Source organism: Onychomys torridus, chromosome 5, assembly GCF_903995425.1.
Source record: "Onychomys torridus chromosome 5, mOncTor1.1, whole genome shotgun sequence".
Lineage (NCBI taxonomy): Eukaryota > Metazoa > Chordata > Mammalia > Rodentia > Cricetidae > Onychomys > Onychomys torridus.
In genome coordinates, this window is record NC_050447.1 from 97,043,414 (window position 1) to 97,115,502 (window position 72,089).

A 72,089-nucleotide genomic window follows, 5' to 3' on the forward strand; every position below is an offset into this window, starting at 1 on the left:
AGGAGGGAACTCAGTAGGAGAAACTGCATTAAATTGAGCAAGCCAGGCGCTTCTCCGGCGTCCTAGCAACCAACGAGCGCCAAGTCAACCACAACTAAAACCCAAACAGAGCTTAGTAAGATTTAGTATGCTGGAACCAAGCCGACGTCCTAAGCAAGTCAGACTTGAGTTCATAGCTACATATACATTCACAATTACATATAAACCTTCTGTTATAAATAAAAGACCCAGGTCGACGAGGATGGGATTCGAACCCACGCGTGCAGAGCACAATGGATTAGCAGTCCATCGCCTTAACCACTCGGCCACCTCGTCAGAGCATGCCAACAGTGCCACGTGGCTCGGCCAGAGTTTTCTACCTCCTGGCCACATTGTGGCGCTCCGAGGGGCACTGGGGCAGTCGGGGACGCGTGGCTTGCCCCCAGAGAAAAGAACTAGACACGAAGAAAACGAGAGGGGCGAGAAACGCCAACAACAAAGGATGTTGGGATGTGTGTGCTCCGCAGCGTTCGGAAAAGCAGTCACCAGGACAGGAGCACCGGGGAGGAGCATCCTGGGCGGTCCCTGTCTGCAGATGTTGGAGCGTGTGGCCGTGCAGGAGGGGGCGGTGGGCGCGGCGGAGGTGGGCGCGGCAGAGGTGGGCCAGGCCCGACCGGCCGACAGCGCCCCCTGGTGCCCGGGGCGCGTGCGCGTTCCCACCCCTGTGTGTCTGCCGCCGACATCTGGGGAGCTAGTGCCTAGGAAGGGGTCTCGGGATCGGATCGGAGTAGACGTTACTCAGGGTCCGCTGTCTTCTGTGTATTAGGCTCTTCTCCCAGGCCCCCGGCACAAGAGGGACCCTGATTTCTAGCTTGCCTAGTCGGCATTTGATTTTCCAAGGAACGTGGTGCTTGGAAAAGTACGCGTAAACACCCGCCCACACGCAAGCGCACGCGTGGAGCGAGGGACAGGCAGAAGGAAGGGAGGGAGAGGGCGGGTGGGCGCCCGGAGCGACAAGATGATTGTGGTGGAAAGAGGTGAAAATTACTATTTCAGCTGTTTTTGTTTGTTTTAGGAAATGAATAATGAATAAAATAAGTAAACGGATAGAGATTACTGACTAATCAGTCATGTCAATGTCCGCTCGAAAATGAGTTAAAAGCAAATCCTTTTGTTGTTGTTTTGCTTTGCTTTTTGTTTTGTTGAGAGAGGTTGTAGCCTAGGCTGGATTCAAACTGGTGGCAACCCTCCTGTTTCAGGCTTTCCAGTGCTGGAAGTACAGGCATGAGCTACATGCCTGCCTGAAAAGTATGTTTTTTCCAACCTCTCCCTCCCTCCTTCTCTTCCTTCCTTTGTTTCTTTTAAGATTAATTTTTATTTTGGGGCATGAGTGTGTATCAGTGTGGGGGTATATATGCCATGTGGGTCCCGGAGGAGGCCAAAAAAGGGCCCGTGATCCTCTGGAGCCGCTGGGAACTACACTCAGGTCCTCTGGAAAAGCAAGCATGCTTGTAACGGCTGAACCATCTCTCTAGCCTCGCTCGGAAAGCAAGTTTTCTAAGGAAGAGAATGGCGATTTCAGAGGAAAGCACAGAGCAAAGGTGAGCAGGCAGTTACGTCTGCAGATCAGATGAAGAATGAGTTGTGATGAGGCAAGTTAGGGGCGGATCACCTCTATCCCCACACCTGAAAAGGAAGGAATCAGGAAGATTCCTCCCTGAGTCCAGGCAAATCAGTCACCGCTGGCCATGGGAGGAACAGGTGCCAGCTGTGCCTGACTGTTCATAACTGTCCAGTCGGAGTTCTTTCCCGAAGGGTGCACCAGCATCTGTGCGCTGGTTTTTGTGAACTCAAGAGTTACAACGAACGGTTATTTTCTTCTTCCTTGAAGAGCCTTTATGCTGTGGTTTTGTTATATGACCTGCTTGGTTCAAGTAGTCCCACCTCAGCTCTGCAGCTTCCTACCACCTTGCTCCCTGTGCCCAATATGTTTCTGGTTTTTGCACTAAGAAGAATCTAGACCTCACTGTCTTCCAACAAGGAATTTTCTTCACGGAGCATTCCTGACTTTCCTCTCTTTAGCTTAGCTGGATCCTTTACTTCTCAGTTGAAAGCACTGATTTAAAAATTCTGGTCAAAACTAATTACGTGTTTTAAAGTTTTACTTGCTTCAAAATATGTGTAAGCAGAACAGTGGTCTCCTTATTTTCCTTTAGTGGTGGCAAAGATGTTCACTATTTGGTGTTAAAATAATTTATTAATTTATAGACAGGATCCTCCTGCCTCAGCCAGCCTTGGGCTGGGGTTACAGGCATATACCACTGCCATTTGCTCCCATTTCTGTGTGCGTTCACGTGTGTGAGTGTGCACCTATGTTTCCATGCAACAGGAGACCAGAGGACAGCTCTGGCGTTGCTTCTTAGAAACAGCCCACCTTTCTTTGGGAGACAGGGTCTCTCACTGGGACCTGGAACTTGCTAGTGACCCTCAGGGTGGGCTGTCCCTACCGCCCCAGCACTGGAATTACAAGCACTTACGACATGCTTGACAAAAACAAAACAAGCAGATGAGGGCTCTGGGGCTCTCCTCCGGTCCTGATGCTCAAGGCAAGCACTTTCCTGAGCATCTCAACAGCTGATCCCCAGCACCACGGTTTTTGTTGCTGTGGTTAGTTGAGCTGCTTTCTGCCTGATCTTCCCAGATACAGCCATGATGTAGCCCTTTCTGTTGGAGCTGGACTCCCTGTGGAGCTCTGCATTGTGGATTGTGTGTGTGTGTGTGTGTGTGTGTGTGTGTGTGTGTGTGTGTGATTGTGATTGTTTCCATGTGCTAAGGGGTGTTAGCCACACTTACCTGTGGGTGCACGGATAAGATTTCTAATGTAGTGAGGAATGGTGCTGGTCTAGCAAAGCGGTGGTAGCAGATTCTCTTCTGAGGTCCACGACCTCAGTATTCCTTGGGAAGCTGGCTAAGTATGTAGCATCAGGCATGATTTCTCTCCTGTGGAGAGGGATTGAAGTCCAGTTAGACAGCTGTTGGTGGCCACTGACATGTGAGTACTGCTTACTGTACCTTTATGCCGGTTCTAGCTAGTTTTATTTTTATGTCAGCTTTACACAAGATACTCATCTGAAAAGATGATGGAGAAAATGCCTCCATAAGATCCAGCGGTAGGGTATTTTCTTAATTAGTGATTGATGGGGGAGGGCCCAGTTCATCGGGGGTGGGGTCACTCCTGGGCTGTTGGTCCTGGGTTTTATAAGAAAGCAGGCTGAGTAAGCCATGAGGAACAAGCCAGTAAGCAGCATTCCTCACAAGAGGGCTGGCTTTGAGATCCCAAATGCTCAAGCCAGGTCTAGTATGTCATTCACTTATTGTTGCCTTCAGATCCAGATGTTGAACTCTCAGCTCCTTCTCTAGCACTGTGTCTGCCTGCATGCCACCATGCTTCTCACCATGATGATAATGGACTAAACCCTTCAACTATAAGCCGGCCCCAATTAAATGTTTTCTTTATGAGAGTTGCTGTGTTCATGAGGTCTCTTCACAGCAATAAAACCCTAACAAAGACAGCCAGCCCCTGCCTTAAAGTAAGAGGGCAATTTGAGTCACATAGACTGTATCTCAAAAACAAAAAGAAAAACTTCAATAGTCAAAAATGTTTATTTTTATTTGTAGTTATGTGTATGTGTCTGTGCACATGAATACAGGTGCCAGAGAAGTCCAGAGATGCCAGATCCCCCTGGACCTGGAAGTTATATGCAGTTGTGAACCACTTGATGTACTGGGAATCAAACATGGGTCCTTTGCAAGAGCAGTATGTGATCTTTAAGTTTCCTTATATTTTTTTTAAAAACAAAATAACTCAGAAAGGTAAAAGGAAGTACTTATTAAACTTCTGTTTATCTAGATTGTCTCAAATATAATAATTCTTATGTTTTTTTATTCTTGCAAGATGATGGAGAGCAAATCTAATTAAAGATATTACTATATTCCATTGTTTTCACATTTTTATTAAACTAAAACTCACTTAAATATTTCATTCTATATTAATGTAGTTGGAGCTTATCATCTAACAAATATCATACCAAAAGTCTTGTAAATTTTTAAAATTACATTTACTGTGGGAGGGGAGCACGCATGTGCCATGGCACATGTAGAGGTCAGAGGGCAGCTTAAGAGAGTCAGTTTACTTTTTTAATCATGTGGTTCCTGGGGTCAAGCTCAGGTGTCAGTTTTGTGATAAGTGCCTTTCCCTGCTCAGCCATCTCCACCAGTCCTAAATGCCACAATTTCTTGTAAGTGTGGAACTTGGGGATATGGTTCCTGTTGTGTTGTTCTCTTTGCTTTGGTTCTGGAGGTTGAGCCTGGGTCTTGTCCATAGAGGAGGTCACCTTGACATTGAGTTATTCCTCAGCCCCTGAATATTTTCAAGTAGCTAACAAATGCACATCTTATTTAGTATTTTGGTAATGTGTTTGGAATGATGTATATAATTTGTAAATTGTATTTCTTCATTGAACATGTGTATCTAAAGGATTAGTTCCTAGAAATGAGGTTCCTAAGTCAAAGAGATTCACTTCGGTAATTTGTGCAGATGCTGACACATCACTCTGCTGATCTTCACTACATGAAGCTCAGGGGAGAGAGACTTCCATCTATCTATTAATAATTCATACCAAATGACCTCCATCTATCTATGCAGAATTCACATCAAATGACCTCAATCTATCTATACATAGTTCACACCAAATGACCTCCATCTATCTATGCAGAGTTCACACCAGATGACCTCCATCTATCTATGCAGAGTTCACACCAAATGACCTCCATCTATCTATGCAGAGTTCACACTGAATGTTGAAGGATGATGTGAGAGAAAATAAGAAGGTACCTGGGTCCCGCTTGCTTTGATCTGATCTTAGTATCAGACACAGGCTGCTCACCACCAGCTGTACTGTGTGAGACTATCCTTACCTGCATAAGCTTTTCTTACTTGATTAAAAAACATATACAAGGCATAGAAAATACTAACAGCCATTTCAAACCTCCTTTTCTGAAGCAACATGGCTTCTCCGATCTTAGTGAGCATGCCAACATTCAGCCAGGTGTCCTTCCCTGTGAATCAGGATAAATGGGCTAAGAACTGCATAACCAAGGGTCAGAAATTCTTGAAAATGCATTGTGAAGGAGTCATTCTTCAAAGAGAAAGATAAATATAAAGAGACAACACAGTCTGTCTAGTAGAAGAAAAGAAAACAGCATCAGAAGGAGGACACTCTGAGCAGCTCTCAGCTGAGGGGGAGTTCTGTAGAGAAGTTTGGCCTTCTGAAGGTAGAGGGCATGCTGTGGTGCTTGTGGAGAAGATATACCATGTAGCCACTGGCCCATCCCATGGCACCCTGAAACACAGCATCTCTCAGGACCATGAGAGGAAGAAGCATGCTGTTTATTTTCTGACTTTCTTTTTTGAAATATCAGTATAAACTATTGTTACTCAGTTGTAATGTATTTGTGACTCTGTTTCTGATGGAATGAAGGAGGTTCATGCAGATCAAGGAACTGAGAATCCAAAAGAAGAGCAGGGAGAGAGGCATATACCATGTGGATCTCAGTCTGAACCTCCCCCACCAGGAGTCTCTGGGGCTCATGATGATGGCCTGGACCACAGTGAGGAGACTGCTGGTGCAGATGGAGAGGCCCCGGGCCATCCTTTCCAGATAAACAATAATGTCACAGCCCTCATCACCTAGGAAGTGTCTCAGACCTAAAGCTGCAATTGTTGTTGGCATGCTCTTGGAAGAAAGCATTGTAATATTTGTAAAAGCCAAGTGGATGAGAATGAGGTATATAGATTTCTTCCAGAGTCCACAAAAGTGCAGATGTGATTCACAAAGACAGAAGCATTCACCACAGTGCCAAGTCCAGTTAGAAGAAGGAATATTGCTATTTCACTAATATTCAAAACCATTTCAGAAAATTTGGGATCTTCCAAATAGAGTTTGAGGAAATAATATGTATCTATAAAATATATTTTACATCACAGTGTGTTTCTGGTACGTAAAAGATAGCGCTGACATGTGGAATAGACTAGATTTTCTTTTTTTAATCAAAAGAATCCTACTCTTTTTCTTGTTGTCTTTATAGGACATCTTGTTCCTTAAGTGCAATCTGTGGGAGAAAATAAAAATACTTGAAATGACAAAACATGTTTATATTAGCAAATAGACTTCCAAATTAGCAAAATTAGATTACATGTTCAAATGTTTACATATTCCATGAATTTTGAACCTCAGCATATGTTGAAATAAACTCAAATGCTCACCAAAACCTCCTTACATTTCCTGTTTAATTTTGTTTTCACTCCCGTGAGTCAGTTCCCCATCTGCACCTTCCCTTGACTTCCTGCCCCCCACACCTAGTGAGCAGACACTTCTGTAGAAAATTGTGTCAAGCGTGGTGGCTCACTTGCTCTTGAAGAAGGGCGGGGCAGGAAGATGTCTGTAGATTCACTACAATCACGTTCAACCTATGCAACGCAGAGAGTTTCAGGTCGGCCACAGTCACATAACAAAACCCTGTCTGAACCCCACCCCATGAAAACCCTAGAGCAGTCCAAATGGCCAAACACAAGTCCATATGAAAGAAAACAACCCTGCAAAACAAAAGTCCATAGGAAAGAAAACAACCCTATCCTACTGCATCAGCATTAGTGTCTTTCAGAGTGAGAGACCTTTCTTCTTCTATAACACCTTTTGTTTTGTTACTATGTGGATTTTCTTTTAAAATGAATATAGCCAAGATCTGTTTTTATGTTCTGTCTCTAGTTACTGTATCTTTGATTCATATATCTTTATATCTTTTCATATATCCAGAGGTGTGTGCCTTTATGCCTGTCTTTTGTCTTTTATCTCCAAGATCACTGGCAGCAAGAATTGTGTGAGTATTGGCTTGTTTCCAAGTCTGGGGTGATGCAGCCTCATGAGTAGAAACACTCACGAAGTACTGTCTTTCAGCCTCAGTTTCCTTGACTGCAACATGAGAGATTACAATCTGTAGTTATGTATTAAACATAGCATCCTGGGATTTGAAATTCTCAGCCCATAGTGCAATAAAGCACCAGGCATGTGTAACTAGTATGTTTAAAAAGGAGTTGATTAAAAATTTAGTCAGGGATCCAGAAAATGTTTAAAAAGTTAATGTACAGGCTATTCCCCAATACCCTCATGTCATTAACAAATACATTTATGATTTTATGATTTTGGTCTAGTGTTTCCCATCTTCCCAGGATTCCTACCTTAATGTTAGTGAGGACCCAAAGCTCCAAATCAGATTTGGAGTAAGCTTTGAAACACCTATTACAACACTTCCAGTAGTTTTTGACCAACAATTTGAACAGTAGCAGGGTCAATAGGGAATTACCTTCCTAAACAGCTTTTGAATTATTGCTGGAAACTACTTAAAAGGTCGCTGTACTTTGAGTTAGGTAACAACTCAGGCAGGCAACTGTGCCCGTTTCAGACACAGTTTCTCAACTAACAATGGCAACAGTGCTTGATGCTTCAGAAAATAAGTCTAATTTACAATGGATCATATTAACTCATAACCTGGCCAAGATAAAGAATAATTTTCAATACTAATTGTTAATAGGTTTCTCCATCATACTAATATATAATGATGAAGTTGGCTCAGAGATACAGTATGTTATCTATGAGATTAGGGGAGACTTTGAGGATAAGTGCAGAAAAACATTTAAGATAAACACACACACACACACACACACACACACACACACACACACACGTACACACTACATACTACACGCACGAGGGCAGGGATTTGTAGAATTAAGATCTTAATGGGTTAAGACAAAGTTTGTCCATATGTAAGAGACAAATATGCCATGAAGACATTTTGTGGGAACTGATAATGCTGTAGTCATGGCACAGGTAAAGCAGAGCTTAGAGAAGAGAAGGGTGTCTGGTTTGTTTCCCCCTAGGAAATGGAGACGTTCTTGTATCATTCTTATTCTCTCCAAAAGGAAAGAGGCCACACACGGAAAGGCCCCCTCCCCCACACACTGAGCTCCCCAAAGGCACTGGCTCCTAAGCATGGAAGCCTGGCACTCAACCATTTTCCAGCCTGTGGTACATACCTGTGGAGATCAGGCTCGCCCAGCCCTATGCCTCACAGTCAAAGAAAAAGAAGCTGATGTGCTTCTGAGGGACATTTTGCAGCTCCAGGGAGAGACATCAAAGAGTGTTCAGGTGTGCTCACTGCAGCGGCTGAGGTGGAGGACAGGCTCTGGGTGAGTCCTCTGGCCAAGTGAGCCTTCCAGGGCTGTGTTTGAACCTTCTGGATTCAGTCTTGTTTTCAACAACCTGTCACTCTGGGCTTCAGTTTTCACAGCTCTCAGAGTGTAGGGGAGAAGGAAGCCCTGTGTGGAATCTCATCCCTGGGGTACATCTCTCTCTCCCTCCACAATTACTACATAGGTATCTTCTAGAAGCTCTTTCAGACTTAATTGGAGTTTAATTACTGTATGACGTGAACTATAGAAGTGATCCCTGGAAGTACAGTCTGGAGTTGAATTACTTTAGTGGACACACAGTGAGGAAGTGAACAGCAGCTAGGTCCCGAGTCTCTCTGCCTACGTCTCCAGGCTGTCTCTTCGCCATCACAAAGTTCTGAAGCTGGGAATGAGAAGAGGAGTTGCCTTACAGGCACAGAAAAGGCAACGTCCTGTTCTTCCCCAGACCTGATCCACACCTGAGAGCAGGACAAGTGTCATCCATCTCTGGAGATTCCACTTCCTGAGAAAGTGTCAGATGCACAGTTGGGAGCAAGAGGCTCTCCTTGCTGTGGGCACCTTGATGGGACTGACCTGGTGCTGGTTTTACCAAATGAGTCTTGAAGTGTTCTTCTACACACCACGCTGAAGCCTTGGTGTAGTAGTGGCCCTTTTCCTGAATAAATGTTTGGAAGAATTTATGAGGGGATGCTCTTGGGTTTGGAATTTATTTCATATTGTACAGTAATGTTTGTACATAAATATTTAATTTATTCACTAAAAAGATGCTTTGGTTTTTTAAATGCTCTTTGTTTTTCTGTTTCTCACCATGTTATATGGATCTGAACCCACAGAGACCCATCTGGCTCTGCCTCTAGAGTGCTGGGAATAAAAATGTACACTACCATCTCAGCCAGTTTCAGGTTTTTATGCGTTCTCTTCCTGCCATTTTTGTGAATTATGTTTTCTTTCAAATAATTAATCTGCTTGGCCTATGTTTTAAATTTTATCTTGCAATATGTGCCTACTATTCTCTGTTGGTATATTTTCAGTAACATTTTTTTGATGTCCTGTCTTAGGATTTCTATTGCTGTGATAAAACACCATAACCAAAACAACCTGGGGAGGAAAGAGGTTATTTTTGCTTCCACATCCAGGAGACAGTCCATCAACAAGGGATGGGGGAACTCAAGGCAGGACCTGGTGGAGAGGCCATGAAGGAGTGCTGCTTGCTAGCTTGCTCTTAATGGCTTGCTCAGTTTGCTGTCTCATGGTACCCAGGACCATCAGCTCAGAGGTGGCACTGTCCACAGTTAGTGAGGCCCTCCCACGTTAATTGTCAATCAAGAAAATGCACCACAGGCTTGCTTACAGGTAATCTGGTGGGGGCATTTTCTCAATTGAGGTTCCCTCTTCCAAAATGGCTCTAGCCTGTGTCAAGCTGACATAAAAACTACCAGCTCATGGATGCTATACTAACATGATTTTTCCAATACATAATTCATTGAAAACATCGGATTTTGGAAAACAGTATACACAGTAGTATGCTTCCTTATGACATTTCCTGGATACTTCCTGTTGCCCCTCCTCCTCACTCGGTCCCTCCTGCCCACTGCTTGCTGTTTCTTCATCCCATAGTCACATGTGCTCCATTACCCTCTTTTCCCCCTCTCTGAAGTCCTCCCTTTTCCTTCCCATGCCCCCCTCTCCAATTGCATGACTCCCCCTCAGATATTCAAATATAAAAATTTAAATCTAGGACTGATATAAGAGGGAAAATATGCAGCATTTGTCTTTCTGAACGTGGATTATCTTGCTTACCACAATAATTTCTAGTTCCATCTACTTTGAAAATGTCATAATAATTTTATTTTCTTTACATCTGGAACAAAACTCCATTGTGTATTTATGCATTTTTTATTCCTTCTTCTGCTGTGGAACATCTTGGCTGATTTCATTTCTTGCTTGTGAGTCCTCCTTACATTTTTTGCATTTCTTCAGGTCTGATTTATATAGACATCTACATGTTTTTTCCTTTAGAAATCTGAAATTCTCATTACTCTTCAGTACCAGCTGTGTAATGCTCATGTCCCATGCTTTTTGGATTTGACACCATCTTCTGGAGACTGGTGTCTGTGAATATAGCAGGAACTTCCCGTTCTTTAGAACTGTGGCATTCCATGTACTTCAATTGTTCATCTTTACTTCCTACAAGGACATCTTTGTGTCTCACTGTTTGGAATTGGAATGAGGCTGAATGTTGCCCTTTGAACTTTTCTCTCTCCCTTTCCTTCCCTTTTGTTCCATTCCCTTCCATTCCCTCCCCTTTCCTCCATCCCCTCCATCACCTCCCTTTCCCGTCTTCCTTTTCTTCCTTTTGGTTGCCCTGAAACTTGCTACATAAATAAAAAATCACGCTAGCTTTGAATTCATGTGCCTCTGTCTCCCAAGTGCTGGATTTAAAGGCATGCACCACCACACCAGATTTTTCTTCTCTCTCCTCCTCCTCCTCCTCCTCCTCCTCCTCCTCCTCCTCCGCCTCCTCCTCCTCCTTCTTCTTCTCTCTCTCTCTCTCTCTCTCTCTCTCTCTCTCTCTCTCTCTCTCTCTCTCTCTCTAATTGAGAGAAGCTGTAGGATGACTTGTTAACTCCACATGCACTGTAAGAAGTCTGGGGCTACTCCTTAATCTTCCCTCTGTCCTTTTCTTAAGTCACAATGTGCAGTGTCTACTTTATTAGCTGGAGGGGCTGTTACAGAACATCCTGACTCCTCAGTGAGCATGCCAGCAGCTGGCCAAGTGGAAATCCTTTATTATCAGGATAAAGGGGCTGAGAGCAGCGTAGCCAACTCCTAGAAACAATTTAGCATTTAGTATTATGGAATCAAGTGTGAAGACAGAGCCAATGTAGAAGGAAGAAATGAAATCTCCCAAGTAATAGAGGAGGAAACAGGTCATAAGAATGAGCACACTCCATGTAGCTCTGACTTCTGGGCTGGCACTATTTGCAAACCTGGAGCTGTGAAGGTAGAGGACATGCTTGTGATGTCTATACAGGTGGAGAGCCATGTACCCACTGCTACAGCCCATGAGACTTTGAAAGGTGACATCACGAAGAGCCATGAGAGACAGAAAAAGCCATTTAACTGTGTACCTGGATGGCAGCATATAGCAATATTCACTGTATAGCCCAGCTCTAGACATGTTCAGACTGCTGCCTGCTGTGATGTGATAAAGCAAGTTGGAGCTTATGAGAACATTAAAGATCCAAAGGAGGAGGAGAAAGGGAAGAACTTGCCATGGGGTCTGTGGTTTGAGCTTTCTCCACAAGGAAGTCCTGGGACTGATGGTGGCAGCCTGAACCACGCTGAGGAGACAGGTAGTGCAGATGGAGAGGCCCCGGGACACCCTTCCCAGATAAACCAAAGTTTTACAACCTGCATCACCCAGAACAGTTTTGAAATGAAGGTCTGTGGTTATGTATTTGATCCCTGAAGTACAAAGAATGATTATGTTTGAAATCGCCAGATGAGTGAAGATAAGGTCTATCGGTTTTTTCTCAGAACCCATGATAATCATATGTACATGTCTCATAAATAAAAGGATGTTTCCTAAAATTCCAAGTCCAATAAGAGAAAGGAAAATTATTTTCTGGATGAGGTCACTCCAGATCATCTTTTGACTTCATGATGAGAACCAGGGAAGTATATTTTGGGAAACACAAAAGAGTGAAGCTGACATACTTCACCTCCCTGGATTGTCTATGTTACATGAGGAATTTATGGTGTGTAAACATGTACATGGTTCTTTTCTAGCAGGCACATGATGAATGTCTTTGCTTTTCTTTTTCATTTTCTTATTTCCACTGACATGCTGATGATAGCAATATTTTAGACACAAATCCCACATTAATTCATCTATTTGCTTTTCAAAAAAAAAAACTTCTTTGTGTCCCTCACTTCAAAAATTTACATGATTATTTTTTCCTGGAAAAAAATTAAACATGGTTGTGGCTTTAACAAAAGGCATCTTCTGAGGCCAGGACAATATGGCACCATCCCTGAAGTGGCCTTTGCAATCTGGAAAAGGTACAGTGCCCTTTTCTTCGAAGACAGCTGAACAGGCAGTGGGCCGATGGCTTCTGATGTGCAGTGGAACACCAGCTGAAGTAGTTATTTTTTTGGTAGACTGGTCATTTAATAAAGGGATGTGCTGAGATGAAGCCACACACACACACACACACACACACACACACACACACACACACACAGCCAAGAAGAATGAACAGCTGAATTAAAAAAACATTAATAATTTCCAGAATTTAAAATCCTGAATCATGATATGACACTAGATGTTTCTGGTACATGGACTGCTCTCACCAAATGTGAGGTCAAACTGTTGACCTTGTATACATCCTAGTTCACAAATGAGTCTATCAAATATGCTAAGCCTATAGGCTGAAGATGATGTCCCAACACTGCGGAGAAACCTCAGGTGACTGTCCAGGCAGCTGGCTGTTTCTGTCAACTCACATTTTTTTTTTTTTTTTGAAGCTGCTTGCATGCACTTCCTGTTTTTATTTTTTATTAGGTAGTATTATTTCCTTCTTTGGTCTCTGAAGGAGTTGAAAATTAGTTAGTTATAGTTATAGTTTTCTTTGTTAAGAATTTCAGAAAAGAAACTCACTAAAGAGCTGTAAGTGTATAAATTTGAAAGACATTATAAGACAGTTTTGTTAGCAATATAAGTTAGGATAGAAAGTGAATCAGGTACATTTTGGGCTCACCAAAATAGTATAGATAATGGAATTATTCTTTCTGAATGTGTCAAATACAAATGGACTAGACATTGTTTAGGTATTTATTTCTTATAGTTATTGTACTTTTGTATATAGTTTTTCTTATATTAGTTACAACTTTTTTTCTTTTTATTAAAGTAGTAAAGGGGGGGAAAGGGTAAAGTGAAGTAAGTACTGATGCCCTGTTAGTCAGAGTGTAAATATGTACCTAGTTAGGAGAAAGTGTTTGGTATTACCTGTTAAAGTTGAAAATATACACACTCCATGGTGCAGCATAACCAGCCTAACTCGTGCATAAAATGTGCACTGGCAGACATGAAATAAAAGTGACACATGACTTAAACATGAGCACGATTGCACACTAAATGTGCAACTAAATGTTCTTAAACCAGCGTGATCCCAAGTATTGGCTTCTCTTTTGTTTTCACTCTGCACACCTGTTGTGTATCAGTTTTCTCCAAGATTAAAACTTCCCTTCTTGGAGCGAAGCTCCTTAAGACACATAATGTTAAAGGGAGGTAAAAAGTGTTCAAGGGGGTGGGTGAAACATTTCATTCTACAGGGAAGGAAGCTCATTAAACTCGGGAAGCAGACAACTCAATAGTTGCAGGAAGTCTCTGAAGCTGATCCTAGTTTCACTAGGCCCTGCCCCTCCTCATGTGCTGGCAAATATATTCAGACAAACCTAGATGCCTGAAAAGAAGCAGAGATCTCCTAAACTGTCAAGAACAGGCTCAGACCTACGAGCCTGTTGAGCTGGCTTTGAACTTGGTATGTAGGTGAGGATGAACTTGAACTGCTAATCTTCCTGCCCCCACCTCCCAAATGCTGGGTTTACTGGACGTGCCTAGTTGAGGGGTTTGTTTTTCGTTGTCTGTGAGTGCCAATTTGGCGTCTCACTGTTGTGTGACAAAGCTTTTCCTGGGGAGATGTAACACACATCTACTCACCCCAGACAGGGATCCCACAACAGACCAAAGTATGGATGAAGGGACTGGCCAGCTCAAGTGTGGCAAGCATGGCTCTAGTGGGCCTTGCCCTTCTACCAGATTCCGTCTGCCTTGCTAAAAACTGTTGGATTACATTCCTAAGGCTAGCCACCAAGGTCTATACCACTTTTTCCTTCTGAGACTGACTACCATGGTCCAGCTATCAAAGTATTAGAGTTCAGCAAAAGCCCCTTTGGTTTACATAATTCACATGTCCAATCAAAATATACCACCGCATCCTAGCCCATCCTAAATCAGACCTCCCTTTTCTTCTCTTTCTGAGAATTACACCTGCAAGGTCATTTGCTGCTGTTTTTCTGCCTGAGTCAGAAAGTAGACACTTTAAGTTCTTCCCCAATTAATAAAGGATCTCTTTGTGAAAACAGGTGTTTGGGTATGGTTTGTGCCAATCTGGAGGGAACCCCTGCTGTGCAGGGGTCTCCTTCAATGGGTATCAACAAAGTTCAACTTGGTGAGGGATTACTTACAGGATGACTCAAAGACAGCTGCTTCACTGAGGCTCACCCAGCATGAACAACAGCTCACAAATGCTGGGAAACCTGGAGCACACCACAGGCTGCAGGAAAGGTTGGAGACTGTCCTCTCCAAGTGACTCAGTTGGTCTAAACCTCTTCCAGGCAGCCAGGCTGGTTTCTGCTTGTCTCAGGCAGCTGGTCTGGCCTCAGTCTTCTTTGCAGCTTGGCTGGGAGTCTGAGTCTTTATTGTATTTCATCTTTTTCGTAGCTTAACTCAGTTAGCCTGAGAAGGACTCTCAGCTTTCCTTGTTTAATCTGGCAGGGAGGAGCCTTGTGGATCTGGTGACTTTTAGAGACTTTCTGAAGTTATTTTGAATTGTTCACCATTTTGCTTAAAGAGCTTCCCTGCAGGGTAGAATGTTTTAGTCAAGGAAAGTGTTCTATGACTCTCAGCTATGAAATCATGTAAGACTTGGGACTGTTTCTCAGGAATCAAAGACTCCAGGATGCTTGAACCTACCCCTAGGTTACTGCACTTTCCATGCATTCTGTATGTTCAGAATGAGATTCTACAAGTCATCTTGTGTTGCCTTGTTCTCTCTGGCCTTTACTATTTCTAACTATCAAACCAGTGTAGCAGACCTCTCTGTCCCAGAGGTTTCTGACAACACAGCGGCTGCCCTGCTTGGCCCTAGGCACACTGCTTCCCTGCTTGGCCCTAGGCACACTGCCTCCCTGCTTGGCCCTAGGCACACTGCTTCCCTGCTTGGCCCTAGGCACACTGCTTCCCTGCTTGGCCCTAGGCACACTGCCTCCCTGCTTGGCCCTAGGCACACTGCCTCCCTGCTTGGCCCTAGGCACACTGCCTCCCCATGACTTCAGGCACACAAGTTGCTGCCTTTTGATCCTTGTTTCTTCTGACAGGTGACAAATGGGGAGAGTAAAGACTGAACCAGTGCACTGTGAAAGGCTTACCCAACTTAATCTGTCCTGTAATGCAGGATGTGATCAGCTTTAACTAGGACATCTGTTTTAAGTAATAAGTCTGGACTACAAAATGATTCATTATTTTGTCACTGTATATACCTCAATGCCTTTATGCCTTTACTCATCAAATGTTTTCTTTTGTCTATTTTTTCCTGTTTTTCTAGGGGTTATTTTTTCACCTTACCGATAGTCCATCTCTCAGAATCAGATTTATTATTCACTTGAGATATCTAAGAAGTTACTTTTTCATTACCACAGAGTAATGAAGAATGTCAGGGGAAGGAGGGCAAAAGTCATGCTAAATGTTTTCTTTGTTTCTTTTGATTTGGCAGCCCTGGGGATTGAATTTCAGGCACCATACTTGGAAGGCAAACACTCTACCTCTGAGCTATGGCCCCCACTCTGCAAATGCCTTTTGGAACACTACAGCAAACCGTTCTAGAAGATAAGCCTCGCTTTCAGATCGATGCATAGGATACCATCAAGTGCATCCACCCCAGGCCCTGGAGCCTCAAATAAAGATGAGATTAGAGCTCCTTGAAATCAACACTGGGCTAAATTTAAGGGAGTTACCTCAAAGGATACTAAACAACCTGGCCAAACAGCAGGAATTCTCAAAAGCATAACTTGTTGACAACAAAGCCCTCAACAAACAGGCACGCAGCAAGTGAAGCTGATTTACATATGTGCAATACCATGAACGGAGATGGGGAGATGCCAAGGATGGAGATGCCAAATAACACCTTCAAATTAATCTCAGTGTTCCTGGGACTTAAGAATATAAGAAAAAGAGAAAGATGGTCCATTTAAAACCCAGTGACACACCAAAAATCAGGTGAAGAAGTGGATGTAACTGATCCTGACAACAGAACCGTTGCAGGTGAAAAGTGAGGCCAAAGCAAACGTAGTTCTGGCTAGACCCAGACACATTATCTTCCTATTTTCCTAAAGAGCATAGGACGAGGGCCTATGATGAGACCCCAGAGCTCTCTAGAGATGCGTGATCTCAACTCACACAGAGATGCTGAAGCCATGATGGACTGGCAGGTGCTAGAAGTGGTCTCCACCAGTTTCTTGCTCAGCCACATAAATTTACATAGAGACAGTTAGGGGAAAGTCTTAAACCTTTTGAACCCTGTCTCGACTCTCTGGGATACTAACAAAGAGGTTAATAAGCATCAGAGGGAAATTTATGTGGCACATTGTAAACCAGAGAGCTCCAGGTCTACTCACGTTTGCAGCTGAGGTGCAGTCAGGTTCCGGGGGAGTCCTGGAAGACCAGCCTTCCCACACCGCATTTGTACCTTGAGGGTTTGCTGGGCCGTGGCTGTCATCACGTGTCCCCGGGATGTCAAGTCTGTCAGTGCATGCTGACACCGAGAAGGAAGTCTCTGCAGAATCTGTCCCTGAAGTATGTACGGCCTTCCCTCTCCCTCTACAATTACTTCATCACTGTGTCTCAGTAATGACCTCAGTAGTCATTAGGGTTTCATTGTGTCCATAGAAGTGTGTGAAATGAGGAAGGAAACAATAACTGAAGTTTCTATGTGCAGACTTTCCCATTTCTCTAGACCTGTGCATAAGGGAACTTGGTCCTTCTCATCCAGGTGTCCGTGGACTAGAATCTGACAGAAGAGAAGTCAGACAGCGGAGGGGTGTGGAACATGGGGAGAGCTGAGGATCAGGCAGGGCATCTGATAATGTCTCACAGATGTACCAGCCTGGGAAAGGAGTTCCTGCCCTTGGAAGGACAAACTACCGAGGTGGTAGAGGGCCAGAAGGGGACCCTATTGTAGATACAAACCCATTTTCACAGTCAAGGAAAGTCTATGGAGGAAGTTGAACAAACGTACACAGAAGGCATCTTTTGGCTGTCAGTTGGTAGACAGTACTGCACCTAAGCATGGAGCTTGTCACCCCCCTCCCTGAGAAGTGCTTGGACCATGTCGCTATCACAGTGAGATCTCAGAAGAAGGAAGTGAGCAGCTGGATCCCAGATCATGTCTTGATCCAGAGCTCTGTACATAGGTCCTTTCACACAAAAGTGGTGGTGGTGGTGGTGGTGGTGGTGGTGGTGGTGGTGGTGTTTGATGCTTTCTTTGATGTTCATTTCACTTCATGAATTTCCCACAAACTGCATCCTGTGGGAAAGACAAAAAGAAGGCAGCTTTCTGAGAACCAGGAGAAGCATTGATGTTGCTGGCTGATCTGAATCTCATTTGTGAGTGCTGTGAAACCCCAGTCTGTTCTTCATTTTTCCCTGACAGCTTCCCACTCCAGCATCTTATTGGTGTGTGTGTGTGTGTGTGAGAGAGAGAGAGACAGAGACAGAGACAGAGAGACACAGAGACAGAGACAGAGCGAGCCTGCTCCCTGCACAACTAGATGTCTCTAGCACATGCAAGCATCCTCCAAAGACACCATTGAGTTCCAATTCCATGCAAGTTCTAAAGTGTCATTTTATGACCAGATGGCCCCATATGTTAAACAATGGGCTACTAATGCACTGTGCTCCAAAGACATGGGTTCAAATTCTGCTTTAGTTAGTTAGGTTTTAAGTTTTCAGAGGCTTCCTCCTAGGATCTGCTCGGGGCCCACAGTTTTGCCAGGAGCAGCCCTTGGCCATGAAGACTGCTTTCCCTTGCTCTCCTCCATTCACTATGGCTTCTCTTGTTCCTTTTTTTTTTTTTTAAAAGCTTTGTTGTTGTTTTTACTTTTTTAAGAATTTCATACATGAGTACACTGCACTTACACAATTTCTACCCTCCCCTGCCCCTCACTCCTTCATCACCTGTGACTCTTCTTCTAGGGGTGGGGCCTTGTGAGGAATTTCCTTTGGTCTAAGCTGACATGTCTATTGGTGTGGTCCATGTGCAGGCAAACATACTTTTGAGGTTTCCTGAGTGTAAAATCCCTGTCATATTTAGAAGACACTATCTCTCAGCAGGTGTGCTGGTCCTCTGATACAACCTTTTACCCCTATTCTGAAGAGTTCCTTGAACCTTAGGTGTATGGGCATCCCATTGTATCTTATCCTATGCTCTTCAACCAGCTCTGCAGTGGCCTTTGTCTGCCTCAAAGAATATATATATTTTTTTTGGTGAGGAGTGTCTTATTTATGGTTTTATTGCCATGACCATAGCACCTCTTATAAAGGACATTTAATTAAGGTTTGGCTTACAGTTCAGAGTTTAGTCCATTATTGTCATGGTAAGAAGCGGGGGCATGCAGGCAGACATGCTCCTGGAGAAGGAGTGGAGAGTTCTGCATCCAGATCAGCATGCAGCAGGAAGAGAGTGACATTGGGCCTGGCTTGAGCTTCTGAAACATGAAATCCCACCCCTAGTGACACACTTCCTCCAACAAGAGACTACACCTCCTCTAACAAGGCCACATGCCCTAATTCTTTCAAATAATGCCAAACTACCACAATGGGTGAGAGGTATACTTACCTGTGGGTATGAGCATAAATATTTGGAACACACTTTAAAGCTTTATTGATTTAGGAAAGTGGCAGTAGTAGGTTTCTCTTCTACAGTCTGTGACCTTTCCACCCATGGGATCTTAGCTAGCTTTATAGATAGGGCCAAGCCTGAGTTTTCTCCTATTGAGCATGCATTAAATCAATTTAGACAGCTGTTGGTTATCCCCAAGATGCTGTTGGCTATCTCCAAGATATATGTGCTACTGTTGAGCCATTAGACATACCTTGCCAGGTCACCCATTGTGGTTTGTAGACTTTACAGCTGAATAGTACTACTGTTTGCTTTTCTCCCTTAGCAGTGTGTACATCATCTTATAATACTATTAAGAGGTAGCTCTCAGGGAAGATGCTTCCAGATCAATAACCAGGTTGATTCGCTCAAGTCCTTTATGTGAAGTTTGTGATATCTTCAGCAATAGAGTCTTGCCTTCAAGTTCTGGGAGGTAACCAAGGATGATAGCTGTAGCCTATATTGTTCTGGGGGTCCTTGGATACCCTTGACCAAAAACTCAAAGAGCAGTTTCCTTTGCTAGGCATAGCTAGGGTTGTTAGTCCATTGCTTCTGGGAGGATTATTATCCTCTGTGTGGGATAACTCTGTTTTAACTGTGTATTTCTGATGTATGTATGTATTTAAGTATATATATATATATATATATATACAGAGATAAATAACATGTATTTTAATGTAATCTTATGAAGATTCTCTATAGTATTATTTATCTTACTCCATTTTTACCCCTTTGTGTTACTTTCCATCATCCTTCCTTTGTGTTTCTTTTTAAACACAATTTATTTTTTAAATGGACATTATGAACTGTTCATCAGCAAGTTCCCAGATATGGTCAATGTTCAGTCTCAAAGCTCCTGCAAAAAGGGTGAAGCCAGATTCTCTTTCATAGATGCCACCACAGATATGTACTGTCAGTCAATGTTCCTTCTAGCACAAATGAACTGCACTCACCTACTAGGTTACTTTGTGGTGAGAAATGAGCTTACACCTTTCAGATTTGATAGGACACTAGTCTAAACTGACATTAGTTTTTAGAAATTATTTTTTTAGATTTTACTTTTAATTTACGTTTATGAGTATATGTTTGCATGAGTGTTTGTGGAAGTTTGAAGTGAGCATCAGAGCCCCTGGGAATGGAGTTACAGACGGTTGTGAGCTGCCCTGTGGGTGCAGGGCATTGAAACAGGGCCCTGTAGGAGAACATTTAGGGCCCTTAACCTCTGAGACATCTCTCCAGCCCCTGCACTAGTTTTTAGAGGTGTAAAATGTCACGGTGCCCCACCAATCTGAGTAGAAGTTCCATAAGGAAAAGTGATCAATGCAAAATCTGAATAACATTCACCTTGCCCTGTGAAAACTCCAGTGTCATTTGAGAATCCAGGTTTCTTCACAAGAAGAGTCTTGTTTCTCTCAGGTTAATTTATTGTTTTAATATTTAGCAATTTATGATGTGCCTGGGTGTGAACTTACTCACTTACTGCTGAAGTCTTGCATTCTCTCTCTCTCCCTCTCCCTCTCCCTCTCCCTCTCCCCTGCTCTCTCTCCACATGTAAATATGGAGGTTGATATCTGGTGTCATCTTCCACTGTAACTCTCCACATTATCATTATTATCATTATCTTTTGGTTTGTGTGTGTGTGTGTGTGTGTGTGTGTGTGTGTGTGTGTGTGATGCACGTGGAGGTCAGAGGGGAACTTAAGGGAGTCAGTTCTGTCCTTACACTATGTGGGTCCCAAGGACCGAATCTGTTTCATCAGGCTTAGTGGCAAGTTCCCTTACCTGGTGAGCTGTCTCATCTGCCCTCTACATCTTATCTTTTGAGACAGGGTCTGTATCAGAGCTCCTAGACTGGGTAGACTGGATGCCAGTGAGCTGCCCGGATCTGTCTTTCTCCACCTTTCAGTGCTAGAGTTACACAGGCCACTGTGCATGGCTTATTTTATTACATGGTCCTAGGGATCTGAACTCAGGTTCTCATAATGCACAGCCAGCACATTACTGATAGAGTCATCTTCCCAGCTCTGCCTCCACCTCCTTCTCCTCTTCCTCCTTTATCCTCACCCTCCCCTTACCCCTTTCTTAACCCCCTGAGTCCTGAGATTGCAGGCATGCACACCACACCTGGCAAAACGCCTTGATCTGAAGGAACCAGATTTCAAACAAGCACTTTCTAAATCAGTTTTTGAGAGCTGACTCAAGAGGAAGTGATGTAAGATCCTGGGGATGGGGTGCAGAGCAATGTGTTGCATCTGAATTTGGAGAGAAGGTTGCTGAGCATTAAGAGTAGACAGGAGATGCATGACCATTGACACAGCGTGAGAAAGGACAGACTGGAATTTGAGTTGTGTTCACTCTCTTCTCTTCATAGATTTTGATGCCAGTAAAATAAAATATAAAAACAAATCCTGCAGTGATGATTGTCTACAAAATCTTTCATAATGCTTGAATAAATGATGACTGAAAAAGTGTTTGAAATATAAGACAAGTAATATTTTTACATTCACACTGCAATGTAATATTTATACTAGAAAGCCAAGCTACTTAAAGAAGTATAGCATAAAATTATAATAGAAATTACTAACATTTTTTTGTGCAACCAAACACAAAATAAATATGTATTTACCATTGTAAAGTAGAACCATGATGTATCCAGATGTTTACAGGGGTTCTTGCCAGAGGTGACAGAAATTTTATTTTCAAATAGTGTACAAATCTGTCTCTAACAATTCTAGAGTTTCATGTTCAAAGATAATATAATAAGTTAACTATCAGTAAGTATTTTTCATAATGGGCTCATTCAATATCTGATAGCTTGACCCATATTCTCTACCCAGTACCTTATTGTATGGATCCAATAGCAGAAATTGTCAATTAAATTAAATTAGAATCATATCCTTATGCAGTTCTTTCATGACAGAGAGATGAATAGTGTTGTGGAGAGTCAGGGTACAACAAAGGGCAGCTACCAACAAGTCCTGTCTGCTTGCAAACACATTTATTTATCAATATTGAAAAAGAATTCACATTTTTATGAATACAGCAATTATAGTGGGATATAGAATGGCACTTTACTGTGCATACATTACCTGGTTATACAGTCTATAATCTATTTTACTATACATACTCTTCATGCATTGATTAAGTGTTTCCATGTATTTCAGTTCCGTTACTGGTGTCAATGGATTCTATTGACTGAAATTTCACAGTACATATCATTCCAGATAAAGGTGTCTTGATTCTTCACCATTTCTTCACAATTCCATAGGATCTTTTCTGTGGCTGGATTATTAACCTGCTTTCAAGTAGCCCCAAATAGGCCTTTTGTTGTTAAATTATTGTGTTTAGGAAACAACAATTCTATAATGTATAACATTTTCCCCCAATGAAATTCTCAAAGAACAAATCTACCTGTGGCTATAGATCTAAGATAAGAAATTCCTAGCTAAAAGAGAGAGAGAGACAAGTTCTTTTGATAAAATGTACCTAATTTGTCTTCACATACATCCCACTCCTGGACTCACAGTGCTGAGAAAATCATTTTCATAATCTGCAGTTAAAGGCACTTCACCAGGGTGCCTAGCTATAGAAAATATCCATATCATTGTGATTTGCTTAGATCTCTCTTAAATCAAGGCTGTAAGTTACTAAGATTACTGTCTACTAATTAAAACATCTTTAAAGTGTGTTGGTTGGATTTTGTCTTACCCACAATATTAGAGAACAGATATTTCTTTCATGCTTATTAAACAGATAAATGAGAGGGACATTTTCTCAATTTCTTCCACTGAGCATGCCAGCACTCAGCCGGAAGTCCATCCCTGTGAATCAGCACAAGGGGGCTGAAGATTGCATAACCCAGGACCAGAAATTCCCGAATAATTATTATTTCAGAATTGTTCCCTGAAGAGAGACTTAAAAATAGGGAAAAAGCACAGTCAGTCCAGTAGAAGAAAACAAAACAGAGCATCAGAAGGAGGACACTCTGAGCAGCTCTCAGCTCAGGGGGAGTTCTGTAGAGAAGCTTAGAGTTCTGAAGGTAGAGGACATGCTGATGGTGCTTTTGGAGAAGAAATACCATGTAGCCACTGGCCCCTCCCATGGCACCCTGAAACACAGCATCTCTCAGGACCATGAGAGGGAGAACAATCCACTTTGTTTTCTGACTTTCTAGCATAAAATAACAATAGTTGTAGCCATTCTTAAACTGTGACATATTTAGGTTTATACTTGTGATGGAGTGGATTAGGTTCATACTTATTAAAGCATTGAGTATCCAAAAGAACGAAAAGAATGGAAGGATGTGCTTTGAAGACTTTGGTCTGAGCTTCCTCCACCCAGATGCTCTGGGACTGATGGTGATGGCCTGGACCACAGTGAGGAGACTGCTGGTGCAGATGGAGAGGCCACGGGCCACCCTCTCCAGGTAAATGAGGATCTTACAGCCTATGTCATCTAGGAAGTTTCTCAAACCAAAAGCTGCTATTGTCTTTGGCAATCCTTTTGCAAGGAGGATTATGATGTTTGTAAAAGCCAAGTGGATGAGAATAAGGTGTATGGGTTTCTTCTCAGGGCCTCCCCACCAACTGAACATATAATTCACAGAAACAGAAATGTTCCCCAGAGTGCCAAGCACAGTGGTGAAGAGGAAAACTATTTCCTTAATAAAGTTCAGAACCATTGTCTTCCTTCCTAGGTAGAAAAAATTGTTTCCAGGCTGCAAATACTTTTCAAAAAAGCATCAGTAAATGTTAGACATGGATCTGAAAAACACATTTTGCGTAATAGGGTTTTCTAGTGTGTAGGAGGCAGCCATGGACACAGGAAATGTATGCAGATTAGGTCCTTGAAATGCCTCCTTTTCCCCCACTGTGGACTCTGCAATATTGTGTGTGCTCTGACAGATGGGTTTGGGAACTGCTATTCAAAATCTAAAGTTTTAAAGGAGATTTTGATTTTTTTTTTTTTAGCAAGGTTGACTTGGTCAAATTGTGTGTGTGTGTGTGTGTGTGGGGGGTCTATCTGGGTTTTCCTGGTTAACTCTCAGCATAGCTGAATTGAATTCCAAGTTTCTCCAACCAAAATTTCTTCCTGTTTCTCATTCTATTTCATAATTCCCCACCCGACTTCCAAAGCCTGAGCCTCATGCTGAATCTGTGTGCCTTCTCCACATCACCTCACAGATACTGGCAATTCCTGCTGGGTCAGCACCTGTAACATATCTCAGATTTAGTCACCTTACCCTCCACACCGCCTCCTCCTTTGTCTGATATTCCTTTCTTATATGCATCTTGATTAGTAGAACTACCTCCAGGTTTGCATTTGGCTTCAAAGCTTTATAATTTGGATTCTCCATTTAAACTTTTTGACATTAACTATTCTGTAATTTCACTCCATATAAATGATTATGATTTTAAAAAAATAGTTCTCAGTGAAAAGTCATATTGAATAACCTTTCCAGATAGGGTCCAACAATTAAAGCTTAATCATCAAAAGACATCCTGAAAAAGAGTCCTGTGTTAGAAAGTCATATAACTACCTTTTGCAACTAGGGAGGGCATTGAGAGGAATCGTGGGACACTCCCTAGGAGAATGGGTAGCAGAGGTCTGTGATCTCGGTGGATGCCTTCAGGGAATCTGTGACCCCCAATGAGCAACCTCAGGGCATCTAAAATAGTTTGGAATAGCTCTGGACCAGGGGATGATGATGAGGTGGATGGGGGAAGGGGATTAATGAAGTATTATATGCTACTATGAAATGAGTGAAGTTTTTAGTCCTCAGTTTTGGCTCCATTCAGTACCATAGGTTGGGTATACAGTTGTGAGCGGGGATCCCCACCTCAGAGTTCACAGTGCGTTTGCCTCGGTGGGGCCTTGTGAGCTGCAGTTTGTCAGTTTTCTTCTCCTGAAGGGATTCTCAAGATAGTAATGGTAACTGCTACTCTAGTGGTTTATACTTCTCCACACCTTCCAGGCATACAATGATTAAAATTTACTTAAAGTGTGTACGATATCATGCGACAGAATAAAAAAAAGTTTAACAAAACCCTTCAAGTTTATCATAAATATGTTTAGGAAGCACCACCACATTGTAAAAGAAAACATTTGCCAATATTTGAAATATGGAAATGCACCAAATTGAAAAGTACAAATTTTATAGGCACCAATGTTGATAACATGTTAAAATCATAATGCTAGTCAATCTGGAGATTGAAAAACAACATTTTGTTTTGGTTCCTCCTCCTCCTCCTCCTTCTGACAAGGTCTTCTTATGTAACAGGCTGGTCTTCAGCATGTAATATTCCTGACTCATTTCCCTAGATAGAGAAGGAGTGTACTATTCTGCATTTCTCAACGTTTCTGGTTTTTTTTTTTTTTTTTTTTTTTTTCTTTTCTTTTTTTTTTTTTTTTTTTTTTTTTTTTTACCAATTTTACGTGTATAGGTATTTTGTCTGCATGGAGGTATATGCACTACATGCTTGCCTGGTACCTGTGGAGGTCAGAAGAAATCAGATCTCCTAGAACTATAGATTCAAGTGATTGTGAGATATCATGGGTGCTGGGACAAACCCAGGTTCTGTGGGAGAGCAGCAAATCCTCCTAACTCCTGACTCATTTCTTCAGTTCCTGTCTCTAGGTTTTGATACGTTCTTGAAATTTTTATACATCTTATAGATTCCTTTTTAAAAGAGGCAAGGAGGTAACCATAGGCAAAGACCCAGCCAGAGCTCTGTCATGACCCTCCAGCCTGAGGATGGATAGCGATGCCTCAGCATTTCTGTTCCATCTGTGTCTCCAGGATCTAGTCTCCTTTGGCCTTTCTAGAGTCAGGGACCAGCCTCCTCAGGGTCAGGAGGAAAGCAGAGGTCCTGAGGATCTCAGAGCCTGTCAACTGCTCCCTGGCTTAGTCAAAGAGAGAGATTTCTGCTTTAGTGAAACTCTCCCTGCACAGCTGAGGGGTTGAAGATCTCACCTCCATGAACTCACCTGGACCTCTGTGGTGCAGACAGACAGCCTCTGGAGCAGCTCTGGAAAGGTGACACTTGCCGGGTCCTATTTGTACTGTCAGGGTTTGTGGGGCTCTTGGCTGCTATCAGTAGTGCAGACTTCAAGTTTCATGTTGTCACAGTGTTGGGGGGAAGGAAGGCCTCTGCAGGGCCCCAGTCCCTGAAGTACAGCTTCCCCCTCTCCACAATTACTACATCTGTTTTCCTCAGAAGTTATTTCAAGTTTAATTAGGGCTTAATTATTTTGAGAGGAAAGGATGTGAGATGAGAAAATGAACAAGTAACTAAGTTTCTTTGTACAGAGCTCCCCGCATCTCCAGACTGTTTCACCTTCCCAAAGAGACAAGCTATGATCTGGCAGGGGACCCGCTTCTGACTCACAGGTGAAGTCACTTGCTTCTCTTTCTTAAATCCCTCCTTACACAGGAATAGAATAAATGATGCTCAGCACTGGGAATTCTGCTTATTGAGCAAGTTCCAAACATGGACCAGGATGAGTTTAGAGTCCCTTGTTCTTCCTGTGCCCGTTGGTAGTTAAGTGTTTGCTGTAATTGATTGTTTCATTCCTGCACTTTAAGTATCATATGAGAATTGAAATATAAATGCCTCCCCAACCTTGACCTTATTCCAAAAGCAGTGCTCACTTGTTATAAAACGTCAAGGACACTTCAAAAACTCACGTGTGTCCAAGAGTGGTCCTTCTGTGTACTTTGCAAACTAGTATCCTGGAGACCTTCCTATCCCAAATGCAAAATGATATGAACAAATGTGGGTGTAGGCTGATTGTAGAAGTGATGGCATCATCATTTTGTTCTTGAGGAGAAAGCACCACTGGGTTTCCTTGGGAGATGAGTTCGCGGTCACTCATCTCTTTGTGCCCTGTGTGGTGGTGTCTCTACACATGTGGTTGAAGCTGACATATAATAGAAATCAGAACTGCTTCTGCTGTAAATGAAACAACAGCTCTTGATGAAGCCAGGATTTCCATCCTCTCTATTGAGTGGGGAAATCCAGGTGCAGAGAAACTCACTTGTGCACTACATATGTCAGGGTGGACAGAAGTTGAAAAATAAAATAATTATCTCTGTCCATCAAGGAGCACTTTCCTCTGTTCTCTTTGTTAATTTGTTTAGAAAGTTTCTAAGTGTCTCTTTTACCTTTGAAATATAAAGAAAAATAAAGCAATTTAAAGCTTGTAGCAGTTTGACTGATTTATTCAATAAAAGGCAAGAAAATATCAGAGAGTCCTTCATGTGGCTTCCATCGGGGATGAGTTCTGTGGAGAAAATTTGTCAACTGTAGGCTGTGGTGATATATTGTGTACCCTAATAAAGCTTATCTGAGGATCAGAGGAAAAAGCCAGCCACTATATTAAACATAAGTCAGGCAATGGTAGCACAGACTTTTAATCCTAGCATTCTGGAGGCAGACATCCATCCTCTGTGAGATCAAGGCCACACTGGAGAACAGAGCCAGGCGTGGTGGCCCATGCTTTTAATCCCAGCACATAGAGATCTGGAGGTCTGTACAGACAGGAAATGATGTAGCTGGGTGGAGGGAGGAAGTGAGATGCTGAACAGAAAGGCATATAGGTGTGGGTATACAGGAAGTTGGTCTCTTTGGCTGAGGATTTCCAGGTGGTTAGAACATGGCTGGCTTCTTTCTGCTTTTCTGATGTCTCAGTTCTTACCCCAATATCTGGCTCTGGGGTTTTTTTTTAATTAATAAGATCTTTTAGCAATTCATGTTACATTTGGTGCCCAGACATGGTAGCAATAATTTCCACTAAAAATCTGAGAATGCCTTAAAAAAAAATTCTAAAATGACACTGAAAACAGCTTCCTAAATGTGTTGCTCAGGCAAGCCTTGAGGTACACTAAGGTGGGTTTGTGGTGTGCAGGCTTGAGCTACCTTTTGACAGTACATACTAGAAAAAAAAAAGAAAGAAAGGTTTCTGCGCTACATGATGCTTGTTGGAGGCACAGAACTACTACTCCCTGGAGTTGGTGGTTGGCATACCTCCGCCATGTTGAAAAGCTAAGATGGGTAGAGTCAGCAGCCAAGGCTGCCCCATTGGTCCTAGCAACACAGTTTAGCAGTTTAAAATCTCTCCTGGTCAGAGGAGGATCAGAGATTCACAATAAGAAGGTTCAGATGGAATAAAACTCTAAATGGTTTGCAGTGTATGTAAAAATGTACATAGGCTTGGAAGAGAGAGGAAAAGGAGTATATAGTTATATAAAGAAATAAAGGAATATATACAGTTATATAAAGAAATAGTTTAAAAAAAATAAAGTCTTTAAAGAGACAGTAAAAGTAACACAAAAAATAAGCCATATAAAGATGGAAATTACACAAAGAGTCTGGATTATATTGTCTTTGGGATTTTTAACTGCAGAAAGACATTTGATTGTAAAGGCTACTCAGATATATATATTAAAGGTATCTTGACTTCAAAATTTATGTCTAAGGATATGTTGCTTTGGAAAAGAGGTTCTGCTTTTGTTTCCACAGAAGGTGAGAGCCTGTGGAATGCTTCTAGGCAATATAGTTTGATCAACCAAGACCCCCTGAAAAGTCTCCCATGACAGCCATGGCCCAGATGATCCAACATCCAAAACAGCTTCAAAGCAACAACTAGCTGAGGCAATGCAGCCTCACAGACTACTCCAGTTAGGACTTGATCATAATTCTTAATTTTCTCAGGATCCCCATAAGATTGCTAGCACCCTCAACTAGCAGAAAGTAGTATGAGAAGCTACACCCAAATTCCCAAAATATTGTTTGAATGCTTATTTTTATTTAAAGCAGGTTGATTATAAATGCAATCTCTTTCTAAAGAAGAAAAGGGGTGATATTATAGATATGATAGGATGAAAGTGTAGATTATTGAATCTACTTTTAGGAGCAACAACTTGTTTAAAATGTTTTACATTGCTAGGGATTTTAGTTTATTACAAATTTAAAGTTAATTTTGTTATACTATATGTATATTTGTATTCTTCTTTAAGGTATGTTTGTACAGCTCATTTGAAATTATAATGTATTATTAAGAAATACAGATTAATAATTAGTCATCCATGATAATCAACTTATAGTCATGTTAATTAAGTTTTCTAGGTATACATAGATATATTTCAGTTAGATAGGTAATCTCCAAACACTCCAAAGACTTACAGAATATGGCATTTAAAATGTTTTAAAAAACTTAGACTTTCTAGACAATAAAACACATCTGCCCCAGGTAAGCACTGATTATTTACTTCAAATAGGAAGTTGGACATCAAGGACACTCCATATGGAGTTTATCTTCTTTCCAGAACTGGCCATTTGGGCAAGAAACTCTCCTTGCCTGGACTACTTGACAAAATGTTCTATCAACTGGACATACAGGACCCATGGAAAAATGGCCACTAAATTTTGTGAAAACAAGGTGAGGAGGTCCTTCAGGTTCCTGCCTCATAGAGGTGACTGGCAGACATTCTGCAGGACATAGGGAGAAGAAACTGAGACACTCTAGGCCTATGGGCTGAAGATGGATAGCCAAACATTGTAGAAAAACTTTGGATGACTGTCCAGGCAGCCAGCTGTCTCTGTCATTCTAGATTTTTAAAAGTTGCTTACAACGCACTTCCTGTTTACTTAGGTAATATATCCTTCTGGGGTCTCTGATGTAGTTGAAGTCTAGGTAGTTATAATTATAGTTTTCCTTAGTTATGATGAAAGATAAATTAAATATAAAACCTTAGACTCACAAATATAAGATAGATAGAAAATTTTCTTTATTATTGCAAAATACAAATAGACTAGATACTGAAACTTAATTCTTGCTTGATAACTGTTTGTTATGTATAATTTTACTATATTAAAGCTAAAACTTTCCTTTTTGATTAGATTGAAAAGGCAAAGTGCAGGGAGATGACTTTCCATACTCTATGAATATATGTTGTTCCCATTGGCTAATAAATAAGCTGTTTTGGCCTATGGCAAGGCAGTTTAGAGGCTGGCCAGAAATCCAAGGAGAGAGACAGGAAAGAGAAAGGCAGAGTCTGGGGAGATATGAGCCACCACCAGGAGAAGCAAGATGTGAAAATACCAGTAAGCCATGGCCACATGGCAACTTATAGATTAATAGAAATGGGTTAAGTTATAAGAGCTAGCTAGCAAGAAGTCTGCCATAGGCCATACAGTTGATAATTAATATTAAAATTCTGAATGATTATTTTATAAGTGGCTGAGGGACCATGAGGCCAGGCACAACCTAGGAATTACATGTCCCTAATATTCCATGCAAATGTGTAAACTCTTTATGGATGGTATCCTTTCTAATATTTCTCCTTATATATTCAAGTCAAAATATTCTTTTAGGAGTGGGGGATATGGCATAGTCTTTAAAAGGCATGCTGTACAATATGAGGACTCAAGTTCTGATCCCTAGCAACCAAATAAAAACTGGCCAAAGAAGTGCAGATTTGTAGGCCCAGTGCTAGTGGGAAGGAGTTTGATATGGAGAAAGACATGTCCTTGGAGTTCCCTGGTCAGCTAGCCTAGCAGAATTAGGGAGCTCTATGTTCAGAGAGAGAGCTGACTGAAAACTGAAGGTGGAAAGCTATTGAAGCAGACAGCCAATACTGATCTCGACCTCTGCTTGCACACACACTTGGGCAAGGTTAACTGCACACACATAACACCTCCCCCAAAACACCTACACATAACACACAATGCTGTTGGAACAGACAACTATGCTATTTGCTTCACCTCTTACAAAACATTCAGAATACAATTCAACCCTAATTGTCTTTGTCCTTTACTATTTAACATCCTTTCCTTATCACAATTATTCCTGAATTTCCTTCACCCCCTCAAATGTAGCTTTGGTGCTTTCCTAGCCCCAGGACTGTGCATAATATACCCCAGTTGATCTTTGGCAGGTCATCAGGCTTCATGGCTACCTACTCTACATCTTATCCATATCAGCTCAGAGTTTCGTCTCCTGTGCTTTCCCTGAACTCTCCAGGCTGTCTTGCCTGTGTATCTGCTTCCTTCCTGTCCTGGATAGTGAGCATGCCTCAGAGACACTGCTTTGGTTTGGAGAATCTCCTAATGCATATTCAAAACTAGTTTATAAATAAGTTATTAAATGAGGTGCTTCTTTTTAAAACTGCACACAAAAGAGAGGAGAGCTGGCAGCCCACGTGGAGAAACACTTGAGTTGGTCTCTTTCTTATGATATTTAAAAACTGAATGGCCTGAAGAAGTCAACTTAGTTTGGGTGACACATTTGGTACATGAATTTGCAAGCTTCCTTCAATTTAGTGAAAGACATGATTGTCCTTTAAGAAAAGTGTAGTGGTTTAAATTGACTTGCAATATCTCTATTAATTGTTTTGTGATTTGGTGAGGTTTTCAGACACTTCTAGGTTCTTGGAGCCACAGTAATAGAATTTGTATAATGAAGCAGCCCTTGCTCCCCTTAACAGAGCTGCATCTGGACTGAAAGAGTTCCAGGTCTAATGTCTACGAGGACCTGTCTAATCCGGGGCTGCAGTGCTATATGTTAATAAGCTTTTCACATGCTTCTCACCTAAGGCATGTAACAGTAAATTTACTGTGGATCTAATGAAGTCAAGGTTTTCCATAGCAAAATATGTGGGAGTGGGTTATAAATATACCAAATGCTTGAGAAATACCATAAAGTTTTGAAGTTTAAAGGTCATGGTGCTGAGAAAATGCCTCAGTTGGTAAAATACTCCAGTAGAAGCAAGAGGACCTGAGTTCTGTGCCCAAAAGCCCCACAAAAATGTTGTGTGGTATCTGGCTTTTTTTTTCTCATTCTTTATCTATATCTATATCTATATCTATATCTATCTATCTATATCTATCTATCTATCTATCTATCTATCTATCTATCTATAAAATTTAATTTTACATATCAGCCATGGGTTCCCCTGTCCTCCCCCTCCTGCCCCCACCTTCCCCTCAGCCCATCCCCTGTTCCCATCACTTTCAGGGCAAAGACTCCCCTGGGGATTCAGCTCAACCTGGTAGATTCAGTCCAGGCAGGTCCAGTTCCCTTCTAGGCTGAGCAAAGTATCCCTGCATATGCCCCAGGTTCCAAACAGCCAGCTCATGCACTAAGGACAGGTCTGGGTCCCACTGCCTGGGTACCTCCCAAACAGTTCAAGCTATTCAATTGTCTCATTTATCCAGAGGGCCTGATCTAGTTGGGGGCTCCACAGCTTTTGGTTCAGTTGATGTGTTTCCATTAGTTTGGCTATTTGTCCTTGTGCTTTTTCCAATCTTGGTCTCAACAGTTATCACTCATACAATCTCCTGTTTCTCGCCAACTGGACTCTTGGAGCTCCACCTGGGGCCTGGCCAAGGATCTCTGCATCCACTTCCATCAGTTATTGGATGAGAGTTCTAGCACAACAGTTAGGGTGTTTGGCCATCTGATCACCAGACTAGGTTAGTTCGGGCTTTCTCTCGACCATTGCCAGTAGTCTACAGTGGAGGTATCATTGTAGATTACTGGGGTCCTCTCTAGCACTTTGCTTTTTTCTATTCTCATGTGGTCTTCATTTATCATGGTCTGTTATTCCTTGTTCTCCCTCTCTGTTCTTGATCCAGCTGGGATCTCCTGCTCCCCTAAGCTCTCTTTCCATCAAACCTTGCCCTTCAGTACCCCCACTCACATCCAGGTTGTTCATGTAGATCTCATCCATTTCTCTATCATTGGGCAATCCCTGTGTCTTTCTTAGGGTCCTGTTTTCTAGGAAGCCTCCCTGGAGTTGTGAGTAGCAGTTTAGTCATCTTTGTTTTACATCTAGTATCCACCTATGAGTGAGTACATACCATGTTTGTCTTTCTGAGTCTGGGTTACCTCACTCAGGATGATTTTTTCTAGATCCATCCATTTGCCTGCAAACCTCATGATGTCATTGTTTTTCTCTGCTGAGTAGTACTCCATTGTGTATATGTATCATGTTTTCTTTATCCATTCTTCAGTTGAAGGGCATCTAGGTTGTTTCCACATTCTGGCTATTACAAACAATGCTGATATGAACGCAAATGCCCTTGTGGTATGATTGAGCATTCCTTGGGTATATGCCCAAGAGTGCTACAGCTGGGTCTTGGGGGAGATTGATTCCCAATTTTCAAAGAAAACGCTATATTGATTTCCAAAGTGGCTGTGCAAGCTTGCATTCCCACCAGCAGTCGAGGAAAGTTCCCCTTGCTCCACATCTTCTCCAGCATAAGCTGTCTTCAGTGTTTTTGGTCTTAGCCATTTTGATCTTAGCCTGACAGGTGTAAGGTGGTATCTCAGAGTCGCTTTGATTTGCATTTCCCAGATAATTAGGGATGTTGAGCAATTCCTTAAATGTCTTTCAGCCATCTGAGCTTCCTCTGTTGAGAATTCTCTGTTTAGTTCTATAGCCCATTTCTTAATTGTACTGTTGGGCATTTTGATGTCTAATTTCTTGAGTTCTTTATAAATTCTGGATATCAGCCCTCTGTCAGATGTGGGGTTGGTGAAGACCTTTTCCCATTTTGTAGGCTGTCGCTTTGTCTTGTTGACTGTGTCCTTTGCTCTACAAAAGTTTCTCAGTTTCAAAAGGTCCCATTGATTGATTGTTTCTCTCAGTGTCTGTGCTATTGGTGTTATATTTAGAAATTGATCTCCTATGCCAATGCGTTCAAGACTACTTCCTACTTTCTCTTTTAACAGGTTCAGAGTAACTGGATTTATGTTGAGGTCATTGATCCACTTGGACTTAAGTTTTGTGCATGGTGACAGATATGGATCTATTTGCAGCCTTCTACACATTGACATCCAGTTATGCTAGCACCATTTGTTGAAGATGCATTCTTTTTTCCATTGTACATTTTTGGCTTCTTTGTCAAAAAGTATATGTTCATAGGTGTGCGGGTTAATGTCAGGGTCTTCAATTCAATTCCATTGGTCCACATGTTGGTTTTTTATGCCAGTACCAAGCTGTTTTTATTACTGTAGCTCTATAGTAGAGCTTGAGGTCAGGGATCATGATGCTTCCAGAGCTTGTTTTATTGTACAGGATTCTTTTGGCTATTCTGAGTTTTTTTGTTTTTCCATATGAAGTTGAGGAAATCCAGAGAATCATCAGGTCATACTTCAAAAACCTCTACTCCACAAAACTGGGAAATCTAAAAGAAATGGATAATTTTCTGGATAGGTACCACATACCTAAGTTAAATCAAGACCAGATAAACCATTTAAATAGTCCAATAAACCCTAAGGAAATAGAATCATTCATTAAAAGTCTCCCAACTTAAAAAAAAAAAAAAAAAGCCCAGGACCAGATGGTTTCAGTGCAGAATTCTACCAGATCTTCAAAGAAGAGTTAATACCAATACTCTTTAAATTGTTCCACACAATAGCAGAAGGAATATTACCGAACTCCTTCTATGAGGCTACAATTACCCTGATTCCTAAACCAAACAAAGATGCAACAAAGAAAAAGAACTACAGACCAATCTCCCTCATGAACACTGATGCAAAAACACTCAATAAAATACTGGCAAACAGACTCCAAGAACACATCAAAACAATTATCCACCATGATCAAGTAGGCTTCATCCCAGGATTCAAGGGTGGTTCAACATATGAAAGTCCATCAATGTAATACACCATAAAACAAACTCAAAGGGGGGAAAAAAAACATGATCATGTCACTAGAAGGAAATCAGAGATACATCACCCTTTACAATAGCCACAAATGATTTAAAATACCTTGGGGTAACTCTAACTAAGCAAGTGAAGGACCTATATGACAAGAACTTTAAGTCCCTGAAAAAAGAAATTGAAGAAGATGTCAGAAAATGGAAAGATCTCCCATGCTCATGGATAGGCAGGATTAACATAGTAAAAATGGTGATCTTACGAAAAGCAACCTACAGATTCAATGCAATCCCCATCAAAATACCAACACAATTCTTCACAGACCTGGAAAGAATAATACTCAACTTCATATGGTATCCTGCTTTTAATTCCAATGCTGTGGATACAGAGAGGAAAAGATCTCTGGGAGTCTCTAGCCACCCAGTCTAGGAGAAGCAGTGAGCTTCAGACACATGAGTTAGCCTCTCCTCCACACACACTCTTACATATACAAATGAGCGCACACGCACGCGCGCGTGCGCACACACACACACAAGTATTCACAAGAGTATTCTTTATAATTAACTCAACCCAGTTCTCTCATTTCTGCATGTATCACAGTGATCATCTAATTTGGCTTCCTCACATCCAGTGTTCTCATCTGTAAGCTGAGGATGCTGCTTTGTCCCATGCAAGCATACTGTGAGGTGTCAAGTATCAGAAACAGAATTACTTTTCTAAAGAAATCACTTTTGCTCTTACCTAAGAGTAATGTCACTTACCCCAAGTCTGTACAATTGTGCTCTATGTTATAGTTTGGCAAGTTCAGAAAAACAAAATCAGAGTCAGAGACAAGAGAGCCCTAGCTTAAAAGACTGAAAAACATGAGAAATAAGATACTCAGCTCAAATAAAATCTTTGATTTTTTTTTAAGGGTAAAATGCATATGGCCGTGGAAAGAGTGAGTACTTCCCCACATCCAGACTGAAATGCCCCCAGACCCCTGTGTCCTGTATCTGCCTGGTCCATGTGATGAGCAGCTCTGCCATTGTGTACCACCAACTGCTGCAAATATTCCCTAACCAAGGTTCTGGATGACAGGTAGAAACACTGCTTGTTCCCCGGGTCTGCTGCCTTCCTTTTGCACAATGACAGATGAACTGAGACCCTCCTTATCCACACCTAAAGTCAACCTGCCTCACAGTGTCCCTTCCAAAGTCCAAGGCAGCCTCAGTCTACAGTGACAGAGCTGCACTCACCTGTGTGGTCTGTGCAGGGCTCAGTGGGTGTCCTCACTGCACCAGCCAGGCCCTGTTTATCATTCCCACTCCCTGTGTTCACAGCAGCTCTCTCTGCTGTCAGGATTTTGGTTCACCAGGGGAAAAGGGCTCCTTCTTCACATCTCCATCCCTGAGGCCAGCCCTCCCCCTGGTTCTCTGCCATTTGCTGATTCACAAATCATGTTTGTAATTACAGAGTCTGTGGGTGATGAGGTGGGAAGTGAGGGTGAGCAGTGTCCTGAGGGTGCTGCTTTCTCAGACTTGGTTCCAGTTTCCTCTCACCTCCCGCTACACTGAAGGCAGGCACTGATTGGAAAGAAACATTCCTGATCCCAAGGGGTCAATTTCTGAATGTCTGCAAAGTAGAGTAACACTGATAACAGAAGATGATCAAGTACTGAGTCACGACTCATCGCTGATTCCTGGCTGAGGCTCATTTTATCAATCACTTCATCTGTCTCTTGTTAGGTTCTCCTTTAGTTTAAAATGGCCAGGAATCCAACGCCTTCGTCAGAGCTTTGTGAAGAAAATCGTTTCAAGGGTTCTCAAACACTACTCTACTGCTGTGATGGGACCAGAGACTGAGGCAGCTTATGGTGGAAGGTGTTTAGTTGGGGGCTTGCTTACAGTTTCCTAGGGGGTGTCCATGACCACCACAGCAGGGAGTATGGTGACATGGGGGCTAGCATGGAGCAAGTAGGCCAGCAAGTAGGAAGAGAGAGAGAGAGAGAGAGAGAGAGAGAGAGAGAGAGAGAGAGAGAGAGAGGATTCAGTTGAGGAAATGCCAGGATGAGATCCAGTTGTAAGACATTTTCTCATTTAGTGGTCAATGGGGAGGGCGCAGCCTATGGTGGATGGTGCCATCCCTGGGCTGCTGGTCCTGGGTTCTATAAGAAGGTGGGCTGAGCAAGTGATGGGAAGCCAGCCAGTAAGCAGCTCCTCTCCATGGTCACTGCAGCTCCTGCCTCCAGGGTCCAGCCCTGTTTCTGTTCCTGTCCTGACTTCCTTCAGTGAGGAACAGCAATGCCAAAGCCTAATTGACCCTTTGCTCCAACTTGTGTTTTGGTCATGGTGTTCTGTCACAGCAATAGAAACCCTAACTAGGACACATGTCACTAAAGGACCCCAAATGTTGATTGTTTCTCCAATGCTAATTCCAGGAAAGCATCCTTAGAGAAAGAACTGTGCAATTTTCAAGAAATCACTGGCTCTGTTTCCATTGCTTCCCAGTGTGTTGGGTGGAATGCCGTCTCCATGTGGATTCCATGACAGCAAGGCTTTGCTGGTTATGATAGATAGCAACAGTGATGCGGGGGAGGAGGCAGGGTAGAAACACTCAGCTCTTGCTGGAATCTCCACAAGTCTGAAGTGAAACATCAGATGCTCTTCCTGAAAGGAGAACAGTGTGGTGGGGAAAGGCACTGCTGTGTTATCGTAAAGAGTAGATGATGAGAGGGGAGGTCAATTGAGAAATACCCAGTGTCAGATCTGTAATCAGATAACATGGACTCGAGCATCTGGAGCAAGGCAAAACGGTGTGTAAAGGGAGAATCTTCTCCCTCCTGTAGGGCTTCTAGCAAGAGAAACGCCTCAGAAACTGCAGATGATATATTACAGCACTGTGCAAAGCATGGTTTAATCCAGGAGAGCCTGATCCTCAAGGCAGACAGAGAAGAATTGGTTTCCAGCAATTCTTTGCTCTCTGTTGCCCCTTTGGGGATTCATCCTAAAAGATGCCTTGCAATCACATACTTTAATGGTCAAGAGCAGAAGCACAGGCCTGCATTTTGTGTCTCCAAGTCCCAGTAAATGCCCCTCTCCACTGGTCAAAAAATAAAAAGTAAAAAACCCATGTCTCTCTCTGTAGGCAATCTCCCCATGACAAAAATGCTTCAGAAAGTCAAGTGGAAGAGAATAAAGCCTGTATTTTTTCTTGGCACCAATGACAAAAATATATACATGTCTTACAAACACCAGGATCTTCCCTAGGACTGATTCTAGGTTCAATATGAGAATGGAGGGTTATTGTCTTTATGAAATCAGAACTTTGCAAACATATCAAAGGGGTAAGAGAAAAAAATATGCACAATGTATGATGAAAATATTTTAAAAGAAGTTGAATTTAGTCATGACATTTTGCTTTAGGGAAAATTGGGGTTTTCATTTTTATATTTGTATTCACCCTTGAAAATGTGATGGGACCTTTTATCCATCCAGGATTCAATTTCCCATTCAAAAGTAAGGATGAAGATGATAAAGGATTTTCCTTCAATTACAGCCAAGTGTGTTTATCCTGCATTGGGTATCAGGAGTACCTTTGTGTTACAATGATACAGTGATATAAGGACAGAATTTGAGTAGGAAACGGGAGGTCCATCTGTTTGGGGATACCATTTATTTAAAGAAGCAGTAAAACCATTGCTTATGGCAGACTATGGTAACCTAGAATGTGTGCAGATGAAGCAAAGACACCTTGTTCTGCTCAGGTGTGTGGTTGGCATGTGCTCAGAAAGTACATTGTAAAGTGATGGATGTCATTTACTATGTCCTCCACACAGTAAAGAGCTTGAGAAAGAGAACCGACTTCTCTCTGTACCAGAGGCAGGTCTCTAATCAGATTTGTAGACGTAGTTTAGAATGGTAAAGAAGGGATCAGGAACGAGGGGGACTCTAGACACGGAAACCTTGCTGTTGTTCACTTTCTCACTTCACATGTTTCTATGATATAATGAAAACCTAATTAATCCACGGGTAACTTTTGAGGCAAACAAATGCCGTAATTGGGGAGGGAGAGGGAAAGCCACACTTTAGGGACCAGGTTCTGCAGAGGGCTTCCTTTTCTCTGACAGAATGATGTGTTAGTGTCTTGAGGACACTTTATGGTGACAGTGCTGTACACACTGAAGGTACAAATATGATCCGGGAAGGCTCACTTGCCAGAAGGACCCGGAGCCCGTTTGTACCTCCTCACTGTGGTGAGTAGACATCACAGTTTCTTTTAATCTCATGTGCTATGCCGTGTTTTGCTTAAAGACATGCACGTGGCTCTCTGATGAGCTGAGGAGAGAGGCTGAGCCTGGTCACCTTCAGTCCTCTGCTGACACTTGAAATAACTGGGCCATTTCCACGACACGTGACACCAGGATGCAGGGGTGCTTCCTACCCTGTGCTCAGGGTCTGCCACCCTGAGAAAGTTTGGGGTGAATCTTTGTCTAATGTTTCCTCCTTTCTTCCAATAACTAATATTAAATAGAAACTTTTCAAATTCCTATGGAAAATGTCCATTTTTCTCTAACCCCAAAGTTCACTTTCCTTATAAGGATGTCAGTGATATAAATTCAGTCCATTCATTTCATTTTTGATGAGTTTCTACATGTCCTGTGTCAGCAACTTTGCTAGTGTGCCTGCCAACTCCCCAGGCCTGATGCTGTTCAACGTGAAGGATTCTTTAGTGAATCTATCCTTAGGGTCTCCATCCTGACATGTGATGTGGTACTGAAGTAGTGAGTCAGTATCTTTGCTGTGTTCCTAGACCGTGGTGAGGACGGTTAAGAACTACAAAGCTGGAAAAGTAAGCCTGGCATGATAGCTCACACCTTTAATCCCAGCACCACACAGGCAGAGGCAGGTGGATCTCTGTGAGGTCCAGGCCAGTCTAGAAGAGACCCAGGCATCTCATAACATCAACAACAAAAGATTAAAAACATAGTCACAAACTTGCCAGACTTGAGTTGCTATAACTCAAGATGATCTCACCCCAGTACAGTGAATCGAGGAGCAATAACTTTATGTTTTAACTTGAGAAAACTGGGCCTGATAGATTCTCTTCTCTGCCCAGCTGATTTGGAAGCCAGTCCAGAGGGGACATTATCCCCCGATCAGAATGCAAAGCCACCCTGATTTTTGTTTTTTGTTTTGTTTTTCCTCTGTTGCTGCTGCTGTTTTTCTACCGTTACTGTGTGTAACAACAGGAACCATTAGGACATTTCCATGCACACGTCATTGTGTTTTCCTGTGTCTGTCCCTACTGCCTTCCTTCTCATTCTTTCCCTCCCACTGGTCCTCCCTGTGAAGTCCATTTTAAAACTGCTTTCCCGGAGTCAGAGGCACCATTGTTGTGCCATGAGGTCAATGCAGAGACCCATAGCTAAATGTCCTGCAGAGCTCAGGGAACCCCACAGAAGAGGGGAGTGCTGGGTTCCAGCTTGGGCTCAGGTTCAGGTGCTGAGAAGGGGAAGGGGCTTAGATTAAGGAAAACATCTGACCACCAGCTGGATTGCACTCAAGCGGCCTGGAATAGATTGAGCTGGACAAATAGAGTTCTGGTAAATTGGTAGAGCATTGACTGCTTAATTTTCAATCACAACCTCAAGATTTTAAATTTCTGTCAGCCATCTTCTAAACACAGACTTAAAAATGCTTTTCATTGGGCTAAAATATGTATCAAGCTCTCTAGACATAGGAATAAATGTTCATGCTTTTTACCAAAAGCCATATAGCCTTTGCTAAGATACCAAGATGTAAATCTGTTCCACCTGTTTTACAGAGGCCTGTTAACTGCTTTTTTCAACAATATTGATGTCAGTGTAAGAGTAATGTTAATATATCTAAAACTTTTATCCCCTCTGGAAAACTGAAATTCATGTAAGCTTCAAGGAATCAAGAAATCATAAGACTTGGACCCACATTTCACAGATCAAAAGGACTCCAGGTTAGTACAGTTTAAGTTTTCCCACCTTCTGTTACTGAGGACTCTCTCTCTCTCTCTCTCTCTCTCTCTCTCTCTCTCTCTCTCTCTCTCTCCTGGTCCTGGGACTCCTCCTCTTCCCCAATTACTAGGACTATGGACCTATAAGTCCCAAATGTAATATTTTCCCTTAAGTTCCTAAATTTTAACTTCTGCCCCTAGTCTATACCTTTCTCAGCAGATTTCCCCTTAACTGACAGACATCATCCAGGGGATAGCAACTGACTACAACCTTCTCCCAAAAGACTGTTAGCCATTTACTTGCTGAAAGCTGATATGGACCAGTCCAGCCAATTGATTGCTCTCTGTCCATTCACTGGATTCAACTAATCAGATGCTTCTGATAAATGCCCCAGTTCAGCTGGAAGCAGCCACAGAAGAGAGTACATCATCCCTGCCCTCATGACAGGCTGAAAATTGCTAAGTCTAAAGAAAACTCCTTGACATAGGGGACAAAATGGTTTCCTATAATGCCAATTGATATAGCCAAAAAAAAAAAAAAAAAAAAAAAAAGCTCAGATTTATGAGCAGTAGATTCTTTAACTAAAATGCTAAAATGTTTTTACAATATGATAGGACACTTGGCCTGCTTTATATAGAACAAAGAGATATTATCCATCACAAGGCCTTTGGCCATTCTGCTTTCTTTAATTATTGTTGGCTCGACTATTACTATTAATTATTATTACTATTTTTTTCTGGAGCTGAGGACCAAACCCAGGACCTTGCACTTGCTAGGCAAGCACTCTACCACTGAGCTAAATCCCCAACATATTAATTATTATTATTTCTATTAATTATTGTTGATACAATAACTAAATGATAATTCCTGCTTGGAAACTATTATACTAACAGTTATTAAATCTAACTATAAATGGTACCATCATAGAATCAGAGATTGGACCCAGGATACAACTTTGTGGGAAATGTTAGACATGAAATTAATCTGTAAGACCCACTTGTCCAAAGACAAGGTAACTTCTTGGGATTCTGGAAGTTGTAGTTCATGAAAGATAACATCTGACGAAGGACAAAGTATCTTCTTTGGATTTTGGATGTTGTGGTTTTTGGAAAATAACAACAAAGCCTCATGGGAAGTATGGCGTGTAGGGTAAAAGGGCCAGCCAAAGAAACACACCCTGACCCTGAGACCAGAGTCAAAGAAACATACTTTGGTCCTGAAAGAAATTCATCTTGACTCTGAAACCAGAGCCATTTAACTGGCCCTAAAACCAGAACCAAAAGGTTAAAAAAGGCCAGAGAAAGAAACACACTTTGGACCTGAAATCAGTGCCAAAGAAATACACTCTACCCCTGACCAACTCAGCAAGAAAACCTACCAATCCCTGAGAATGAAAACAAACTAATCCCTGAGCATGAAATCTAGTCAGTCTCTGAGTTTGTCCAAGCTCAAGGATTGAAATCTGACCAGTTCCCACCCTGAAAAATCTTCACCCTGGAAAAACTCCATCCTAAGACGTCCTATATATGCACTGTACCTGTGCAGTTGAGAGCTGCCTTTTTCTACTCTGGCAGAGACAGCCACCCTCCTGGATTCCTCCCTCGGAATAAACCTCTTGAGTGAGGTTTGGGTAAAGAGCTTTCACCAGAGTAGAGAGGGGCTGAGAAGTAATACCTTTCACCTGAGCAGGAACAGAACTGCTACATTCCTTCAGGAAAACCATCCACCAGCAGAACAGAGCTGTAGATATCACATGGTTTCTGACCACCAGGATACTTTCTCCTTCAGAGCTATAGGTATAGCCTGGCTTCTGATGGCCAGGATAGCTTTCCCTCCAAAATTGTAACACTTACACGATGGCCTATGGGTTTTGTCCATATAAACCCCATCAACAAGAGTCTCCAGGCCACACAGCTGGAAAGTTTCCAGGTGGTGATCATGATCAAATTCCATCTTGGTCAGTACTTAACTTTTTAGTAAAAGCTTGCTTAAAGTTGACCAAAATGGTGGAACTGGCTGTTCTGGCGAATTTCAGAATTAACACTCACCCAGGTGGCACTTCCACTTTCCTTCTAGACGCTAACCTTCTGCGACTCCATTCACTGGAGATGAAGAGAGAAGACATTTATATAAACCACACTTAAGAATCTAGAATAACCAGGGGAAAGGAAGGCTGGATGAAAAACTTGGGGATAGGATTAGGGAAAGATTCAGAGGAAAGCAGAGATAACAGCTTGCCATGTTCCGTTACACATTTGTTTTTTTGACTGGGTAGTTTTTGTTTTATTTAATGCAAATATTGTGAAAGTTATTGTTTTCTTTCTTAGCTTGTACTATAAAATGTTGGTTTCTGTATGTTGATTATATATTCTGTGGCTTTCCTAAATCATTTATCACATCTTCAAGAGTATTCTGGTATAGTCTTTGTGGTCTTTTAAGTAGAGGTTGACATCTGCAAATAAAACCATCTGTATTTCTTCTCTATTTCCTTTCTGTGCCTTTCTCTTCCTTGATTGCCTGGCTCAGGTGCCAAGGAAAAGGATGAGGTAGGGCACTAAAGGTGGTTTTGAGGAGAATATAAGGTATATATGTGTGAAAATGCCACACTAGAAACTATTGTTTGGTACAGTTTATGAACGTGGATAGTAATAAAACAAACTGATTCCTGGATGCCTTTGCTGATTCTTCTGTAACCAGTGGATCTTATCTAGTAGGGCATACACTTTGACTCAATGTTGTGGAACTATAGAAGACCAGTGAATATTTCTAAGTAATAAAATTGCTATCATTGGATCTAGCTACATGGTTTAGCTCTGGATCAGGACTCTTACTGGCATTAAGAAGAAACAAAATTTATATGTGAGTATGTATATACAAATGGAAATTTTTATTTACAATTTGGGCTAAAACTGGGGAGAGTTGCTTTCAGTCTGTGTCCACATTGCCCCATGGTGGTCCTAAACTTAACAGACATTATGCAACAAAGGTTAGGAAATAGGCATACATATGTAGCTTTGGGTCTCAGTTTTCAGAGTGGAGAAAAGCCTTTCTCCTGACACCAGGACCCAGGGCTTTGGGGGTTAACCACATGCACTCTCATTATGATAGTTCCAGCAGAAAACTGAGTCTGGAAAAGATAATTTTAAATCTTATTTTGAGTGTCTCATTATACAATCATAGAATCAGTTTTTGTTTTTAATATGTATCTGGAAATACTGGGGTCTAAGCATCTAATATACAATAAGGTGGAAGAAACATGGGAAATGCTACACTCACCAATTGAAAGACATAATGGAATACTGGGCAAATAAGAGGTACTGTAGAAATAAAAATGTGGTTAAATTTGAGAGGTGTTCAATACGTTAAAACAACAGGACCTCACAGATGTTTGCATATGGCATGTGGCACTGGCAGACAGGTTAGCATGATTTACAGAACTGGATTACAGGAATGTGAGAGAATGAAATGTAAAATACTTAGAGAAATTCTGATTGGGGCATTGGTGTTACTTCAGCCATGCTGAGACAAAACATAGGTGAGATAGATCACTATTTGAACAAGTAGATTAGATTTTATAGTATAAGTTAAACACATAGCTTGGAAAGTTTTATTTTTGAAAACAAGTTTTCAAGGAAATTCTGGGTCAATAAATCTGAACAATAATATATATCATTATTTTATCCTCCAGAAAACTGAGTGGCTTTAAAAGTTTGTTTTTTGTTTGTTTGTTTGTTTTTTGTTTTGTTTTTGCTGATACTTAGGATTTACTGATTTCTTCAAAAAGGTGTTTGCTGGATCAAGTATTTCTGCCTCAGATGTTAGGATGGTTTTGGACCCTGTGAAGGGCACAGTCTTCTTCTGTTTCACTGGGCTTGGCACCATGGGGAACATCTCAGTTTTTGTCAGTTACATGCACATGTTCCAAAACACTGAGAAGAAACCTATACACCTCATTCTTGCTCACTTGGCACTGACAAATATCATAATGCTTTTTTCGAAAGGGATGCCGAAGACTATAGAAGCCTTTAATTTTGGAAACTTCTTAGATGATACCAGTTGTAAAGTTGTTGTTTACCTGTCACGAGCATCCCGGGGCCTCTCCATCTGCACCAGCAGTCTCCTCACTGTGGTCCAGGCTGTCACCATCAGCCCCAGACATTCCAGGTGGCAGAGGCTCACCCTCAAGACTCCACAGCACATTCTTTCCTCGCTGCTCTTCTTTTGGATACTCAATTTCATGATCAGCATGAATTTACCATATTACATTAAAAGTATCAACAGTGTGAACATAACACAGGTTAAAAAAAGTGGCAACTATTGCTATTTTCTGCCAGAAAGCTGGATAACAAGATGGATTTTTCTCATCCTCATGGTTCTGAGAGATGCTGTGTTTCAGGGTGCCATGGGAGGAGCCAGTGGCTACATGGTATTTCTTCTCCACAAGCACCACCAGCATGTCCTCTACCTTCAGAACTCTGAGCTTCTCTACAGAACTCCCCCTGAGCTGAGAGCTGCTCAGAGTGTCCTCCTTCTGATGCTCTGTTTTCTTTTCTTCTACTGGGCAGATTGTTTTATTTCTATAATCTTTACTTTCTTCTTAGAAAATTATTCCAAAATACTGTATGTTCCAGAGTTTCTAACTCTTGGATATGCAGTTATCAGCCCCTTCATACTTATTCAGAGAGATGAACATCTGACTAAATGTTGTCACACTCAGTAAGAGAGATCAGGCATTGATAAATATCCATTTATCATCTCAGCATACAAAACAGAAAACTCGATTAGCTGCACATAATACCGTATCTACTAAGAGTATCTCAACACATAAGGGTGGATTCACACTCAACAAATGATGGTTGTCCTTAGCTAATAATGAGACTTAGGAAAGTTCAAAGCCCCAACTGTCTCTCCATCTTGCCTTCCTGTGTCTATAAAGGATCATTCATGATCACCACTTCTGGTAGTAGAAAGAGTTATGGAAGCACACCATTAATACATGATAGAGGCAATGTGTGAATATCACAGTGACTCCCACTGAATGATACAATTAATCTGTTAATGATTATAATGAAAATAAATGCATTACATTTTAGGTTTAAAAAAAAAGATCTACAGGTCAGCCTGGTCCTACAGTCCTGGCTGACTGAAGACATCCACAGGCCTGTCTTGTGCCACATGGCCCAGGTTGGTGAAAGACACCCATAGTCCAGACTGTGTGGGCAGTTTCCCGACTAGACTACAAATCATTTCTATCCCACCAGTCACTCCCCAAATAACCACACAGAGTTAATATTAATTATAAATTCTCAACCAATATCTCAGACTTGCTTTTAGTTAGCACTTGTAACTCAAGTCAACCCATTTCTATTAATCTGTGTGCTGCTCCATGGCTCATTTACTTCATCTATGTATTTCTCATCCTGCTCACTCTGCATCTCATGGCACTTCCTCTGAACCTGCCCTTCTTCTCCCCAGCATGCTCTCTGCACTGAAAATCCTGCCATCAGCCAATCATCTTTTTACTAACAATGAGAGCAACACATCTTCACAGTATACAAAAGGATTACTCCACAGCATTTCCTGATTTTTTTGTTTAATTAAAAAGGAAGGTTTTTAACTTTAACATAATAAAATTATATACACTAAGAATAAATATCAGGTAAGAATTACACTCACAAAATCCAGTCCATTTGTATTTGGCAAATTCAGAGAAAATATTCCATTTTCTATTCTATCTTGGTGAGTCCAAAGTGTACTTAATTCACTTTCTAACATAATATGTGTTACCAACCCAAAACTATCCTTTTATGTCTCCCAACCTTATACACTTTATTCCTCTTTTGTGAGTTCTTTTCTGAATTTGGTAACAAGGAAAAGTATAACTGTAACTATCCAGTCTTCAACTTCATCAGAGACCTGGGAAGGATATGATATTACCTGAGTAAACAGGAAGTGCATAGCAACAACTTCCAAACTAAGATATGACAGAAACATCTGGCTGCCTGAACAGTCACCCAAAGTTCCTCTGTAATGTTGGGGAATTCATCTTTGGCCTACAGACCTAGACTATCAGACAGATTTTTCTGTGAAGCAGGAATTTTGAAGGACTGTCCTACCTTTTCTTGACAAAGTTTGGCCATCCTTTCTTTTGGGCTCTGCTTGACAAATTTGGATAGCATACTGTCAGCAGTTGAGGCAGGAGCAGTTTCCTGTCCAGTTGCAAACTTCTGTCTCAAAGAAAGCAAACTCCATATAGAGTTTCTTCAATGCCATTATCTTCTCTGATGTAGATTGGTACTACCAGGAGCAGATGTGTCACATTGTCATAAAAAGCCTTATATTATTAAAACATCTTAAATGCCATAATCTATAGATCTTTGCAGTGTTTAAAGACCACCTGTCTATTTAAATATATCTCTCTTTGGCCTTGAAAATATACCTACCATAACTACAAGTTTGATTGTAATTGGTGTCTAACCACCAACCTACATTTCTTTCTTATCCTAAATAGTTTGTAATAATAACTTTCAAGGACTAGAAATTTGCATTACATTGTTTAATGATTTGTATAGGTACAATACCTTAAACAAGAGTAGAAATGTATGTACAACATATTCTAACAAAAATAATCTTAAATTTGAATCTATATACAAAAATCCATACCAATGTATTTAAGACTAGTAGTTGCTTTTTGGATTAAAGTAGACTCAGTTATCTACCCTTTTATCTCATCATTTGTATATTATATCCTCCCTTTTTCCTTCAGAAAGAGGTCCTTGAATCCAACTCTTTTGTTTAGAGTCCTTTTTTTTTTTTTTTTTTACCATGACCAATAACAATTTGTAACCAACTGCCCCAATTGATGACAAACATCTATAACTCATCTTTTGGGAATGTGGGCATTATTTTATCTAAACTGCTTCCTGCTGTCTGTGGGCACTGGAATCTTTGGGGGAACCTTGAGAAAATCAGGATAATGGTTAAATCTTGGCTGGAATAGTCTGTGAGGCTCGACCATCTCAGTCAGAAGCCTTGAAATTGTTCTGGATGCAGATCTCTGAGGAAACTGTAACAGAGGTGTTCTGAGATCCTGGACCACCTGAACCATTTGTTTTCAAGGATGTCTTGTTCCCTTGTTCTGAAAATATATAAACTTTTAAAGGTAACATACATATCTGCATTAATACAAAAATAGACTGTGTGTTATAACAAGTCAGTCAAAGATAATATTTTGTTTTATGTTTGAACAGGTAAAATAGACATCATGTGTCTTGTAGTTTTTCTAGATTTATTTCTTTATGTCTGTAGCTATGATTTTAGGGGTTCTTCCTGGATCAAACTTGAACTTCTTCAACCCTTTCATTTTCGGGGGGTGGGGAACAAAAGCATAACCTTTTGCCTAAAGGAACACACCTTTAAACTTCCATTTTGAAGTCAAGACATTTTTAAAGTATATAGGTTAGTTTAATCTAGAAGCTTTCATAATCCAATGTCTCTTATCAGCTATGGCTCATTCATCAGCAATCAGAAAATTTAAAGACAACATAATAACACATAGGATCTGGTCTTCCTGTATATTTTTCATCTCTAAATGGTTTATTTTTTATATTACTTTACTCCTGTAATAATGACTTGATTATTTTTAAACTATTCTTTTTTATGACTGTATATGTCCTTCTCCTTTTTCTCCCAAGCCTATGTACATTTTTAAACACACTGTAACCTGTTTAAAGGTTTCTTTTTTCTGTATCTGTCTTCATAGCATATCTATAATCTTTTCTGTTTGCATGAGCAAAACCTTAAAACTACCATGTGGCTTAGCTGACAGCTCAAGTGTGCAGGCAGTGGCTGAGAGATTCCTCCCTGAACCATGGCCTGCACAAGAGACTGTAGGACTAGAAAATTGTGTTTTGCTCCATTTTTGTTTGTTTGGAAGCTTTTTTAAAAAGATTTTTTTTTTTTTTAGGTTTTATGTGGATATATGTGGCCCCAAACATTGGGCAACATTTGTAGGTGGAGTTTTCCATCTCAACTACCAATCAGCTCTGTCCCACTAGCCAATCTACAAATAATCAAACAGAGACTTAATATTAATTATAAATGCTTGACCAATAGCTCAGGCTTTTTGTTGTTGTTGTTGTTGTTGTTGTTGTTTGTTTGTTTGTTTGTTTGTTTTTAACCTAGCTCTTATACCTTAAATCATTCCATTTCTATTAATCTATGTGCTGCCTCAGGGCTCATTTACTTCATCTATGTATTTCTCATCCTGCTTACTCTGGGTCTCATGGTGCCTCCTCTGAGTCTGCCCTTCTTCTCCCTAGCATTCTCTCTGCCCTGAAAATCCTGCCTAGCCATCAGCCAATCAGCTTTTTATTAACAATGTGAGCAACACACCTTCACAGTGTACAGAGGAATTCCACAGCAAGCCTGATTCCTCAAAGTCCTGGATGATTGAGACATCCAGAGGCCCACCTGGTATTGGGCAGGTAGAGGCCATTTTGATGAGCAAATATATGTTGGAGAAACGGGAAAGAAAGAGAAGCAGAACTGTCCATGTGCTGTAGAAAGAGGCAGAACTGAAGAAACAGAGGCATTTAGAAAGAGGCTGGTGTGGGTGGCCTGCTTGCCACCCAGGGCCAGAGTAATATCCAGGCCCAGGCTGCAGCTAAGGGCCATGTCTAGGTCCATGGTCTCACAGTAGTTGAGGTCTGTGTTGACGTCCATGACCCCTGTTGCCACCAGGCCAAAAGGATGCCTGGGTCTCAGCTGCCACTTGAGGCCATGTTAGTGTCTGAGGGTCATGTTGCAGTTTGTGCTATACAGATCTGCATGGCCTGTGCTGCCACAAAGTGCCACAGTGACATCTGGGCTCTAGCTACAACTGAGGGCTATGTCTGGGTCTGTGGACCTACAGCAGCCAGGGTCTGTGTTGATGTCCATGGCTCCTATTACAATTGAAGGGCACACTGATGCCAGGAGTCTGGGCCACTACCTGGGGCCTAGTTGGTGTCTGAAGGCCACACTGTTGCAGTGACCATGGGATAGCTGACCTTGCCCTTTGCTAAACACAGCAGCAGGAAAGCTGGTCCCACCTTTTATGGGAGAGTTGCTCCCCTCCCCCACTGCACTAGAGAGAGCTAGCACCAATGGCATGGGCCTAGGAGAGCTGGTTCTGCTCCTCACCTGAGGGGGCAGTCCCAGTGGCCCGAACTGACTGCTCAGCTACCACCCAGGACCCACAACCAGGACCTTGAGTTGGCCCACAATAACATCTGCCTCATCTATGACATGCTGGAGAACTCGAAGGGACTAGTACTATAGAACAATAGCCACAGGATCTCCAGGACATGGGGAGAGCAGGATATTGTAGAAGAGTTTCAGTGAGGGTGCAGTGATGACGGAGTGCCAGAGGCCAGAGGCCTCGACCAGACCAATGACTCACTGGAATGAACATTTTTGTGTGGGGCTGATTGGACAAAATGGTAAACTGCTTGACACACTGAAGCTCCCAGTGTCACTATGATGAATGAAGAGGTGTTGGGGAGGTGGGAAGAATGGGAGAGTGAGTTTTTGTTTTTAATTAATTTGGAGTGTTTCCTTCTGGGGAGATGCTTCAGGGGTGAGAGGCAGATATGGAAGGACTGAGAAGTGAGCAGGATTGGGGCACATGCCATGAAATTCCCAAGGAATCAATAAAATATTATGTGATTAATTTTTTAAAAGATATTTTATGATATTTGAGGCTATTTTGAATGGTATTTTTTTCTCTGATTTATTTCTCAGTCTGTTAGTCATTTGTATTTAGAGGGATTACTGATTTTGTGAGTTAAGTTTGTATCCAGCTACTTTGCTGAAAGTGTTTATCACCTGTAGGAGTTTTGGGGGTCATTTATGTTTTCTGGCAGGATGTTTTGGGTCATTTATGTATAACTATCATCATCTGCAAATAAAGACTTTTGAACTTCCAATAAATAAATAAGGACAAATACAAAAAAAAAAAATACTTTGGGAAGAAACAAACTAACAACAACTTAGAAATTGGGCCGTGATTACTTTCACAGTCACACTTGGACTAGGGATTTCAGGTCTAGATTCATCTTGCAGATATAATTGTTTTGTTTGTATCAGTACTAGTCTGAGTGAGATTGAGTCCTTTCCTGTAGCTCTGCTGACTGGAGGTCTACTGTCTGAACAGGTGGGCCCTTGCTGTGGGGTTCCCCGTCTTTACTCTCAAACTGTTGGTATCAGAAACAGTAAAAACCTCAACATTGCAACATTATTTTCAAAACCAAATATCTAGTAACCAATCCTTTTACAGGCAGATATACAGGTCCACCTCAGGTTTTTCTCATCGAAAATATGAAAGAATGGGCGATGTTAGTCTTACATTATGATATTTAAGGTATGCTCATAATTCATTCAAAAAGCTATGTGCTTTTTGTACACTGTGAATATGTGTTGCTATGATTGGTTAATAAAGAAGCTGCTCTGGCCTATGGCAAGTCAGGTTATAGCCAGGCAGGAAATCCAAGAGAGAAACAGGAAGAAGAAAGGCAGAGGCAGGAGAGACACCAACCCACAGTCCAAGGAACAACATGCCAGCAGACGGGTAATGTCACGGAACACATGGCAAAACATACATTAACAGAAATGAGTTAATTTAAGATGACAGAGCTAGCTAGCAAGAAGTCTTAGCCATAGGCTATCCAGTTTGTAATTAATATTAAGCCTCTGAATGATTTTTTTAGAAACGGCTTCTAGACCACAGGGCCAGGCAGGCAGGACTACAGAAACATGGGACTGCGGGACCAGGTGGGAGTGGAGAAACTTCCCTCTACAGCTCTGCTTAATAGTTTGGTTTAAAAGACAATAGAACAATGTTTAATTGTATATCACCCACAATACAATCCATGCAAAAAAAAAAAAAAAGAAAAAAAAAGAAAAAATGGAAAAAGTACCTGCCTCATTTAAAAGAACCTAAATTTATGGAAGCAAATAAAGATGAATTTAATACTTTCCTCCCAGTGTTCATGAGTAATCATTCATATGAACTTTGTAAATAAACAAAATATTGACTTTGAAAACAATTTGTGTCACTTTTGGAGGAATTGTTTTCACCTTGAACTTCCTGTTGTTACCAGTCTCTGTCTCAGAGACCTAGAAGAGATCCCAACTGAAGGATGATTTGCTTTTGATTTTTCTCAAACAGAACCCAAAATATATTTGGGTAGAATGCATAGTTTTGACAATAAGTTATTTGGGCAAGCCTCTTTGAAAGATTTGCGACGCTTTTACTGATTTCCCATATTTAAGAACAGACTAGAATCAATGCAGAGACTTACACTCCTCCTGGTTCTCTTCCCTTACTGTATGTATTTGAGTATTTCACTTCTATATTAATACTTCTGAGTGAAGCTCAGCCATACTCCAGGGCAGGTCCCATGCCCAGGAATAGTTATCTAACATAAAATAAACTCCACAGTTTTGTTTTGTGGGCATTTGGTTTCATTTAGTTTGGGCTTTTTATTTTATTTTGATTCTTCCCATTTTCTTTTATTCGGGGTTTTGTTTTGTTTTGTTATTTTTGTGGAAGAGAGCACAAAAGAGCAAACATAGAGTTTGATACATAGGAAGGTGTGGAAGAAGCAGGAGGTGTTGGGAGAATGGAATGACATGATCAAAATATATTGTATAAAAAATTTAAATAAGAAAAAGAAAATAGTACAGAAATAAAAAAAAAAAAACAAAAATGCTCAGGACTGATGGTAAAGTGTGCAGCAGACACTCAAAACAGCAGTGGGAACACAGAGGCTCCCACAGTGTCCTGGTGATTGTCCTAAACATGACACAGACTGTAGCCCTTGCCGGTAGTACTGAGTGATCTTTTGTTATTAATAAAGAATATACTTGAAAATTATTCAGAAAGTGATCACTTTGGACTATCAGATATTTCTTCCAAAGTAGCTCTTGGTTAAGGAGATAAACTAAGGCATGAGGACAGACTGGAGTTAAGTTCAAATGTCTGGAGCCCTCCTTCTCCTCACAGAGACCATAATTATAATCAGAAAGTTTCTGGATTCAGGAAATGACAGAGCACCAGGGAGGCAGAGCGGGCCTCAGGGATGGAGATGTGCAGGAGGAGCCTTTTCCCTGATGAAGCCAAACTACTGATGGTGACATCTTGACACCTCTCTTGAGTTAAGGTCTCAGGTTGATAAACAGGGCCTGGCTGGTGCCATGAGGACACCCACCCTGAGCTGCTGCACAGACTGCATGGGTGAGTGTTGCCATGTCATGGTGGGTTGGAGCTGCCTTTGAATGGAAAGAAATCTGTGGAGGGCAGAGATGCAGGAGACAAGGACGTGGGCTCCCTGGTACTCTGGGAGAGGAAAGTGGCAGGATTCAGGGAGGAGAAGATGGTCTATCAATTCCTACCTGCAATCCAGGATGGCTTCATCAGCCATGTGGACAGTGTGTGTGGCCACTGTGCCAGAGTGCTCATTACACAGGACAGGCAGAGCAGGAGACAGGGACACCTGCACTGCAGCCTGGAGTAGGAAGCTGTGTGTTTTTCCCTCCAAGGACTGGGAAACTTCAATCTGAGCTGTGTAACATCTAGTGACTACAGTCTTTTGCAAATGGAGCTCTCTTTCTTTCTTTACCATGATTTCATTTCTTTTGAATCTCCCCTTCCCTAGATCCAATGTAAACCAGAATATGAGAATTGTGGATTAAGCAGAGATGAGGCTAAATACTAACACTAATAACTGATTTTAGAAAACGGTTCTTTAAAGCATGCTGGGCATTTCCCCAGGCACTATGCATGTCAGTTCACCGACTCCCTAAAATACACCTATATTGCACAAAACATAATTAATATATGAAAAATATTTTTAAAAGAAACCAAATAATATTCTTAACATGATGAATATAGGAATTGGGAAAGCCAGAATTTTAATCCACACTGGGTGGTCACAAGGCAGATTCTTGTGAATCCTGAACTTTCTATTTTTAAAGTTTTGGAATTCCTCCAGCTTCTAGAATATGTGTAACTCTCCATCACATCATTGCAGCAAAATCTCTCATTGAACTGGATGCACACAGACTGGATTGATTGGTTCCAGCATGGCGGAGGTAAGGAGCTGGTGAAACTTATTAAATTGTACATACATCTTTGAAGAATAGGCTCAGTGCTTGAGAACATTTGCTACTCTTGCAGCTCTCAGCCCCCACTTCAAAGCTAGCAACCATGTGCAACTCCAGTTCCAGGGCATCCAATGCCTTATTCTGACCTGTGCAGGTCCGGGGACGCAAGTGCTGCCCAGGCAGATATTCATACACATAAAATAACTAAACTCAAAAAGAAATGAACGGAAATCTGCATATAAATGTCTCTCCCACAGTTGAAAATGTTTAAATAGATCATATTTTCAGTGCAGGAGTGACACTACTCAGGAAACAGTGACCCATTCCTCATTTCAATATTCATTATTGGTATCTCAAAGAAATAAGAGGTACACCTTCAAAAACCATACAGTCATAAAAAGATCATTACAGAGATAATGCAACTATAACTTAGCCACATTGATGATGCCTTTAAAGATAGTCCATGATAGTCATTGGACCTATGGGAATTTGGGAATTTACCACCCCCATGCATGCAAGGAAATACAGTAAACATTCCTGAATGTGTATTCCAACGTAGACTGACCTCCCAAGCACTTTAAGGAAAGAGACCAACCAGAGTATTTTTACTTTCAGTTCACCTCTGTGGTTTATATAGAACATTACAACCATAACACTCCGTTAATAATTTACTCAGAAGTCATTTTCTGAGCATTCCATGACAGGTTTATGCAAGGTAGCGGATGAACTAAAGCATCTCTCAGGTGTTCTCAGCACAAAGGGATGATATAAGCAGGCTAACAGACAGCACAGTCGGAGGGTTCAGGGAAATTGTAGGAGACACATTTGTGACCTGTGGGCAGCACTTAGCTGTGAAGGATCATGGCTGGAGTCATATCACAAAGAGGACATCACATGTCCCCTTGTCACAGGGCCAGTGTCTGTGTTACACATGCTTGGAAGAAGCTGAAAGCAATCTGGATATGAACTTTGTGAACAGCAGAGAATACTAAAAAGTGGAAGAAAATATATTTAGGTTTCCCACATGACACTATCTATGATTTGTAAAAGTGGAAGCAACATCAGTTCATTTGTGTTTTAATCCTCCCTTCAATTTAAACAGAATGAGAAAACAGAAGAATGGATGTTATGTGTAAAACTTCACAATAATTGGGGTAGTGGACTGCTTGTCATTTATAGGGTTAAAGTATTACCGACTGATAAAATCACTGATTTGATGAGCCTTGAAAATCAAAATGTTAGATTGTGCCTTTGTTGGGAGTCCAAAGAAAAATTACTAAGCTGAGAGCTGAGATATGATGCTTTCTTGGGAGAACATTCTTAGGGCATGGTCAGTAAATGCACATAAGTAGGGGTGTGGTTTCCTTTAATATAACAAACACATGAGGTGATAGGGAACAACAATTAATCACACTATCCCACTGAAGGTGAGGGAATGGGCTAGCTACTTAGTGCCTTCCCAATTAATCTATGTGTCTTTTATTTCAAGGTCAATTCAGAGTTGGAGACAGCAAAAAGCCACCTGACTTTCCCTGGAAAGCATCCCCATTTGGACAAGTGTTACAGTTCTTTGGAGTACCTCCAATTTTCTATTAATACTTGAGTGATGAGTGTGTACAGGGTGACAGAGAGAATTGGGGAAGAAAGACATCTAAGTTGATGCTCCATATCCTGGCTCAGAAGTTGAGTGATGTTGCCCTTTGTTTGGATGTCCTCATGGAAAAAAGTTTAGAGATGGAGGCATAAAGAACTGTCTTCTGTAAAGCAGTGAGTGCGTCAGCATGGTGTTTATGTCCAATCGCCATCAGCATCATTGCTGTATCCATGGAAACAAGACCAGGTCGGGTAAGAACAAACTCAGGCTTCTGTAACAAAGGACTGGGTGTTTACATGATACACTGTTCTCCTCACTAAAGAAAACAGAGCACACACAGGCCTGAACCATTTCATGTTACTTCCTTGTGTTTTTCAAAAGGGTTTTTCCTAGTGCTGGAAATATCATGAACATGATCTGGAGAGATCTCATCCAGAGATTGATTTTCATTTCATTAACTGGACTTGGAGTTTTAGGAAACATCATCTTGTTTGTGAGACATGTGTATACTCTCAGGGGTCCTGAGAGAAAAAATGTAGATGTTATTCTCATCCACTTGGCTTTTGTAAACATAATCATTATTCATTGCATAGGGGTCAGAGACATAGCCACAATTTTTCACTACAGAAACTTCCTAGGTGACATTGGTTGCAAAACTATAATTTACCTAGAAAGGGTTGCCCGTGGCCTCTCCATCTGCACCACCTGTCTCCTCAGTGTGGTCCAGGCTGTCACCATCAGTCCCAGGACAATCCTTTGCAGAAAGCTCAAACCACAGACTGCATGGCAAGGTCTTCCCTTTCTCCTCCTCTTTTGGATCTTTAATTCCCTGATAAGCTCCAACTTGCTTCACTATATCACAGTAGCCAGTAGCACAAACAGGTCTGAAGTCTGGATGTATACTGGGTATTGCTGTATGCTGCCATCCACACACACAGTTAGGTGGCTTTTTCTCTCTCTCATGGCTCTTCGTGATGTCATTTTTCAGAGTCTCATGGGCTGGAGCAGTGGGTCTATGGCTCTCCAACTGTACAAACATCACACACGTGTCCTGTACCTTCGCAGTTCCAGGTTTGCAAATGATTCCAGGCCAGAAATCAGAGCTACCCACAGTGTTCTCAGTCTCATGACCTGCTTCCTTTTCTTTTACTGGGCAGATTTCATTTTCTCCTTCTACACAGGCTCCACAGTGACTCACGATTCCACAATACTCAATATTAAGGCATTTTTAGTACTTAGTTATGCTGTTCTCAGCCCCTTTGTCCTGATAATCAGGGATGTCCATGTGTCTAAGCATTGATGTGTCCCCTGAGAAATAAAAATTTCTTTCTGTACTCAGTTCTTCATGAACTAAATCTACACACTGGGATGACTTTGCCTTGCCATTTGAATGTATCATAACAATAAATTAATTGAAATAATAGGTTGTTTGTTTTTTTTTCAGACAGCTGGTGCTAGATAATTGAAAACTGGTTCAGTTTCTAGGGATTTGGCAGGGATTCGCCCTTTCCCACCAACCCACCATGTCTATCATGCAATTTATTTAGCTTGTTGCATACTTCATCAGGAAATACAAGAGGGCATTTAATCATCTGAACGTAGAATTTTGCTTTTCTATATGGTAGAGTTTTACTCCAACAAGGGCTAACATTTCCCTGTCTTCAGGGTCCTTCTAATGTACTTCTGTGATCATCGACTTCTCTAGTTATTTACAAAGCACTTACTAAATCCAATGAGCAGGAGAGCAAGTGAGGGACAAGGATGTCAGGGAGCATCCTTTATCTGAAGGCCACTTGCCAAGTGGGATGGGCAGAGAGGGAAGCTCATTCACAGCAGCAGGTGAAGTTTTGGCATTGCAGGGTACCAAACACTAAAGAACTGGTAAGAATAAACACTGTAAGGCAATTTCAAACACACTCATGATACTGACGTGTGATCAGGAAATATATAGGAAAGTTCAGGGGAAATGTCATCTTTTAGAGAATGCCATCATGACTGGCAAAACAAGCTCTGCTTGTGAACCTCCCTGTATACAGTGCTGTGTAAAAATATCTCAGGAACTATGCACCACAGCTGCTGACTCTCACTTCCATTCACTCATTAGGGCTTCCACAGAACGTGTGGCATGTGTTAGGTCACTCTGCATGCCAGCCACAGAGTTTAGGGCTGCATCCTCCATATCGATGCTCAGGCACGTGGGGTTCAGCTGTGGACATAGGGACTGCAGTCCTGAATGTATAGAATGGAATTGGTTGCTGAAGCCTGTGTAGTCTGGCTGGCATTGTATGGCAGCAGGACACTGGGGATCTGAGGGGTCTGCAGCCTCCCACCCAGGAGAACACAGAGGGTCCAGATTTTGCTCTGACCCCACATCATCCAGGCTACCTGTGCTGCAGGCTTCCTAGGGAGGCTCCTGTTAGTGCCCTTGGTGTACCGGCTGGTGGGATGCAACCTGGCAAAGGGCTGTTCACCAGAGCTGTCTATCAGTTCCTTGCAAGAAATGGAAAATCCTCAAGTCTCTGAAGGACTACTAAACAGTGCCTATCAGGGGCGCTGAGGCCACTCTCCTTCCCTGGACAGGAGTTGAAACTTTCCCAAGAAATGTGTGCAGCAGCCTTGGTTGTGGATTTCTCAAATAATGAAGACTCTCTGCTAAATTTTAGTGTCCACTTAGGTTAAAAACTACCTTGGGGATAAAGGTTGTTCTAATATTTGTGAGATGTATGTTCACTTTTGCCTTTGAGACTGACAAAAGCCCTTAAACCTTATTCCCACCCACTTGGCATTTTCTAATATGATTATTATTTGTACCATGGGGATCAGAGACATAGCCACAGTGTTTTATTTCAGAAACTTCCCCGGCAATACTGGCTGTAAAGCTGTGGTTTATCTGGCAAGGATGGCATGGGGCCTCTCCATCTGCACCACCTGTCTCCTCAGCGTGGTCCAGGCTGTCACCATCAGTCCCAGGACCACCCTTTGGACAAAACTAAAACCACAGATCTCATGGCAAGTTCTTCCCTTTCTCCTCCTCTTTTGGATTGTTAATGTTCTCATAAGCTCCAGCTTGCTCTGCTACTTCAAAGCAGGTGGTGGCTTGAACATATCTACACCTGGAACATTCATTGGCCATTGCTATATGCTGCCATCCAGAAATATAATCAAGTGGCTATTCCTCTCTCTCATGACTCTTTGTGATGTTATCTTTCAGAGTCTGATGGGCTGGAGCAGTGGGTCCATGGCTCTCCATCTTTATAAACACCACAAGCAAGTCCTCCACCTTCACAGCTCCAGGCTTGAAAACAATTCCCCTCCAGAAATCAGAGCTACATGGAGTGTGCTCATTCTAATGTCCTGCTTTCTTTTCTTCTATTGGGTAGATTCCATTCTTTCTCTCCTTCCACACAGATTTCACAGTGACACATGATTCCATTTCACTAAATAGTGAAACATTTTTAGAACTTGGTTATGCTAGTTTCAGCCCCTATGTTCTGATCAACAGAAACACCCATGTTCTTAATGTCATGTATTCTCACTGAGAAGTGTAGAAATTACATTGTACATCTACTCTCTGAGCCAAAGGTATGTATATTGTAAGCTGCTTTGCCATGGTGAATTTCAGAGCCGGGGGACTTAACGTTTGTTGTGTAGCAGAGGCTGACCTGGCAGTCAGTACATAGCTCAGGCTGATCTTGAACTCAGTATCTCAAATGCTGGGATTATATTATTGCCTACCAAACTTCCATTTGCCTTAATATTATAATATATCACAACATTAAATTAGATATTATAATAATAGATTTCTTTTTCTTAAGAAGTCTGGCACTGCAATCTTAAGACTAGTTCAGGGTTTCTAGGCAGGTGGAAAGTGCATTCTTACCATCCTCCCATGCCCCCATCCCTCTCATGTGACCTGTAGCCTCTCATTAGCACTGGGAAAAGCACTAGAGACAATGTTTCACTCAGAATCAGAATTTCAATTTTCCCAAAGCCAGAGCAGGAGAGTGAGACCTATATGACAAGAACTTTAAGTCCCTGAAAATAGAAATTTATGTCAGAAAATGGAAAGATCTCCCATGCTCATGGATAGGCACGATTAAGATAGTAAAAATGGCGGTCTTACCAAAAGCAATCTGCAGATTTAACGCAATCCCCATCAAATTACCTACACAATTCTTCACAGATCTGGAAAGAATAATACTCAACTTCATATGGAAAAACAAAAAACCCAGGATAGCCAAAAGAATCCTGTACAATAAAACAACCTCTGGAGGTATCATGATCCCTGAGCTCAAGCTCTACTATAGAGCTACAGTAATAAAAACAGCTTGGTACTGGCATAAAAACCAACATGTGGACCAATGGAATCGAATTGAAGACCCTGACATTAACCTGCACACCTATGAACATATACTTTTTGACAAAGAAGCCAAAAATGTACAATGGAAAAAAGAAAGCATCTTCAACAAATGGTGCTGGCATAACTGGATGTCAGTGTGTGGAAGGCTGCAAATAGATCCATATCTGTCACCATGCACAAAACTTAAGTCCAAGTGGATCAATGACCTCAACATAAATCCAGTTACTCTGGACCTGATAGAAGAGAAAGTAGGAAGTACTCTTGATCGCATTGGCACTGAAGGTCACTTTCTAAATATAACACCAGTAGCACAGACACTGAGAGAAATGATCAATCAATGGGACCTCTTGAAACTGAGAAGCTTTTGTAGAGCAAAGAACACGGTCAACAAGACAAAGTGACAGCCTACAGAATGGGAAAAGGTCTTCACCATCCCCACATCTGACAGAGGGCTGATATCCAGAATATATAAAGAACTCCAGAAATTAGACATCAAAATGCCCAACAGTCCAATTAAGAAATGGGCTATAGAACTAAACAGAGAATTCTCAACAGAGGAAGTTCAAATGGCTGAAAGACATTTAAGAAATTGCTCAACATCCCTAATTATCTGGGAAATGCAAATCAAAGTGACTCTGAGATACCTTATGCTGGAGAGGATGTGGAGCAAGGGGAATTCTCCTCCACTGCTGGTGGGAATGCAAGCTTGTACAGCCACTTTGGAAATCAATATGGTGCTTCCTTAGAAAATTGGGAATCAATCTCCCCCAAGCCCCAGCTGTAGCACTCTTGGGCATATACCCAAGGAATGCTCAATCATACCACAAGGGCATTTGCTCAGCTATGTTCATATCAGCATTGTTTATAATAGCCAGAACCTGGAAACAACCTAGTTCCCCATCAACTGAAGAATGGATAAAGAAAATATGGTACATATACACAATGGAGTACTACTCAGCAGAGAAAAACAATGACATCATGAGGTTTGCAGGCAAATGGATGGATCTAGAAAACATCATCCTGAGTGAGGTAACCCAGACTCAGAAGAACAAACATGGTATGTACTCACTCATAGGAGGATACTAGATGTAAAACAAAGATGACTGGATTGCTACACAACTCCAGGGAGGCTATCTAGAAAATGGGACCCCAGGAAAGACACAGAGATCCTCAGCCAGGCCCCAGATGGAGCTCCAGGAGTCCAATTGTCAAGAAAGAGGAGGGACTGTTAGAGTGTGAATTGTTGAGAACAATATTGGAAATAGCACAGGGACAAATATAATAATAATAAAAAAAAGAAAAAGTCTTCATTTTATAATGTGTAGTTTATTCAAATTAATGAGATAAAATTAGCCATAGATTTTAATTATTTAAAAGTCCTGAGAAAGGCAAATAAACAAGTTGAATTACAACAAACAAAAACAAACAAAAAAAGAAGCTAGTGTGGATGCTCTGGAACAATTACATCCAGGATGACCTTAGAGTCTCTGGCTAACAGGCTCTCTCAAATGAAGCCATCCCATGTCTGGAGACCACACTCAAGGCCAGTGCCTCACTGGCACACTGATGTGTAACTCCTTTGCTGACTTTGTTTACACTGGAGTTTCCACCTCACTTCCAGTCACTCACTCTGGCCTGCACTGAATAGCCCAAGTTCTTTAGGTCTCCAGTCCTCTGCTCCCTGGAATCCCAGACTCCATCTTCCTTTATGTTGCAAAGTGAATCCTGTAGAGCTCCAGACAATGGAACTGCAATGGATCTTGGATCTGTTTGGTGGAACCAGTTGGCACAGCCTTGGCAATTGGCAGGACACTGGAGGCCTAGAAAACTCCACAGCCTCAGGCCCAGGAAATTCAGACATCTCAGTCCTCAAGACACTGCATTGCAGTCATCCTAGGGAGGCTCCTGTCTCCTCTGAGATGTGTGGGTGTGACTCCTGAAGGAACCAGGGTTGTGAAGGGCTGTTCACCAAAACTGTTCATCAGATCACTGCAGTTCCTCCCCAGGATAAATAGAAAGACCCAAACAGTTCTTACAGGGAGCGGGCTTGAACTCTTTCTGTATACCTTAGTACTGTGCTGGAGGAGGAGCCAAGGCTGTCTGAACTCTTTCCTGGGTCCAAGAGTTGGAACTCTGCAGACTAAAGCAAGAGGTGGGCCAGGCAAAGGGTCTTTAAAGCACTGCTGTTTGTTAAGATAAACTGGGTTCTTAATGTTTTGACAATCTAGATTAAAGACCACTGTTAGGAAAATTTTCTGTGTCAACTTGACCCAATATAGAATCCTCTGTTTCAGGAACTTCACATAAACAGTTGTTCTGATTATACTGACTGATGTGGGAAGCCCCGCCCCGGTTGTGGGCGGTCCTAACGGCAACTGCCCACATTAAAAGGCTGTGCCAAGGGAAGATCTTCCAGACTTGTGCTTGCCTGGCCTTCCCTCTTGCCTCTGAGTTGATTTGCTCTGTTGCTGCTGCTGGGGCTGATTCCTATGCTCAGAGCAGAGCCAGCGGCTCTCTAGGAAACTTCCAGGCTTCTGGGGTCAGAGTGGGAATACTGAGGCGCCTGCCTGGTGGACTAACTGCCAGTTATGGCCCTGGTGAGAGACGGCTAAGATGAGACTACTCCACTGGTGAGGCTCACAGGCTCAGGGACCTAGTGAACACCAGGTTCTCAGCTGCTGTGATTTAGCTGTGCCCTGATGTATCTCACATATCAGATCATTAAGTTAATCCATGCTTTTAAAAATAGGTTGTATTATTTTATATAAAATCTGTCCTAGGCAATCTAAGTCCTGCTCAGGAGTCGATAAAGCTGGACAAATTCTTTCCTTCATCATCTTCCTTTCCAACCATTTGTGCAATGGGTTTATTTTATTTTGCAAACAACTAAATAGACATATTAGGGGAAAGGACAGGATACTTAACCTGTCTTATTTCACAGGAACAGGATGCTCAGCTTTAATCTCAAAAGGAACTATTTCTCAGAGCATCTTTATTTTCATATTGTGAAAATTTAACTCATTTTTATTTTGTTTTACTGTTTTGTTATTTTCTTTCAAGATAAGGTCTTATTATATTGCTCTAGCTATCCTGGAACTCACTATATAGACCAGACTGGACTCAAACTCACAGAGATCTGCCTGCCTCTGCCTCTCCTTCTGTTTTGAGATTAAAGGCATGCAACAGTATACCCAGAATGTCTCTCAGAGTATCTTAATATTTCCAATACTTGTGGTCAGCATGGAAATTATATACATACAAATAACATAATCTGAGTATCTTGTATCTATATAATTAGGAACACACATAAATCTCACACATGGACATACACACAAGAATGAAAGAAAAAGGGCCCTGAGGCCATGAACTTGAGAGAGAGCAAGGGGTTGGGTGTTTGGAAGACTTTGTTGGAGGGAGGAAAGGGAAGGGGGAAATTTTTTATCATATTTTAATTTAAAAATAAAAACAATTTAACAATAAAATAAGAATAAAAAATATGTAACATTGTTTTGCACACCAACCTATCATTTATTTAGAATATATTCAAGGGCTCTTTGATTGAAAATATCCTTGTGCATTTGGACCCTGAAAACATTTGATTTCTTTTGAAGTGGTATCTATGGAAAACACTTCTTGCTTTATAAAGAATTGTGACCAAGAGCACTATGTCCTAAGCAAAGCAAAAACTAAGTGGAAGTGTAGTACTTTGCATGTGGACATCTGTGGAAGAACATTCTTACCTTCCGACAGAAGGAAGGCATGGAAATGATGAGATGTGGATGAGGGCTATGCTCCAAACTTCTAGTCATAGACACTGTGTGTAGGTTTGGGTATGAGAATAATAACAGGAGACCACTGAGGAATTTTCAGTAGTAGAGAGGCAGACTGTGGCACTTTCTAAAAGTCACCTCTTGGTGCTGTAGCTGGCCATGTTGGTAGGAGAAGGGATATTAGAGGAAAGTGTTAGAGAAATGTGCTAATGCTAAATAAGCCTGTCGGTGCAAGATCCAGGTTGGGTATGAGCAGAGTGACACAGGGGAGCCTTCACAGGGGAGTGGTAAAAGTAACAGGGACGGAGAGCCAATAGGACTACAGAGTTCAGAGATGGCATTAGCAAGGCCAGTTGAGGCCCTGAGTGGAAGGTGCTTTTTAGAGCAACCTTACATCAGGGACTAGCAATTCTGTTTCTGCACTCCCCACACCTAGTATTCTTGGATGAGCCCAGGGGAAAGTGGTTGGTAGACAGAAAAATGTGCCAGCTCAAACTCAAAATCTCTATGCAAGAGCAGGTTCTCTTGAACAGAAAGATTCATGAGCTCAATGTCTTCATATGGGATGTGATCAAGCAATCTCTGTGCATATTAAAATGTTGAAGCTTTGGATTTGGGTGGTAGCAAGTAGTTATAGGGGTAGAATGATTTAGCTATGTTTTCAATAATTTAATACAGAACCAATCATGTTTACTAAAGACTAGGATGTGAAGTGTGAGAGATCTTTGACTTGAAATCCTGGGTAAGTGACTGATAATTCATTAGATGGAAATGATTTAGAGGAATAGATTGCATGTTCAGATAAAGACATATAGAGTTTCAGATATGTTAAACTTTAATTGTATATTATGCAACTTCTGTGGTTTCAGTATGGTTTATGGGTCTCTCTCAGGTCCAGGGATTGGAAGTGTGGTCCTCGTCTGGCAGTGTTAAAGAGGTAGAATGTTACTTAGAATGGAATCAGCTCATCAGATGACTCTTCATAAGCATTTAATGGAGATGTCTAGAATTAAGTCATTCTTATGGGAGTGGATTATATGGCAAGACCACACCACACACCTGGTCCTTTGTGTATGTTGTCATGTTTTGTTCTGTTTCTTAACTACATTATGAAGCATCCAGGAGTTCCTCACCAGAATGATCCACACAGACCATTTCACAAAATATTTAAACTCAAATATTTTTATAGCAACACAAAATATATTACTAAATCATTCAAATATCTATGGCAGAAACATTACCCTGGATGGACGCTGGGCAGATTCTTACCTGCCTCCCCTCCACTGTGCCCATTATGTGACTTTGGTTCTTACCTGCCTCCCCTCCACTGTGCCCATTATGTGACTTTGGATCTCTTGCTTACTTGCAAAAAAAAAAAAAAAAAAAACTGAAGGAGAACCCAGCACAGGAATCTAGAACTACAATAAAAAAGTAAGAACTAATGATGATCTGCATATATATCCCCTCAATGTTTATCATGTCTAGGAAATACCCTTCACTTCCTTTTTGTCGTGGGCTCTATCAGGAGTAGTGAGCAGGAGCCCAACAGGGAAAGAGGTGTCAGGATGTCACTGTCCTGGCAGGATGGCAGATATTCTGAAAGGAGACACGTGTCCCATCCTTTGCACTCTCAGAATATTGATATTATAAACCCAAGGAATGACCATTTGCCTAGAGTCAGTCCCCCACTTGGGGAGGAGAAAGGCTGAAGCCTGGGCAGTGTCAGAGGAGGAACTTGCCCCCCAGAGAGGCTTCCCACAGTTCTGAGGACACGGGCACCTTTCCTGCACTTCTTCCTTTGTTGTAAAATTGCATTACTGCTACAGAGAAGGGGAGAGAAAGGAAGAGTCTTTCTCTCCCTGGTTCAGCCAAACCATAAATAAAGCCACCTGTTTTGACAGTTGGTTTCCTGATTTCCTTAAAGAATTAGTGCCGTGTGAGTTTTTTTTTTTTTAACATTTTCCATGTTTTATGGGTGCATGCATGTTTGTGAGTCCACAGGCACACCTGTGTGTGAGGTGATGTGCATGCACATTTGTACTCACCTGCATGCATGAGACTGAGATTGGTGTTAGGAATCATCCTCCATCTACTCTGCTGAGTCAGCATCTTACAGTGAAACTCAGAGCACAGCAGTGGCTAATCTCTTGACCCAGTTCCTCTAGGGCTAGCCTGTCCCTGGCTTCAGAGGCTGGAATTACAGGCAAGCTGCCACCCCACCAGGTATTTGAGTGAGTAGCACTAACACTAGGGATAAAGAACTTTAGCCACTGAGCATCTCCCCAGTGAGGTTTATTAATCTTAGTTACCACCCTCTTATGATGGAATATTGTAATCTTGCTGCACAAAATGGAGATTACCGATGACTCCCAGCATTCCCTCTGCCTGTGGTGGCCGGTTTTCTTTATGGTATTCTGGATGGAAGCCACATGATGGCTAGCTTTCCGAGATTTTCTTGTCCTTTATTAAATAAACTAGTCAGAGCACTACAAGCTTTAAATTGTTTTATTTTTCTTTATGTTTCAAAGACAAAGAAGTTATTTAGAAAGTTTCCAAAAGCAATCACAAAGACAGCAGAGGGAAGTGCTCCTTGTTGGAGCAGAAGTATAATTTTTAAATTTCATATATATATTGGATTTCAAGACAGGCTTTCTCTGTGTATCTTTGTGCCTTTCCTGGATCTCACTCTTTAGAGGTGTGCCGGCTTTAATATATTTTTTGACATTTAAAATATTTTAAAATTAAAATATAATTTCATTATATTCTTCCCCACCTCCAAGACCTTTCAGATCTTCCCCTCCTCCCCACTCACCAAACTTCAAGCTCTTTTTCAAAAACAAACAAAAACCCAAAACAATAACAAAATCCCCCTGAAACAAGTAAACAAAATAAAAAAATACATATCCCAAAAGAAAAAAAAAACACCAAACTGTAACCAAATTAAAGTACACACACAAACAAACAAATAATAATATTAATATTAATAAACAAAACCCTGTAGTCCATTATTATGCTGGTCAATTACTCCTGAATGTGAGGTCCTTGAGTAGTTGATATATCAAGTGTCACTCTATTAGAGGAAACTGATTTTCCCTCTCCCAGCAAGTATAAGTGACAGTTCGGTCCCTAACCTTTACCTCAGTGGCCAGGTTTCCATTCATTCATTCATTTTTAGAAAATATATAATAAGATAAAACAGGACCAATCACATCGAAGTTAGAAAAGACAAACCAACAGAAGGAAAAGAGCCTAACAGAAGGCACAGGATCAGAGGCCCACTCATGCACACGGAGGATCTGGTGCAGACCCACATAGGCCCTGTGCATGCTGCTCAAGTCTCTCTGAGTTCTTAGGAGCTTTGCTCATGTTGATCTAGAGGGCCTTATTTTCTTGGTGTCTTTCATCTCTTCTGGCTCTAATGCTCTTTACACACCCTCCTCTGTGGGGTTCGCTGATCTCTGAGAGGAGGGATTTGATGGAGACATCCCATTTGGGGCTGTGTGTTCCAAATTCTCTCACTCTGGGTAATGTCTGACTGTGGGTCTCTGTGTTTGACCCATCCGGTGTAGGAGGAAGCTTCTCTGCTGATAGCTCAACAAGACACTGATCCACGACTATATCATAATATTTAAGAGTCATTTTATCAATATGTCCCCCACTCCACCCCCACTTTTACCTCGCCCCCCCCGCAGCGCTTTTAGACCAGTATTATTTGGTTTTACCCTTGGTCCCTGGGCTGTTGCTTCTCAGGTTCCTGATTATCCAAGCAGTGTCTAGTATGGGTTTCATCTTGTGGAGTGGGTTACTGCCACAATCTTTGTGCCACCATTGCCCTAGCATATATTGCAGGCAGTGCACCATTGCAGATAAAGGCTTTGTGGCTGGGCTGGTGTTTATGCCTCTCTTTTGAGAGCCTGCAGAGTACCTGCCTGTAACAAAGATGCTGGAACACGGAGTGAAGCCTCTATGCAGGCATCGACTTGACATCCCCAAGCTCAGTGAGCATTGTAGGTGAAGTGTTAAGGAATGGAGGCTTGATGTCAGTTTGTGAGGAGCAGCCTATAGCCTTGGCAATAGCCTGGATTGTTTTGGGATTCCATGGGGCCCTTGGGCCCAAAACCCTTATTTTTCTATTTCCATCTACCATGACATATGTAATGTACAACTTAGCTTCCCTGTTCCTGGATTCCACATTCAATAGAGAGGATACAAATTCTGGCTTCCTCAAAAGCTGTCATTTCATTTACAGAGGAAGCATTTTTAGCTTCTAGAGTGTGTCAGCAGCCCTTATATGTATGGGGACACCATCATGCAGGACACAGAGGAAAAGTAGTGACCTCAAACTCATCTCCAACATCAACCTAATGGTGCTTTCTCTTCAAGAACAAAATAACGTTGCCATCACCTCAAATCTTAGCCCTGTATATTTATTTACACCCTATTTTGTCTGGGATAGGTAGTGCCTCCTAAGAACTGCCGCAGACCACCCAGAGGGAGACCACCACTGCGGGAGAACCAGGGAGAAGGCTCAAGGAGAAGTCAGGAATCGGCGAGGAGAATGACAGACAGACACATGTGTTGATGTGCTGCTGCAATTTTACTTCTGTATAGGCAATGCTTATATACTTTTACAATCAAGGAACTTGGCAGGGGGTTACATCAGGTCATTATTTTTTACAATTACTCAGAGTCAGCAAGAAACAATAACAAGAGACATCCATATCTATTTTTGTGTATCACTTCCGCAGCGCGAGTTCACCGTGGCTATTGTCTGAGGGCATGATCTCAGAATTTTGTGAAATCTGTCTCGCGCCAGTGACCACATCTGTGGGGAGCCAAACTCTTGTCAGTCTGGGTTATATTTTACTATCATATGCCCATTTGCTTTCCAAGCCGTTCTTCATAATTTACCCATCTGTTCCCAACTTTATCATAACTTCCTGTATATGGGAGCGGCTCTAGGTAACTTCCATCTTCGGGGGTCCACCTAGGGGCTGTCCACCAGCTCCCTCCTAAGAAGTACTGTGTATACCCCCCGGGAAGTGTGTGTTGGGGAATTTTCTCTAACTCTTTCTCTCTAGAAGGGTCTGGCACGCTATGTTTATTCCCTCGTAACATTTTTATTTTTACTTTCATTTTTGGGCTCTCTGGCTGTTTCTGACAAGAGCTCGCGCTGCTCTACTCTAAACAGGAACGACCCCAGAGATGTATTTGAGGAAGTCTTTTGAGGTTCCTTATACACTGGTCTGATAAATGGAGGTGCTCCGGGTACAGGTGACCTGGGTCAGTCATGTTGGTGCTGACCTGTACTGGTTGTGCTGTTAACTGGAGAAGACACAGATAAGACATACAGAGAAAGATCATGATTAGTGCCAACAAGGACTGTTGTCAAGGCCATTTCGTTCTCCAGGGCTTCCTGGGATCCTCAGGCTGCATGACGATTGCTGATTGTGGGGGAACCGCTTGAGGCCACGCTCCGGGAAGCTCCAACCTCAACCCTTCAGCTGCTGGGCCCCAGCGCAGCGGCATACTTGCTACAGCTACACAGGTGTCACAGCTGTGGGCGTAGCAAGAACTAGAATGAAATGTATATGGAAGGTCCTCTCTTGGGCACACTTAAGTTTCATGAATGTCATTGACATTATATAATGAGTAAATATTGCTTTTGGAATAAGGTCACAAAGACATTCATATTTAATGTGCAGAAATGAAACAATCAATTACAGCAAATGGGCATAGGTAGAACAAAGCTCTAAACTGGTTCTAGTCCATGTGTGGGACTTGCACATGAATCCCCAGTGTTGAACATCAATTATTCTACTCCTGTGTAAGGAGGGATTTAAGAAAGAGAAGCAAGTGACTTCACCTGTGTGTCAGAAGCCAGTCCCCTGCCAGATCATAGCTTGTCTCTTTGGGAAGGTGAAAAACAGTCTGGAGATTCGGGGAGCTCTGTACAAAGAAACTTAGTTAGTTGTTCATTTTCTCACCTCACATCCTTCCTCTCAAAATCATTAAGCCCTAATTAAACTTGAAATAACTTCCGAGGAAAATAAATGTAGTAATTGTGGAGAGGGGGAAGCTGTACTTCAGGGACTGGGGCCCTGCAGAGGCCTTCCTTCCCCCACACTGTGACAACATGAAACTTGAAGTCTGCACTACTGATGGCAGCCAAGAGCCCCACAAACCCTGAGAGTACAAATAGGACCCGGCGAGTGTCACCTTCCCAGAGCTGCTCCAGAGGCTGTCTGTCTGCCCCACAGAGGTCCAGGTGAGTTCATGGAGGTGAGATCTTCAACCCCTCAGCTGTGCAGGGAGAGTTTCACTAAAGCAGAAGTCTCTCTCTTTGACTAAGCCAGGGAGCAGTTGACAGGCTCTGAGATCCTCGGGACCTCTGCTTTCCTCCTGACCCTGAGGAGGCTGGTCCCTGACTCTAGAAAAATCAAAGGAGACTAGATCCTGGAGATACAGATGGAACAGAAATGCTGAGGCATCGCTATCCATCCTCAGTCGGGAGGGTCATGACAGAGAGCTCTGGCTGGGTCTTTACATAGCTTTCTTCCTTTTTTTTTTTTTTTTGTCCTTTGTTTTTCTTTAAAAGAATCAATATATAGAAGATTTTCAGATGTCTTTCAAATTCTGGAGACACTCAGGATACACTCCTGTAATGCCAGCACTGAGACAAGGTAATTATTGTTCAAGGCTAGCCCGGTTTACATAGGGAGACTGTGTCTTAAAAATAACAAGACAAAACAAAAACAAAACTTGTTTTTAGCCTCCATGTTTGTCAGCACTGTGACTCCAACAGTATCACTTGTGTTTGTAATGTTGGTACTTTTCACTTTTGGTTCAATTCCACTTTTCAAATACTTGTACATGTTTTCTCTTACAATAACATCATAACTCCTAATTTGAAGGTTTTCCTTTGGTACCCATCCTTAGTCTCTCCAGTCTAACACATGACATTATACATACTTATATCTGCTGCAGTCTTTGTATGCCTGTCAGATGTGGAGAAATGTAAACCACTAAGTGTAACAGTTATCATTACCATCTTGAGAATTCCTGCTATCAAGGATACAGGCTGAGAACTAGCACATCCTGAATAGCTCATCTAAATTTTATCCCAGTACTAAGCAGCAGAGAGAAATAATCTGTTTCACTTTTGTTTCCTTGATTTTAGAAAACCAGGATGGATGGATGTAGCCTATGTCACCTTCCTGGGGTTTATTTCCAGACATGGGATCATCTATATTTCTAAGCACAAGTCCATCTTGTCTTTTAAATTAATTTCCTGTAGTGTTTCCCAGTATAATGTGGAAGATGAATTGCCTCTCCCTTTTCCTACAGTCCACTCCTGTAGAAGTGGATCACTTATTAGATCAGAATCTGTTCTGAAATATGATTGAAACTTTTGGGTGGGAGGAGAGAGAAGACCAGAGAAGTAGGAATCCCCAGGAAATCAAGCATTAAACAAACAGAAAATGTTAATATTTTCCATCAGGATTTGAGGTGAATTATTGAAGGGATTTTTACAGATTCCAGCCTCTGACTAAACACTGCATTTTTATTCTAAATTGTTACTGAATGCTGATGTGCTTGTTATTACTGTCTGGAGCATATTTCATCATGTGCAGATATCTGAGATGGTATTGTGGTTTCTAGGACACACCATTAATAGGGCAATAATTACCTGTCCGTCAGAGAAGCAGTTGAAAAGAAGTAACTGGCATTTCTAGAGTCGCGAGGCAACATAAACCCAAACCTGTGCACACGGTTCGTGCGGGTCACAGGTGATACCATCAAGACATAGACAGTTAAAACAATCCTGTAAATTTCACAGGGATAAGGGAACAGAGGCATTCCAAGTGCTCAGAACACACAGACCCATGAATTATTTAGTTTCCTCTCATTCTAGAAGGTGCTCAAAGCTTACCATAAGTCCCTAAGAAATGAGAACAGAGCTCTTGAACATGAAGACTAACATCCTGCCGAGATCTAAGGTTCTGGAATCAGCTCAGACCCATGCAGAACAAAGCAGCCTGCCGGATAAACAGGTTGGAGAAGAATCAGGAGAAGCATCTGCAAAGCAAACTGACAAACTGCTGCTCACAAGGCCCCCACAGAGGCAAACACACTGTGAACTCTGAGATGGGGGTCCCTGCTCACACAGTGTGCCCAACCTACGGTACTGTATGCAGCCAATACTGAGAACTTGTAACTCAAAAACTTTACTCATTTCATAGCAGCACATAATACTTCACAAATCCCATTCTCCCATTCCCCTCCTCCTTATCCCCTGGTGTAGAGCAGATCCATGCTCCCTTAGGTGCCTTAGGTCACTCACTGGAGTCACAAATGCCCTGAAGTCATAAACTGGGGTCAAAGCTGTCTGCTACCCCCTCTCCTAGAAAGCTCTACAGGGTTCTTCATGACACCCTCCTGACCTGCAACCTAGTGGGCACATGATTTTTTTCAGCATGTCTTTTTATGACTCATATTTAACTGTCAGGACCTATCTGAATAGGTTACACAATTTGAGTTGACATTGAGGACTACCTCAAAAAATAACTAGTGA

The 72,089-nt window shown here is 41.8% G+C and overlaps 4 protein-coding genes, 1 non-coding gene and 2 pseudogenes across 5 annotated transcripts; 3 read left to right on the forward strand and 4 right to left on the reverse strand.

Moving 5' to 3' along the window:
• Positions 1–233: 233 nt before the first annotated feature.
• On the reverse strand, positions 234–315 carry Trnas-gcu. Its single transcript has one exon. It is a non-coding gene; the product is annotated as a tRNA-Ser (tRNA).
• Positions 316–5,172: 4,857 nt separating this feature from the next.
• On the reverse strand, positions 5,173–5,950 carry LOC118584632 (annotated as a pseudogene).
• Positions 5,951–11,039: 5,089 nt separating this feature from the next.
• LOC118583703 (putative vomeronasal receptor-like protein 4) lies at positions 11,040–11,942 on the reverse strand. The gene has a single exon (XM_036187305.1). The coding sequence runs from the start codon at positions 11,940–11,942 to the stop codon at positions 11,040–11,042; it is 903 nt and encodes a 300-aa protein (XP_036043198.1).
• Positions 11,943–22,755: 10,813 nt separating this feature from the next.
• LOC118583700 (vomeronasal type-1 receptor 4-like) lies at positions 22,756–23,691 on the reverse strand. Its single transcript, XM_036187301.1, has one exon. The coding sequence runs from the start codon at positions 23,689–23,691 to the stop codon at positions 22,756–22,758; it is 936 nt and encodes a 311-aa protein (XP_036043194.1).
• Positions 23,692–44,467: 20,776 nt separating this feature from the next.
• Positions 44,468–45,364, forward strand: LOC118583704 (putative vomeronasal receptor-like protein 4). The gene has a single exon (XM_036187306.1). The coding sequence runs from the start codon at positions 44,468–44,470 to the stop codon at positions 45,362–45,364; it is 897 nt and encodes a 298-aa protein (XP_036043199.1).
• A 10,426-nt stretch (positions 45,365–55,790) lies between these two features.
• LOC118583708 (putative vomeronasal receptor-like protein 4) lies at positions 55,791–56,684 on the forward strand. The gene has a single exon (XM_036187309.1). The coding sequence runs from the start codon at positions 55,791–55,793 to the stop codon at positions 56,682–56,684; it is 894 nt and encodes a 297-aa protein (XP_036043202.1).
• A 461-nt stretch (positions 56,685–57,145) lies between these two features.
• LOC118584633 lies at positions 57,146–58,923 on the forward strand (annotated as a pseudogene).
• Positions 58,924–72,089: the final 13,166 nt, after the last annotated feature.

Coding starts and splice junctions, on each gene's coding strand:
- LOC118583703 (XM_036187305.1), bottom strand. CDS start 11,942: ATGATCTGGAGTGACCTCATCCAGAAAATAATTTTCCTTTCTCTTATT.
- LOC118583700 (XM_036187301.1), bottom strand. CDS start 23,691: ATGGTTCTGAACTTTATTAAGGAAATAGTTTTCCTCTTCACCACTGTG.
- LOC118583704 (XM_036187306.1), top strand. CDS start 44,468: ATGGTTTTGGACCCTGTGAAGGGCACAGTCTTCTTCTGTTTCACTGGG.
- LOC118583708 (XM_036187309.1), top strand. CDS start 55,791: ATGAACATGATCTGGAGAGATCTCATCCAGAGATTGATTTTCATTTCA.